At 47.3% G+C, this 64,334-nt stretch overlaps 6 protein-coding genes across 8 annotated transcripts; 4 read left to right on the forward strand and 2 right to left on the reverse strand.

Moving 5' to 3' along the window:
- Positions 1-2,625: 2,625 nt before the first annotated feature.
- Positions 2,626-9,730, forward strand: hao2 (hydroxyacid oxidase 2 (long chain)). Of its 2 annotated transcripts, none has more exons than XM_084459920.1 (8): positions 2,626-2,712; positions 4,593-4,745; positions 5,025-5,176; positions 6,199-6,488; positions 6,722-6,940; positions 7,767-7,925; positions 8,077-8,146; positions 8,423-9,730. In XM_084459920.1, exons 2-8 carry the CDS (start codon positions 4,615-4,617, stop codon positions 8,476-8,478), a joined length of 1,077 nt encoding a protein of 358 aa, XP_084316046.1. In that variant the 5' UTR covers positions 2,626-2,712; positions 4,593-4,614; the 3' UTR covers positions 8,479-9,730. The 2 variants fall into 2 exon arrangements, with proteins under 2 accessions (XP_084316046.1, XP_084316047.1); XM_084459921.1 differs by having other exon boundaries at positions 6,199-6,482.
- A 984-nt stretch (positions 9,731-10,714) lies between these two features.
- On the forward strand, positions 10,715-15,631 carry LOC311326867 (kelch-like protein 9). Its single transcript, XM_084459845.1, has 8 exons — positions 10,715-10,736; positions 11,322-11,378; positions 11,626-11,953; positions 12,250-12,382; positions 12,750-12,946; positions 13,133-13,952; positions 14,095-14,208; positions 15,003-15,631. Exons 2-8 carry the CDS (start codon positions 11,374-11,376, stop codon positions 15,500-15,502), a joined length of 2,097 nt encoding a protein of 698 aa, XP_084315971.1. The 5' UTR covers positions 10,715-10,736; positions 11,322-11,373; the 3' UTR covers positions 15,503-15,631.
- Positions 15,632-17,364: 1,733 nt separating this feature from the next.
- hsd3b1 (hydroxy-delta-5-steroid dehydrogenase, 3 beta- and steroid delta-isomerase 1) lies at positions 17,365-18,975 on the forward strand (the record flags this gene model as incomplete). The annotated part of the gene is made up of 3 exons (XM_084459909.1): positions 17,365-17,515; positions 17,715-17,879; positions 18,167-18,975. 3 exons carry the CDS (start codon positions 17,365-17,367, stop codon positions 18,973-18,975), a joined length of 1,125 nt encoding a protein of 374 aa, XP_084316035.1.
- A 3,631-nt stretch (positions 18,976-22,606) lies between these two features.
- pla1a (phospholipase A1 member A) lies at positions 22,607-28,806 on the forward strand. 2 transcript variants are annotated; one of them, XM_084459867.1, is made up of 11 exons: positions 22,607-23,042; positions 23,466-23,682; positions 23,808-23,985; positions 24,114-24,222; positions 24,823-24,924; positions 26,602-26,694; positions 26,858-27,043; positions 27,414-27,500; positions 27,718-27,826; positions 27,964-28,119; positions 28,245-28,806. In XM_084459867.1, the coding sequence occupies exons 1-11, from the start codon at positions 22,973-22,975 to the stop codon at positions 28,333-28,335; spliced, it is 1,398 nt and encodes a 465-aa protein (XP_084315993.1). In that variant the 5' UTR covers positions 22,607-22,972; the 3' UTR covers positions 28,336-28,806. The 2 variants fall into 2 exon arrangements, with proteins under 2 accessions (XP_084315993.1, XP_084315994.1); XM_084459868.1 differs by having other exon boundaries at positions 26,876-27,043.
- Positions 28,807-29,368: 562 nt separating this feature from the next.
- popdc2 (popeye domain cAMP effector 2) lies at positions 29,369-34,013 on the reverse strand (the record flags this gene model as incomplete). Its single annotated transcript, XM_084459886.1, has 4 exons — positions 29,369-29,628; positions 31,534-32,116; positions 32,383-32,491; positions 33,517-34,013. The coding sequence occupies 3 exons, from the start codon at positions 34,011-34,013 to the stop codon at positions 31,580-31,582; spliced, it is 1,143 nt and encodes a 380-aa protein (XP_084316012.1). The 3' UTR covers positions 29,369-29,628; positions 31,534-31,579.
- Positions 34,014-35,844: 1,831 nt separating this feature from the next.
- cox17 (cytochrome c oxidase copper chaperone COX17) lies at positions 35,845-37,707 on the reverse strand. The gene is made up of 4 exons (XM_084459962.1): positions 37,624-37,707; positions 36,934-37,059; positions 36,712-36,822; positions 35,845-36,061 (listed from the first exon to the last, which is right to left on the reverse strand). Exons 2-3 carry the CDS (start codon positions 37,050-37,052, stop codon positions 36,738-36,740), a joined length of 204 nt encoding a protein of 67 aa, XP_084316088.1. The 5' UTR covers positions 37,053-37,059; positions 37,624-37,707; the 3' UTR covers positions 35,845-36,061; positions 36,712-36,737.
- Positions 37,708-64,334: the final 26,627 nt, after the last annotated feature.

Genomic DNA, 64,334 nt, shown 5'->3' on the forward strand with positions numbered 1-64,334 from the left:
CGTTTTGTTACGTTCGCCGTGAGTTCAGACACTGTGTCTTATTTGCTCTTATTCTCTCTTGCACGCTCTCATACTCCTGTTTGTTCTCATTCCCTCAGACTTCTCTCTCTCTCTCTCTGTCTCTCTCTATTCCTCTTCCCACAATTTGTATATATTCATTTATTTATTTACAAGTAGGAGAAGGCCATCTTTAAGTCATCATACAGAGTATCACTTGTCAAGTCAGAGCTCCAAGTATAGTAATGAATAAAGCAGAAACCGGTGCACTACTATTGTGTTACTAGTGATTCCTGCTCACGGTACTGCACCATGTGGAAACTGACCAGGCTGTGAAGAAGCCTGATCTCAGGAGAATTAAAGGTCAGGATAGTATTCACTAACGATGGTATTCACTAACACCAATTCAGGGAAGAAAGTGCTGATAAGAGGTTGAGTATCCGGGTGGGAGTCACACAAACACACCTGCTGTCAGGACCGGCACTCTGGACCGTCACTCATTCAGCACACAATTGAACAGAGATGTTGTTATCTGGCCCCTTTTAGCCGTCCTGGTACAAAGAGAGGAGCAGGCGCATAGTGCTGACAGAGGAAGTTAGCGCTGGGCTTGTGTGGGTGTGTCAAAGGGCTGGCCACAGAGGCTCTCCAATGAGAGACAGTGGTGTTGGAGCAGCCAGGGCACGTGGCTCACACGAGAGGTGACAAGCTAGGCCACCAAACAGGACAGCCTAAGGTAAGACACCTCCGATTTCATTCTCCTGCTTAAATACAAGGAAGGGTATTAGCCTTCCTACACACACATAGAAGAAACTGTACAAACAACTAGTTGGACATTGCTTAGTATCAGAGCAGTATCTCTGGCCAGTATCAGAGCAGTATCTCTGACCAGTATCAGTATCTCTGACCAGTATCAATATCTCTGGCCAGTATCAGACCAGTATCTCTGACCAGTATCAGTATCTCTGACCAGTATCAATATCTCTGGCCAGTATCAGAGCAGTATCTCTGGCCAGTATCAGTATCTCTGGCCAGTATCAGAGCAGTATCTCTGGCCAGTATCAGTATCTCTGGCCAGTATCAGTATCTCTGGCCAGTATCAGAGAGGTATCTACTGTAACTTTAGAGACTCAAAGTGTTGGATACCCTCGTGGGATGAGTCACTATATGATTAATAGCACGATCTTTTCCAAAGATTAGTTTATACTGTACACTAGTAAGTTACACACAAATCAGGTCATCTGGAAATGTACCATAGCAATATGCTTTGTGTCTTTTGAGAACAACCACATCACCAACATTCAGTGGCCTAGCTCCACCATTCGCAATCTATAGTATGGGACAATCAGTACCATTCATTTCACATCTGATTTGGCTCAGACATGTCACAACAAATATGTTCATTTAAATACATACATTTACAAACATATGAGCAATATTACCACAGTCCATTGATGTAACTGCAATGCTTAACTGTCAAAGCTGCAAGCAAATGTGTAGGGTATTGAGTTATACTTGTAGGCCTATATGTCAGAGGTGACTTCTATTCGAGTAGAAGTTTGTTGTTGTTGTTGTACTCCAAGGCCCTGCATAATTTAATTTCATGTTTGTGTTTGTACTGAACCTGCTTTGGATACTCACAGTTGCAGGTGAGGTAGCTCCAGTTAATAGTTGTTTTATTCAGTATCACACTGCCCTCAAGTGTTCATAGTTCAATGTTCATTTTATACATCAGAATGATTAACAACCCAGAGGTAAACATGTGGCTTAGACACATGGATGCTGTCCAGTCTTGAGATGTCTAGCCTTGATGGAGTTTAAAAAAAAAAAAAAAAAGTGTCTCCAAACACACCCGAGTTAATTTATGAACATTTCACTTTGATTCTTCCACGAGGTTATGCCTCTTCCAGGAGTGTCCAAGTCCACAGAGAGAGAATGAGCATCACCAGCTGTAACCGGTGAGGGATCCTGCTCCACAGTTCACCAGCGCAGTCAGGCAGCTCCTCCCCAGCTGGGTCACTGTAGATCTGGTGCTTCACCTGGGACATGGGGCCTGTAGTTACAGTGGTGCTGTGAGCCCCTGTGTGATCTCTGCCAGTCTGTTCCGTTGTCTGTACCCAGCCTTACTGTACTGTAGTATGTAGCTGTCTATGTGCTGGTATGTAACGGTAGAGCCCTCAGTCCACACCACAGCTTGCATGGCCATCAGCACATTTACAGCCTTTGTAAACACAAAGAGGCAAGAGGTCAAAGTGGGGTCACACTCACTGTTTGACCTAATCTCTATGATAGTTTTATTTAACTGGCACAAAAGAACACCATCACACAACAGAAGTGAACTCTGAACTAATGCTCTAGGCTGGATGGTGTGGTTATGACCAGGGACGTGCACAGATAGACACGAGGTGGTGCTAGAGCACCTGCCCTTTGCCCTCTGGACAAGGCAAGTGCCCTTTTGAAAGTTACTTCTTTTTTTTCTTTAAGTGTAGGCCTACTGTATGTGGCCCATGGTGACATCGATCAATTCTCGACTAAAAGCGTGTAATAATAATGCCCCAAAATGCGTTGTAATTTTGCCAGCCCCCCCCCCCACACACACACCGTGCCCCTCCCCTCCCTCTCTTCCGTTGTCAACGGTAAACGCGAAAAGCGGACACAACGGAGGCGCGCTACTCCTCCACTGCCCTTTCCCCATCCAGAGTGCTGACAGCTAACCAGGTAACTAACACATAAACGAAACGAGTGTATTGTTTGCCCCCTAAGCCTCAGTTGCAAAACTATAACTTTCATTTATTTGTCTCTGTTGTGAAGTAAGTCTCATATAGCGCCAAACAGCTGAGAATAAATTAGCCGACTGCCCACCTGCTTAACAAGCTAGACGCTAGGATTTAAATGGATTTAACGTAATGATGATCACCACACGACCAATGTCGGTCGAATTAGTTGTTGGTACAGCATGTGAAGCTATCAGTATACTTAAAATGATACAAAATACAAATTATCTGTCAGCACCCCCCTCCCCCCCGTCAACATCTCGCCAAGCAAGGTGCCCTAATTTTTCACTGAGCACCTGCCCCCCAAAATGTCTGTGCACGCCACTGGTTATGACCGATGATGTCAGGCTCATACAACGAGACGGCTTTCTTTTTATTTCACTCAGTTATTGATTAAGAAGACTTAGATGACGTCAGTATGGATGACCTGGGTTAATCTGTAATGGAGTCCATAGTCCAACAGTACTGGCAAGAGAAGTGAGCTCTTCAACTACTTGCTATTTTGCAGATATTGTTTGTTTTTTAGGGATCACTGATTTCATTTGTATTATTTACTTTTAAATTCTGAACAAACCACCATGTTTGTTATGAGGAGACACTGTACATGCAGTAGTTTTACCCCTATCTGCTGTCTGTGCTTGTTTGTCATCATACACTCCATAAGAAGGTTTTTTCGCCTCTGTTAAGATTGTTTTATACAGGAAAACAGAAGCTCAACTGAATCACATCAACTAGGTACATTAAATGTTATTCTACCAGTTGAAATATAGACTAATTGATACTGTAATTAACTACTACAATTTTAAAGAGAGAAAACACATACAATAATATTATGATTAACTAGGTTCTGAGCCCTATGTATTAAGGCAAGCTACTGTATGCTCACATGTGCGCCATCACCAAGAGGCATGGCAATTTAGATATATTCTCAGCAAACATGATCAATATTCATGTATAATGACATATACATATTGCATGAAAGTGCAAATGAAGTGTTTCTTGTGTAGTTTTTTGTGCAGATGTGAAGTGTTGCTGTTGGGTTGTTGTTTTGACAGTGTATTAAAATGCGGTGGTCAGTGTGGAATGTTCTCCTGGCTTCCCTGACCTGTAAGATGGACATGAGCTCGCTGCAACAGAGCTAATGAACAACAAGAGCGCTGTTTTAAATCTCTAGTCTTTGATCAATACAGCAGCGTATATGAACATATTCTTATGATGATAACTCCACTATTTCCTCCCAGAGAGGGAGGACACAGAGCTGAGATGCAGTAAACAATATACAAAGTAAACATTTGTTTAGGGCCCCGCGATTTAGAACTAGGAAGGATGATTTTAAATTGTGGACTCAACACACTGGCCCAACACACTTTAATGTTTGATTACCACTGACTGGCCGGCCTGGTTAATGTTTACTGTGACTGCCTGTCTGCCAGATGTAGCTAGTTGCTACTGGGTCAGATAGGGGCAGGGGAATTGGGGTCTGACATCCAAACAAGATTTGTGGGCCCCACAAATATTTTTGCGCCCCCCGCATAACCCCCTGAGATGGTTTCTGACCAGAACAGAGGTCCCCAATATATACAGATTATAGACTTTTTGTTTAAGGCCCCCAAAACCCTTGGCCCGGCCCTGCTGAGATATCTATGGTATTCCTCACAGACTTGAAGTACACCAAATAGCCTCTCTTTACGGCTACCGTTTAAATCTCGCTGGGATAGACCTAATGAAAATCAAGCAGATTGTTGTTTTTTGTATGTAGTGTCTTTGCTGAATCCTGTACGGTTTATGAACACACTGATGATGAACCCCCATGTTTCCTCCCAGAGAGGGCGGGCGCTGTGCTGAGATGGCGATGGTCTGCCTCACGGACTTTGAGGAGTACGCTAAAGAGCACCTCTCTAAAGCCACCTGGGACTACTACGCAGCTGGAGCGGATGAGTGCTGCACCAGGGATGACAATCTTCTGGCCTACAAACGGTACTTACCTGGCCTTTAACTACAGCTCCCACAATGCACAGTCACATTAATTCATTCCCTGCATTATTGTACATGGTACCCGTACCTTTAACCTTTAAGGTGGTCCTCTGGACATGCATACTATACTGTCTGTCTGTCACTAAAAACTTTTCCAGCAATGAAAATCTTTTACTTGCAACTTTTAAATGAAATGTCAAAATCTTACATCATGGCTGAAAAGTGAAACACAAACGAAGGCTTTGTTAATCTAGAGAATAAAACGTCTCCATCCTTCCTCAGGATCCGCCTGCGTCCTCGGATTCTCCGGGACGTCTCTGTGAGTGACAGCAGGACGACGGTCCAGGGCACGGAGATCAGCTTCCCCGTGGGCATCGCCCCCACCGCCTTCCACTGCCTGGCCTGGCATGAGGGGGAGCTGGCCACAGCCAGAGGTCAGGGGTCACCTCGTTATAAGGTCATAACTATCTCACCTACTGTATATGTAGGATCGTATAAGGTTGCAGTGGTAATGGTTTACATGGCTCATTGTGAATAAGTGACATGTTGATTCCCGACACCAGCTAGAGAAGGTATGCCTGACCTAATCTTGAAAGGAAAAACAATCTGAGCTACATCAATCAATCAATCAATCAAAACTTTATTTGTATAGCGCATTTCATACCCAGAGGCAACACAATGCACTTTACAGAGAACAAGGGAGGTGGGCAGACATCCCACCCCTACATATTCCAGAGGGAAGCAAAAAAACAGTAATCACCCGGGGGCCAGATAAGTGAGCTGTAAAAATTCTTCCCTGACCCCTTTTAACGAGGCGATCGAGCAAGCTCCTGGAGTATGTTTGTCTACCGGCTAAGAACATTCATAGAGCAATAAATAACATTAAATTACATTTTCAGAGTAAGAGAGGCTAATAACATCATAGGAGAGACATGCCAAACACTGGTGTATGTCTGTGTGTGCGTGAATGTGCCTGGGCCCAGATAGAGGCAGGGGTCAAGGGTAGGATCGGGGTAGGAAAAGGATACGGACCCGGGTTAGGGTGAGGGGAAGGGGATCTGAGCCCAGGACTGGTGTATGTCTGTGTGTGTGTGAGTGTGCCTGGGTCCAGGTAGAGGCAGGGGTCAGGGGTAGGGTGGGGGTAGGAAGAGGATACGGACCCGGGTTAGGGTGAGGGGAAGGGGGTACTGGGCCCAGGCCTAAAGCCGGAAGTGGACTGTTGTATGTCTACATGTTATTCAGCCTGTCAGTCTTCCTCCTCTGCATTCTTAAATTCAACCACTAGATGGCAGTGTAACACTACTATGGCTCAAGACTCGGAGCGAAGACTGTTAATTAACAGCTGTCTGTTTCAAGTTGTTGCTAATAATAGCTGTCTGTATCAAGATGTTACTCATAACAGCTGTCTGTTTCAATGTGTTACTAATAACAGCTGTCTGGTTCCCTCTCTCCCCAGCTACTGAGGCGGTGAACACCTGTTACATCACCAGCACCTACTCAACCTGCTCTGTGGAGGAAATCGTGGCAGCAGCGCCTAACGGGTACCGCTGGTTCCAGCTATATGTGTACCGCGACCGGAAGCTGTCGGAGCAGATCGTTCACCGCGTGGAGGCCCTGGGGTACAAGGCCCTGGTTCTCACAGTAGACGTCCCCTACACCGGTAAACGCCGCAATGACATCCGCAACCAGTTCAAACTGCCGCCACACCTGAAGGTCAAGAACTTTGATGGGGCGTTCCAGGTAATGGTAAATAAACACATTCTCTCATGTTCTACAAGCACTTCCACACAATAGCTAATGTAGAGCTGAAGCAAAACAAAGCCGAGATACATTCACTCATAGGTCCCATGCCAAATGAGTGCTCTTTCCGTGAGATACAGCTGTGTGCATGTGTGTGTGCGTGTGCGCGTGCGCGCGCGTATGTGTGTCTGTTTCTCTCTACGCGTGTGGTGTCTGGATGTGTCCGACCGGCCCTGCAGGAGGCGGCGGTGCCCGAGGAGTACGGGATCCCCGCCAACACCTTGGATCCGTCCATCAGCTGGAAGGACGTGTACTGGCTGCAGTCCCTCACCCGCCTGCCCATCATCATCAAGGGCATCCTGACCAAGGAGGACGCGGAGCTGGCCGTGGAGCACGGCGTCCAAGGCATCATCGTGTCCAATCACGGGGGCCGGCAGCTGGACGGAGGCCCCGCCACGGTAAAGCTACGCTACCGCGAGCTACGCAGGCTACACAAGGCTACGCAAGGCTACGTTTGGCTACGCAAGGATACGCAGGCTACGCAAGGCTATGCAGGGCCATGCAAGGCTACGCTAGGCTACGCAAGGCTACACAAGGCTACACTAGGCTACGCAAGGATACGCAGGCTACGCAAGGCCACGCAAGGCCACGCTAGGCTAAGCAAGGCCACGCAAGGCTACTCAGGATACGCTAGGATACGCAAGGCTACGCTAGGCAACGCAAGAATACGCAGGCTACGCTAGGCTACGCAAGGATACGCTAGGCTACGCAAGGATACGCAAGGCTACGCAAGGATACACAAGGATACGCTAGGCTATGCAAGGATACGCAAAGCTATGCAAAGCTATGCAGGCTACACAAGGCTACGCAAGGTGACATTGACACATCCTTGCGTAGAAAGGTGTCATGAAAAATGTTTACTGTACGCAAGCATAAGTGCTATTTCACATGAACTAATAGGGGCGCTGACGCAAGACAGCGACCCCAGTGCGCTCAGAGAACCAAAATACTTCGTAGAGCTCCGTTCACAGCCGCAGCAGCGTAGCTTGTGTGGAGTATGAATCAGGCCTAAGGGTTTGCGGTGTGAAATGCGCAGACTTTGTGTTCACATTTTTTACAGATACAGGCGCTTAGAATAATCTGTCATGAGAACCGTACACTGCATACTGACATGACAGTCACTGTGTGAAAACGCAATGTTTTCCTTGGTTTGTCCTTGACAAAGCGTGAGACTTTCCTCTCCATCCACCTAGCTGTGTTTCTGCGTCCCTCTCCCCCTCACAGATAGATGCCCTGTCCGAGATAGTGGACACGGTGCAGGGCAGGATCGAGGTGTATCTGGACGGGGGAATTCGCACAGGCAGTGATGTGCTGAAGGCCGTGGCCCTGGGTGCCAAGTGTGTGTTCATCGGCAGACCGGCCGTGTGGGGCCTTGCCTACAAGGTGACAACAATCAATATATGTCATGGGATTGTGGGGGGGTTTCCAAGTTGCCAGGTTTGAGCCTTATGCAAGTTCACCCAATTAATAATATTAGTATGTTTGTAGATTTTTCGTGTGTTTATTACGTGATGACTCAGACTGACGGTTTCAGGGTGAAGAGGGGGTGCAGGAAGTACTGCAGATTTTAAACGATGAGTTCCGTCTGTCCATGGCTCTATCTGGTGAGTGTCCCTGTTCTGTCTGTCCATGGCTCTATCTGGTGAGTGTCCCTGTTCTGTCTGTCCATGGCTCTATCTGGTGAGTGTCCCTGTTCTGTCTGTCCATGGCTCTATCTGGTGAGTGTCCCTGTTCTGTCTGTCCATGGTTCTATCTGGTGAGTGTCCCTGTTCTGTCTGTCCATGGCTCTATCTGGTGAGTGTCCCTGTGAACTCTATGGACCATATCAAAATCATAACACCACATTCATATCTTGTTTATCTGCATCTGTTTCCTTCTAGGGTGCAGGAACGTGGCTGAGATCAACAGAAATCTCATTCAGTGCTCCAAACTCTGACCTGAGAGCACGGGGGCCACAACCAGCAAAACAACCATGACAACAGAACAACTGAACTATCTAAATATACATTTCTGAAAATGAGTTTCAAATCACAAAAGATCTCTAAAGAAGAGAGCTAATATTTCCTAGTATTTCATTCAGTCTGAATATAAGAATGATGCCTGAAAATACCTTTCATTTCCTAAATATAATCAGCATTCATATTTGTAATCATTTGAGATGTGAAATTGAACTAACTTTGAGGTCATAAGATGGCTGCCATCTGATTCTAACTTTAAAGCTACAGTATGTAACTTTTGTGCTACGAGCTATGAGCAAGTAGAAAGGGAGAATTCCATCTCCCGGGGTAAATTCAGTCAGCTTCACATTCACGGCTTGGGTGCACCCACACTCAAATTAAGCCATAGAGGAATGCCGTGTGTTGCTGATTGAATCTCAACACGCGCACACGTTTTGAACCAGATGTGGCCATGCTTTTTTATGCTCTGGTGTCGACTCAACATCAAGTTATAAGAATTATTATAACTAGCACAATCGACCCGTGTTCGGAACGGGCCAATTGCTTGCCGTCGCACGGTATTACTCATCCAAACAACTTCACACATCGACACCGCGCTTCCTTGTGTCCTGAGCAATACGGTTGCCGGATTTTAACTTCACACAGTGTCCGGTTCCCGAGAAAATGGAAAATAAAGACAGATACAGAGACTCCTTCCATTATAGTTGCTGTAGTCCAGAGCCAAACAGTGGTCTACAAAGACAGTTTTCCATGAGGAGCTCATTCACTCGATTCACCAGAGCAATATTTAATTGTTTAAAATCTTACATACTGTAGCTTTAAATAGACAGTGTGTCTCCAGTAGCAGGTATGGCAGTGATAATGGTGACTGAGTAACTGAGTGACTAAGTAAGTGAATTATGAGATGGTTTTGCGTTTAGATCAGGAGAATAGGGTCTGGGGTGTCAGATGTATTAATCGCCAAACATTGGTGGGATTGAGTTGAGGTAATAAGTGCAGTGAGGGAGTGTGGGTTACAGGACATTACACTCAAACAACAAACGCTGTCAGATGCTTTCAAATTTACAAGGTAGCTTACTATTTTGAAGTGTACTGTACCTTTAATACCTAAAAGAGTGGTGTTGTGGCATTCCAGTCCCTCATCCTGTGATGATCAGTGGTTTGATCCTGCATCCTGCAGACACAAGGAGATGAGAACTGAATGACAGAGTAAAATTGAAGTTGAAGACATTCTGCCTCTGGTTTTTCATTCAGTTTTGTTCAATGCTTTTGTTGTTTTTGTATGTGGCTGTAAGCCAGCGCACCACAGATAACATTTGTCAGGTTGTCCCTCCCTCCCTCCATTGAATGTTGACTTGCATTTCTCTGTTGGGACCACAAGAGGCAGTAGTTCCAGCACTCCAAAAGAAGAAAGAAGGAGGACACCAACTGATCTCCACTGCACAAGTAGAGTAGCAGTGAAAGCATCGGACTCCGACGCAGGAGATCGGGGTTCAAGGCCCGGTAGGGATGATTCTATGGGACTATACCCCAAACCTCCACATGTTCATGCTTTCACTCCAACCTTTTCCCAGATAACATACAGATCGATCTCTATCGGAATCAAAGCGACAATCTGCTGGAGTGTTTCTACTGGGGGGTGTCTAGAGGGGAACCGTTGTTAAACAGACAGAATTTCTGCTGGCGAGTCGGTAGCGTTCTCATTTAAATTCACAGTTATTTCAGTGGCATGACTAGCTTCCGTCCTACCAGTCGTAAACTGAAACAAGCCAGCCACGCACATAAGCCAGGCTGGACCTGGCCTGGTTCACTTTCAGTTACCATTTGGTATTACCAGTTAAACCATGGGTTCATGTTAATAGAACAACATATAACAAAACCATGATAGCTGAATTGTTTAGTAGTTTGCAGATTCACAACAGTGCAGTCACAGAGGACATGTATAGACATATCAAAACTGTATTTGACTGCATTAGGCTTTACAACACCTACGGTGTCGAAACTAGGGTGGGGAAAGCCAAGACACGGAAAGAGAGAAAGAGAACTAACACAGGAAGTCACTGAGGTCTTGGTTGAGGTAGAAAAACGGTGCTGCTCACCCCAACGTTGCGAGTGTGTATCCAGCTGGTGCAATCCTCTTCTGTTCTCGGAGCATCTGAGAGATTACTGTGTTATGCTAGGCATGCATGCTGGAGGGGGGCCAGAGACCGAGTCTGTTGAAGAGAATAGTCTCAAGGTAGGTTCTACCACTCTAATCATGAGGTTCTACCACTCTAATCATGCTGTAGATGGGTTCTGCTTAGACAAACAATCAGGAATAAGAAGTTAACCGTGCTAAGTGTACTGTAGACTTGAGTAGAGATGAGTAAGTTATGTGGAACGCTGATGTCCTCTGCAATTATACATCATGTACATACAGTATATATACTTTTGGCAAGTATGACAGCAACAATATAGGACAATGTAGCAATAAGCAGTACTGGTAACCAAGTCATGGGAGAAAAAAAGTGAATTGAGTGAAGTCTGTAAATAAATGCCAATCAATTGCAATTCCTACACATAGTGGGTTAACTAAGCATCCAGGAAAACACGTTGAGACGGCCTATGTGTCCATGTTCTGATTCAGTGGTCTTGTCATATTACTGACCTGACTTCAAGCTGCAAAAAACAGCATGGTACTCGTCAGTTTCATTTCCTACTTTAAACATCCTATTTATAGTGAAACTATTCTAATCCCTTGTTAGGCCACCAAACGCCACTTGCACACTGTCGTGTTTCTGTGTTGGTTCTCTACGACCAAAACACTATTTTCTCTGTTAAGGAAATCTTCACAAAGTGAACAGCGTCAAAGCCAGCGAACTAACCCAGATCACATGGGGTAAGGTGGTTGTGAATCAGTTTGATCATAATTCCTAGACTCACAATTATTTTTCAATTGCTGTACAACACATGCATTCCTGTAGTCATCAAAATACTGTTTAATGTCAAGTCAGACTCCATCTGAGAATGTGAGTATTATTTCAGTACAACCCATGACATGGGGACAAACATTCACAGGCATTCATGTAGCAAAAGAAGTGAACTGAGGATGTTGTCTCTCATGTCCTGGTCTCTCCCTGTGGTAGTGGGGATGACAGCGGGCCGGGGCGGCTCCACCGCAGGCTGTCTCGTCTGGGGAGCAGGGGCCATGCCAGAGACCCCCCCAGACCTCCGGCCCAACCAGACAGACCCCCTACCCAGCCTCCGGCCCAACCAGACAGACCCCCTACCCACCCTGACAGACCTCCAGTGCCACCGGTTCAAAAGCCTGCTACGCCAGCGCCATCAGAAGTGGCTTCTAGACCCGTGGAGACCGACCCCAAACGCCCAGACGTTGCCCTGAAACCGAAGCACCCCCCTCGGCCGCTGAACAGAGGATTCAGCAGCATAGAGCACGGAGTCGCCATCCTGCAGGTGCACCACCGCCCCTCCCACGCCACGCTGGCCCCTCACGCCACGCTGGCAGAGAAAACACACCACCGCCCCTCACACGCCACGCTGGCAGAGAAAACACACCACCGCCCCTCACACGCCACGCTGGCAGAGAAAACACCTCAGCTTTACATTTCTTCCCTTTTCTATTAAAGCACACTGTAAAGCTAAGACTATCTATATTAGTGACTTAGACTTGAGTGCAATGGCTTAGCCTTTGAAGCTGCATCTCAACATGCATGCATTGAGCATTATTCCACATTGTGCTTATTCTAAAGGGCTTTGAGCAGTTCCGCGGAGATGAGACGCTGTGTGACGTCACCCTGGTGGCCGGTGACAGCAGCGACAGGTTCCCAGTGCATAGAGTCATCATGGCCGCCGCCAGCGACTACTTCAAGGCCATGTTCACCGGTCTGTATCAGGCGATCAATCGTCCATCAAACCTTCTCTTGAGGTTGATTAAGCAGATTAAGGAGCAGACACCTCTAACTCTCTCTTTAAGGTTCTGTAGATACTTAAATGTTTCTTAATATTTATATGTTTTTCAGGCCTTTGCCATAACTCAATAAATGTTTGTCTAAACTGTTCACTCAAATCTATGGCTACCACTAAAAGAGGAAACAGTTCCAGGCTAACTTGGCCAACTGACTGTTTAAACCACACTTCCCTTTTCTGTCTTTCAATTTTTCTTTGCAACCATGATGCATTTGCCCCAAATCTCAACTAACATTATCAACATGTTTAAATTCAAAGAGATGTTTTCCTGTGTGTTTTCCAGGGGGCATGAGGGAGCAGGAGATGAGGGAGATCAAGCTGCATGGGGTGAGCAAGACAGGCCTCAAGAACATCCTAGACTTCGTCTACACGTCCCGCGTCAACCTGTGTCTGGCCAACGTGCAGGACACCCTGGAGGCAGCGCACTTCCTGCAGGTCCTGCCCGTCCTGGGCTTCTGCAACCAGCTACTGAGCAACGAGGTGAGCGGAGTAGAGCTGACAGAACAGGAACCGAGTACCGGGAGGGAATAGGGCAGGAATCGAGTACCGGGAGGGAACAGGGCAGGAACCGAGTACCAGGAGGGAACAGCGCAGACAGAACATCTGAGGGGTGTTCTTTGATACTTACTGACATCTCTTCCATTTCTGTTTTCCTGTCTGTGGTAGATCACCATTGATAATTGTGTGGAGGTGGAGCGCATTGCCACGGATATGGCCCTGGAGGAGGTCCAGGTGAACATTGGGGGGTTTGTGACTCAGAACCTCTCTGCCCTGGTGCAGAGCGGCCGCTACCTGCAGCTGTCTGAGAGCAGCATGGCCCACGCCCTGGCCAGCGACTCCCTCAAGGGTTTCTCTGAGATGCAGCTGTACCGCATCGCCCGGGCCTGGCTGGACCACGACCCGCCCAGCCGCCTCTCCTCCGCCTACGCCCTGATGCGCCATGTCCGCTTCCCCCTCATGAGCCCCGACGAGCTCATGCAGATATCCCAGGAGGACGAGGGGGGGGCCGAGGGGGGCGCCGTGATGCGCTCCCAAACCGCCTGCGTCAACCTCCTCTTGGAGGCTAGCAACTACCAGATGATGCCCTTCCTGCAGCCGGCCCTGCAGACGGAGCGCACGCGGATCCGCTCCGACACCACCTGCCTCCTGGCTCTGGGCGGCGTGATGCGCCAGCAGCTGGTGGTGAGTCGAGAGCTGCGTCTTTACGACGAGGAGAGCCGCCACTGGAGGGCGCTGGAGCCGATGGAGGTGCCCCGCTACCAGCACGGCGTGGCCCTCCTCGGGGGCTTCCTCTATATCGTCGGGGGCCAGAGCACCTACGACACCAAGGGCAAGACGGCCGTGGACAGCGTGTATCGCTACGACCCACGTTTCGACAGGTGGCTGCAGGTGGCCTCGCTCAACGAGAAGAGGACGTTTTTCCACCTGAGCGCCCTGAACGGGAGCCTCTATGCCGTCGGGGGCAGGAACACCTCAGGAGAGATAGGTGAGGCACTACGGCGTCAGAGGCTCGCAAAAGCTATTCTTCCATGGACAAACATTTTTTTTAATTATTAGTATGCTTTTCACTGGTGCACCTATGTTTGCTATGAAGGAGAAGGCCTATGTCTTTTTTAAATCTCTTTCAGACACAGTGGAGTGCTACAATCTCAGAAAGGACGAGTGGGCGTTGGTGGCACCCATGTTGGAGCCCCACTATGGGCACGCTGGGACAGTCCATGGGGACCTGATGTATGTCTCAGGTTAGATCCTCCATTCAAACCTTCCATTCACCTTCAATTTAGCAAATAGCTCTTTGTGTGGCTGAATTAATTCATTGTGTGCCCCCACAGCTCAACAACTCTGATAGACTAGTTCTAGGTTGTTCTACATCTGAACTTGGTTGGTCTCTTTACCGTTCTTCCAGGATATACTAGTGTCTCATGCTGAGAAGAGAAACAGAAGTTGCCAATAGTGTATGAGTCTCAGGGCCAGTTCACACAAAGGTGGCGGTTTCTGAGTAGCATTTTTGTTTACCCAAAGCTCACGAGAGCGTCCATTTCATGTGCTGACGCTTTAGTTTGGTCTAGTGAAGATGCAGCTGTGGCCAAAGAACAGGAGAAACACTCTGGTGTTGTGGGAGGTTGAGGGGGTCTGATGGTCACAGCTCTCTACATTCACAGCAGTACACCACATCCTTCCTGTTCAGAACACGTCTCTTTATGCACCACTCTTTCCGTCTCATCCATCCACTACACTGACAATAGTTTCTCTTGTCCTTATACTTCTGGCACTGAAAAAGTGAGGTGGTACTCTCCGGGTAACTTTTTCAACAAAAAAAAAGAATTTCTATCTATTTCTGGAATTTTAGTCCAACTATTAGCTAGTAGTGCTACTGTATAATGACCAGTCAAAGTTGCAATTAACTTAAGTAATGTACGCTACCTACAGATATAACAGATGTATCATAACACACTGCAGCCAGCTTGGATGAATCATTCCCATGGGTATGGCCGTATATTACAATAAACCCTGTTTCACTGACCTGATCCAACAGGCGGCATCACAAGAGACACGTTTCAGAAGGAGCTGATGTGTTACGACCCCCGAACGGATCGGTGGAGCCGGTTGACCGACATGACGGAGCTGCGCGGCCTGCACTGCATGTGCACCGTGGGGGACCGCCTCTACGTCATGGGAGGAAACCACTTCCGGGGCAGCAGCGACTACGACGACGTGCTGAGCTGCGAGTACTACAGCCCGGAGGAGGACCAGTGGACGGTGGTGGCGGCCATGCCGCGGGGCCAGAGCGATGTGGGCATGACCGTGTTCAAGGGCCAGGTCTACGTGGTGGGCGGCTACTCCTGGAACAGCCGCTGCATGGTGGAGATTGTGCAGCGCTACGACCCCCAGCGGGACGCGTGGGACCGGGTGTTCGACGTGCTGGAGCCCCTGGGGGGCATCCGGGCCTGCACCATGACCGTGCACCTCCCAGAGCTCTCTGTGGACGACGCGCACATACAGGACTGCCCGCTGCCCACCGCCATTAAGATCTGAGCACCCAGCAGCAACCTTTCTATGGAGGTTTATACACTTGCTTGACTGTCTAAAAGCTAACGTTTCAGCTCTAAAGGGAGCTTCAATGCTGTAATTTGTCACCTTTTGTCAAGCTGAGCTCAGAAAACAGATTTAGCATGAACTGCATTCATAAAAAATGTATTACAAATATGCCTTCTAATTCCCAATTCCCATCTTTAAAAAAAATTAAAATTATAATAATACCTTTTGCATTTTCACACTTGAGTTTCTGATAATTTTATTTTGTACATTACACTTTATCAGTATACAGTTTACTTGATTGAAAGTAATATATACAGTATGTGTATAAGTAGCTCTTGAACCTGCAATTCAAAGGTTTAACTAGAAACACACACAAGTCAGCCTCCACTATGTAAGAAGAGCGCTAGTGAGATTATTAAAGCAATGCTGAAAGCTACATCCTTGGCCTCAGCCGGCAGATAAGCCCTCGCTGGCCCTGAAGAGGCCTTGCCAGGCCAAGGATTACAAACAGCACCAGGAGCTGAGCAGCTGGGGCAGGACAAGCGCAATACCGCAATATTCACATCATAGTTTTTACACAGCATCTTTCAGCATTCTGTATATAGTATGAACCGCACTCACATATCACCCTGCACACACAGCACACACACACATACAGCACACACACACACACATACAGCACACACACACACAGCACACACACACAGCACACACACACACACACAGCACACACACACAGCACACACAAACATTACATTACACACAGTTTTCCATCAGCTGGCCCAGAAAGAAGCCCCCCCCCCCACACACACACTCCAAAGTATCAGAGGGCGGGGTATCCCTCTCACAAGGGAGAGACCATCTGGGACACACTTCCTCTGACCAGACCCATCTCCCCAAACATGCTCCTCATGGGCTGGGGCAACATCTCCTATGCCACAGATTCCATGGGGCTGCTGAGAGGTGCCATGGCCCAGTTCTGGACTAGCACCTGAAGAACCCCCCCCCACCCCAGGGGGACCAGCACCTGAAGAACCCCCCCTATGGGGACATGAGGATGCTGTGGCCACAGGGCTGATCACCCAATCAGTCAGCTACTAGACATCCTCAGCTTGCAACAGGCCAGCTGTCAGTTTAGGTTTGGTATGCAGCCTGAACGGCCTCACTGAACATTCTCAGTATTTCCTTTGGGTGTTAATGACCTACAGTAGTGATTGTTGTATTGCGATGATTATGTCTAATGTAGCCTTAAAGCTGCTGGGATGTAATGTATACCTGGTTGGATTTTGGTTAGATATTATGAGTTAATGATTTGGAGTCTAGTTTGTCTGTTGGAGCATTATAATTTGGTGTGGAATGTTCAGTTGGTCTTTTCCTTTATGTTCAACCTATACAGAGATCATCCTCTGAAATACTGTGTCTGTGCCCATACTGTCACCATTCCAAATATACTAAGTAAGTTGTGCAACACCACTGCTAGCATAGCACGGTGTAAAGAGGCACATTTCTATCTGGTAGGCGTCACCTTGACTCCTCCTAGACTAGTTTCCTTGGCGTTATCTGTAAACGGCCTTGCTGTGCGTGGGTATAAAACCTGCCTGCCCAGTCTCACACTCTACCCAGCATGTATAACTTCCCACTGTGGTGTTGAAGATTTACTCCAGTCTTCCAGCACTCTCCTCTGTGGACAACCCTGGTCTTCCAGCAGGCTGCTCAGTGGACGCCCTCGTCTTCCAGCACGCTGCTCAGTGGACCGCCCTCGTCTTCCAGCACGCTGCTCAGTGGACCGCCCTCGTCTTCCAGCAGGCTCTCCAGGGTGGAGCAGAGTGTTCCTGAGAGGAGCAGGTTCAGGGTGGAGCATGTCTCTGGGAGGGGAGGTGTGTGTGGTGACGGGAGCCGGTGGCTTCCTGGGGGAGAGGCTGGTGCGCCTGCTGCTGGAGGAGGAGAAGCTGGCAGAGATACGCCTGCTGGATAAACATGTTCCGCCACAACTCATACAGGCTTTGGAAGGTTAGTAGATATTTTTCAGAGCATGCTCACCCTGTCTATTCCGTGCTGACAAAATATCAATTTATGTGATAGGGTCTGAAAATGGGGCCACATGAGGTTGGTGGTGGCTGACGACAGAAAACCAGCCATTAAAAGATCGAACATTGTGAATCAAAGAATGTGAACATGTTGCTGGCCGGTGGTGTGATGTCTCTGTTAGACTGCCGAGGTGAGACCAAGGTGGGTGTGTTTGAGGGGGACATCAGGGACAGCGGTGTCCTGAGAAGAGCCTGTCGGGGGGCTTCCACAGTGTTCCACACTGCCGCCATCATCGATGTCCTTGGGGCTGTGGATTACAGCGAGCTCCATGGGGTCAACGTCAAAGGTATGGCAGTCATGTGAGCATATAGTGAATGTCCTTGTGCTTATAACTTATGGCCAGGCAGGTTGACACCAATCCAAGGCAGCTCTATTCAAGGACAACTAAAAAGCTTTTATTAAGGTGGTTTAACACTGACTGATCTTTGGCATGTCTTCATCAAGGAAGAAGACTTTATAGTAACTTAGTAAGTGTTCGAAACCTGTTATATTTTTCTTCTAGAAAAAATATTTTAGATTGTTAGTAATGGATTTTTCAGAAGTATACAGTACCTGAATCATGCATTTTCCCAGGGACAAAGCTCCTTCTGGAAACATGCATCCAAGAGAATGTGGTGTCCTTCATCTACACCAGCAGCATCGAGGTGGCGGGGCCCAATCCCAGAGGGGATCCCATCATCAATGGTAACGAGGACACACCCTACACACCCTCCCTGAAGTTCCCCTACAGCAGGACCAAGAAGGAGGCTGAGCAGGCAACCCTGCACGCCCAGGGCGAGGTGCTCCAGAACGGCGGCCGACTGGCGACCTGCGCCCTCAGGCCCATGTACATCTACGGGGAGGGCTGCCAGTTCCTCCTGGGTCACATGACCAACGGGATCAGGAACGGGGGGGTGTTGTATCGAGCCTCCCGTCCAGAGGCCAGAGTGAATCCTGTGTACGTGGGGAACGCTGCTCTCTGCCACCTCCATGCTGCCCGTGGCCTCAGAGACCCCCGCAGGAGAGCCGCCATTGGTGGGAACGTGTACTTCGTCTCAGATGACACGCCCCCGGTCAGCTACTCTGACTTCAACCACACCGTGATGTCATCGCTGGGGTTCGGTATTCAGGAGAAGCCCACCCTGCCGCTGTCGCTCCTCTACCTGCTCTGCTTCCTCATGGAGATGCTGCAGCTGCTGCTCCGCCCCTTCAAGCACTTTGTCCCACCCCTCAACCGCCAGCTGCTCACCATGCTCAACACCCCCTTCAGCTTCTCCTACTGCAAGGCACAGAGGGACCTGGGCTATACCCCCAGATTCGGCTGGGAGGAGGCACGCAAGCGCACCACTGATTGGCTGGCCTCCCAGTTGCCCAAGGAGAAGGCAAAAATCAAGGCCAAATAATTCCCAGTAAGACTTTCCTTGTTCATCACCAGTCAACTTTGTTAGAATCTAACTCCTGTTACTGTGTAATGTACAGCATGACCGAGGGACCAGGCTGTATATTAAAGGAATGTGAAGTAGCTTTACACAGTACCACAGATGTGTGAAACACGTTTCTCATCGACTCTAATGTTTCCATGTGACATCTGTGTTTTATTGAAATAAACATCTAAATCATGAGCAAAGCATTGCAATAGACACTGTCTTGCTGATCAGACCCAACAATGCTCTGGACCTACTGTTGGCCTTTGGCGTTTTTCCTCTCTGCGTTGAGGATTGTAGATTGGTGGAGTGACCATACAGATGTGTCGCCTGTCACCCTAACATGATATCTTAATCACCATTGGTTGTCAGTCTAGGTTGTGTCTGTTTATAGTGTCCCATAGAGATGTCATTAATACCCCAGAGGAGAGGCCCCCCCTGTGGCCTAAGTGTGACCTCTTGACACCCACTACCCTGAACGGCCGCAGCAGCATCAGCTGTCTCCTTCTATCCCTTCCACTGCACATTCCAGACTGTTTACATGAGCACAAAAACACACAAACAAGCATTACATTGACTTTAAGACTCTGTGGACTTTTACCTATATTCTTCACTACATGTATATCTCTAGAGGTAAAAAAAAACAAAAAACAAGAAAACTCATTACAAGTTGCATGACAGACACTGGTTTTAGGACTAGAGATAATAACTCCTAATCCCTTAGCCTGGACAAACTCCCAACACCATCAGCTCTATAGCTGTGGGTCAGGTGAAGGCCAGACATGTTCTATAAGCATCAACAGCAAGTCTATCAATCCCCTGCTCACCAGTAGCCTATACCAGACAGTGGGGATGCAACGAGACGTCATTATCTGTATCTGCTCAATCAACACAATTATCTGTATTCAGATAGAAACCGGTGGGCGTGGTTTATACCGGAGGTTGCATTAAATCGGATTTTCTAATAATGTAATATTAATTGGCAATGCACTTTTTGAGCATTCAACGCATTCAATTGATTTAATATTGCCATATAATTAGTTCTGAAATATATTTCCACGTTCAACATCCCTTTTGACATGCGCAGTTGTGTTTTCTCGCGTCACAGGCATGCGCAGTTGTGCTTTTCTCATGTTTTAACCATGTGATTTGTTGACCCGGCCGCGTCCACGAAGTTTACACGTTCATGTGGATTTTTAATGCGTGTTCACCGCTCTCCCCGCTGTATTGAATGTCCCTACAATAGCATTGTTAAGTAATAAAAAAATGATGCAAATAATAATTGCATGGTGCAAACTGTTCATGAACGCGGCGGGGTCTGAGAAAAGCACAACTGCGCATGTCAAAAGCGGTCGATTTCGGCAAGATGGCACTTATCAAAATGTTTCAGGAAGTCCCTTGCAATAGACCTTTCCTATTCAAGCGGCAAGTTCCTAGTTACTGTTGCTATGCCCCACAAGCTTTGGAGCAAGTAAAGCAAATAAAATGTCCTCTGAACAGCTCATACCTGATGATTTTCTCACAGATTCCTGACAATATTGCTGTATTCCATTTTCCAAATGCCACTACTTTGTCTAAGAAAGTTTTACAGAAAGGCCTGAACTATTTTACACAAGGATATATCCATGAGATTTGGATTTCAGATGGAGCAGGTGACAACATACGAGTTGATGCTTATGGCGCGTTCCAGGCAACCCATAACTCGTGTTTTTCCTACCTCCTACACGTGAAAATGCTCTGGAATGGCAGTCAAACCCGTAACTTCCCACCCGTGAACTCGTACAGATCGATGTACTCCCAGTTGCGCTCTCTGACGTCACACAGCCCTCTAAGCAAGATGGCAGCTCCCATGGGTATGGCGACAAAGATAACTTTAGGGCAACGTAAAGTAAATTTGTACGTTGTAATCAAAATAATAATACGATTATGCACTACAACCTGCTATGTGTATGTAATGATGCCCAGATATGTTGACAAGAGATAGCTAGTGCTAGCTAGCTAACATTAAGGTAAACCTGAACGTGACCATGCAAACGGCGAAAAGTCGATGATGTCAATAAATAAAATGTAACGTACAATTTCTTAGCATAGCGAAATTAGGCATACAATGTTTAGCTTGCCAGCTCTGACAATGTGCCAAATCTCAAGCTTTTACTATATCGGCTTGTTTACATTTATCCAGAATGCCACGCACTCAGAGTTTGCCTGGAACGCTATGAAGTCGTGAGTCGTGACTTGAAGTCGTAACTTACGAGCTCAAAATCCTATCTGGAACGCGGCATAAGTGTTGGCAATCTATGCAGAAGACACAGACACCTCACAAACTCCAGATTGAAATTCATCAGGACAAAATTGTGGAGTCTTACTGCACATGTAAAGTAGGGTGAGTAAGTTAGTGGCATCCATTTTTAGAAAATAAGCCTGTGAGAATGATCTGTTAAAGCTACATTAGATAACTCGGCACTTTGGCAGCCCCTCTGGTCGTGATAAAATTGGCACTTAAAAACTTTAAGAACCACATTTCCCACAATCCCCACTCACTCATTGTAGTGATGGGGGGGTTGATAACAAACGTGCGTGGAGCAGAGTGGATTGGAAGATTAGCTGAATCCCAAATCGCGCACTTAGGCGAAAGTGCAGAGCACTTGCGGCCTTGTGGCCTTACATGCGTGTTCCCGCTAAGTCCACAAGGGCTCAGGGTAGTCCCAAAACGGAATTACTAGGTCCACAAGTGCGCCACTGCCGCCATTTTGCGAACTTCAACCGCACTTACCGAAAGTCCACAATTTTGCAGACGTAGGAGCAGAAAATACCCACAGCCCACCGCGTCTCATGTGACACAGTGCTTGAGTGCATCCGAGTCATGATCCGAGTGCATCACACATAAATGATGACATTTGCAGATATCACATTCATCTTGAAATCCACATGCTGCAAACATATCCCACCCAACACAATTTTTTAATTATTATTAAATCAAAACAGACGTCAATCGGTCCATTTGCAGAGCCGAGCGGAGAGCTGAGGAGCGCGTCAGAGCAGCCTCTGCGTCGGAGGGACGCGGCAGCCAATGAAAACGAAGTGGGAAGGGCATTGAGCTAAACTGGCTTGGGAATCGTTGGCACGCCGCTGGAAGTGCTGTCCCATTTAATTCACGGCCCTGCACCCTCTGGCCCTTCCAGCTGACGTCAATTAAGTGCTCAGGCCTCAGGCCGCAAGGGTGGTTTGCGCACTCAGATTGGGATTCAGCTATTGTAGCTACTTCAGTGGACTTGCTGGTAAATATCGGTCTTCTTTCTTTTATGTACATGTAGTTTCGTTTAAAAATATCTGTTTCCAAGGCCTGATCTGTGCCTTTCTGAATAACGTATCTGTATTCGGACCCACCCCTACCAGACAGATACCAGACAGGGCCTGTGTGCATCCCCTCACCCGCCTAAGGTCAGCAAACAGCAAGGCCAGAGTCCAGCATTTAAACAAACAGCAAGGCCAGTGTCCAGCATTTAAACAAACAGCCATTGAGTAGGCTACCAGTGATGTCATGGGTGCACAGCCAGTAAGAAGCAAAGACTCATTTGACCCACAAACACACCAACGGGTGACTGAAGCCACAACATTGTGTGGGTGTGCTGAAATAAGACATGGTTTAGTTTCACATTTACAAGACAGCAGGGAAGGAAAATACTCCTACAGTAGCCCCCACCACTAATAAGATGTTGTAACAATTTCAGTGCCAGACATTGTGAAATAACCTCTTTAAACGTAATTATATTAAGTGGATTGCTACCCCGCTTATGCTACCATTTCACAATGCAGGACTGGATAGCGCGGTAGCATAGTGCACTACGGAACTGGGATCAGAATCTCACTGTTGACCCTTCAACTGCACCAAAGCCACAGCGAGAGAAGAAGCGTCTGGGAGCAAGAAAGCTGCGGATCACCAAGTCACTGTTCATCACTTGGTTGTTTGGAGAGAATGCCCTGGATCATGAAAACAGCAACTCTTCTCAGCTTTACAGCACTCTGCTTCACATCTGTGGTAGTAGGCAAGTTATTAGGAACATGTCTGTATGTTCTGAAATCTTTCACAGATTGACATTCATTCTCTAATGTATTTGACATTCATTCTCTAATGTATTTGCACTTCCATCTATGAATATGAATGCAGTATGTTAAGAGGCACAGTGTTTTTTGAGGGTCTGCAATTTCCTTTTAGAGCATATGATTTCATTAAATAGCTACAGGGGTTAGTGTGAAGACGTTTTGAACTGAGCTGAATTCCGATTAGTGACAGTAAATGTTAGTAGAGAAATATACCAGCTAGGACTGTCATGTAAAACATAACTACTTTAGTTATGTGACAACAGAATCCTTGTGCATCACAGGAATTTCTCTAATAGTCATTACTGCTGACAAAGGCTGTGACTGGTAGGATATCAGAGATGAACGGTATCTTTTTTGAATGGCAGGGGAAGACGAGGACAGCAAGGCAGACTGCGCTGACCTAAATAACACCACCTGGCGCGAGTACCGACAAGGCACCAAGCTGCAGGTGCAGTACCTGCTCCTCACGCGCAAGAACCTCGACTGTGCCGCCATCTTCAGCTACGAGTCCCTGAATAACACACTGCAGCAGTCTCTCTTCGACTCCTCTCTCCCCACTAAGATCATCATTCATGGATACAGGTGTGGGGGGAGTGAGGGGCAGGGAGGGACACAGTGATCCATTCACACCCGACCATGTGTTGAGAATATTGAGCAATGTCTTCCCTTCTGTCTTCTTTACTGTATGTGCTTGACTGGCCCTGCAGGGCTCTGGGTAAGAAGCCGTCCTGGGTGAAGGTTCTGGCCCAGGCCCTGCTGCGGGCGGAGGAGGCCAACGTGGTGCTGGTGGACTGGGTCTACGGCGCCTCCTTCGCCTACAACTTGGTGGTGCAGAACTACAAGGAGGTGGCTGTTCAAATCTCGGTCCTCATCAACCAGCTGCAGGTGGGGGCCCGACTGACCCCTCATAAAGCTCAGATTCACACATCAGCTCCAGACAGGCTCCTCGCTCTCAGCCATCGCTGAGGATGCATGGAAGGTGCAGTAAAGTGTTTCTGATGTCTGTTTCACAGAATCATGGATGCAAACTGGAGGACTTTCACTTCATTGGGGTTAGTCTCGGGGCACACGTGGCCGGATTTGTAGGGACCCTGTTTGAGGGCAAACTGGGGAGAATAACAGGTGAGTTCAATGTTGTGGTGCATTGCATGGTGGACATGACCAGGCACAATTCAAAGTATGCATGGTAATAACAAACAAATCTCATAATCTGCTGGCATAACTGTTGAGTCCAACTATTTCGCAGAGCTGGTACGCTTTTAGCCCTGATTAGGTTTCACAGGGATGTGTGTGTCTGTACAACTGGGGTTAGGGTTAGGGCTGGGGCTAGGGTTAGGGGATGGACTGCACTGGACCATGAAGGTCTCCAGTTCACAAGTCATTTACATCCTCTCATTTCTGCCAATCTGTGTGAATGACCCTTTCAAAGCGAGCCAGAGAGAGCGCCAAAAAATGACAACAGCACATTGAGGGACACTCTGAAACTGTGAAAAGAGGGACGTGCTCCCCACACCACACACAATGCACACAGTGTATTCTGTTTTAGCACAAAGATCTATTTTGTTGACATTTACAGTTCAAAAGCGGTTCATAGTATGATCCTCGCTGTGCCACTCTGCATTGTGAATTTGAGAGTTTGCATATAAAATGTGCACAGGTACGATACAGCACTGTAGACGTCATGTCTCACTATTCTGCCCTCCCCTGTGTGTCTCTTCCTAGGCCTGGATCCTGCCGGACCCATGTTCAAGGGCGCGGACAGCTCTGACCGCCTGGACCCCTCCGATGCTCAGTTTGTGGAAGCCATCCATACAGACTCAGACAGTGAGACTAAACACTCCCATCACTCAAATAACTTACTTTATATTTAGGAGTAGTAAAGGGAAAAATCATGTTTAGCCCTGTTTTAAGTTTACTTATGATCATATACAATGGTTCACATCAAAATGTTGACAAAACTAGCACTTTTGAGAAAGTCTGATAATTGCTCTACCACCGTTTTGGTCATACAATGGATGTGGGTGGGAACCTTGAAAAATCATTCAAAAAACATGTTAAACTCTCAATTTCAAAGACAAGAAATTCACTGAGGTGTTAAGGCTCCCACAGAGTCGGGCGGAACGTACGCGGTGAATGAGAGGCCTTCATTGTAAAGAGCTTTGGATAAAAGCGCTATATAAGTGCAGTCAATTTTGCATTTACCACTCCTCAAAACAGAAGCAGTGGCGGACTCGGCCTGTTTGAAGGGCAGGGGTGAAAAGAAAAAAAGGGCACCTAATGCACAACATAAGATTAACATTATGTTAGGCGAAAATTAAATAAAAAGTATAACCAGGTCAACAAACATAAAAAAGTTAGCTATATATTACCCATCAGACCCTTGCAAAAACAGGTAAGGCTTTATAATACAGCCCTAGAATAATAGTGTATGCCCTGTTTTACAGTATAAATCCCCATCGTTAACATATAATTTCATGGAAATTACTTGCAGCCTAAATATTCATACTTTCTGGTTCTTACTGGTACCTACTAAAGGGATAAATCACATGTTCGTTACCATGTAATTTCCCGGACTATAGTATGTTGAAAAACGGCATGGCAATAAACAAATTCTGATTCTGATTATAAAGAGGCACAAGGCGGAGTGTATACTTGCTTCTTAGCACTAGATTACTCTGATCACGCATTTGCAAGCAAGCTGTGGAGGCATACAACGCCAAATTGCCTCCTCAAATGAGTGATGAACCGAACGCTGCTAGAATAGGGGAGATAATAGGCTGCTGGAATAAGATAGCCAGCTAGCTAATCGCAACAGCCACTATGTTAGGTTAGCTGAACAGCCAACAGGTGGCTAGGCTAACTGAATGTTAGCTAGGCTAGCTAGCTACGAGAGGGTATTAGCCATAGCCACCACCTCTTCTCCCACCCGACACAGCATGAATCAGCCGATTTATTCGAGAAAAGTCAACATAAATTAGCCGATTAGAATCGCACAAGAGGGCGCCTGTTGACCTGCTAGCAGGTCAGAAGGTGGACATATCTCGATTCATGCAGAGGCGTGCGTGCAGCGAGCATTGAGCAATTCCCCTGCTCGCTTGCGAGCCTCCACTCAGCGCCATCCGAGTTGCTAACTCCTGGGTCCAGTTTCGGAAATCAGCCTGATTTTTCTCGAATAAACAGGCTGATTCATGCTATATCGGGTGCGAATGCAGGAAATTACGTGTCTGACACTCATAGGCTCATCATGGGGCAGAACCTCCAGACCTCCGCTTGATTTGTGTCCCCTGGGCATGGGGCCGCTGGCAATACAAGGTGTCCCTTATTTTTCCACATTGAAGGTAGCTTACCTTGGTTGATCTATCAAATTTAGCTAGGTGGCGAAGCCTTCCTTGTTTGAATCATGAACCAACATGTGAACACAAATATAGGCTACTGACGACTTATACCTACGTTTTTCAACTCCTCACTATGTCATTCATGTTTGCTGATGTTTTCCTTAAGACTTCGGTATCTCCATCCCTGTTGGACATGTTGACTTCTTCTTGAACGGCGGGAAGGACCAAGCAGGGTGCGCGCGCTCCAGGTTTCCATCAAGTAAGAAAGTTACGCGCATTCTGCAGGCCGCGTCTCGAACCTCACCCTGTAGGGTTTGTTGTTGATGCACACATGCTGTTGTAATAAATAGATGAGTTAAATGTTAGTTACTTTACTTATTTAGCAAGATACTGGCTACCTGAGAATATTCGTTTGTTGTCAGTTCTTGTCTACTTCCCAGTGTACGGCTATGTGATATGTGACCACATGAGGGCGATCCATGTCTACATAAGCGTCCTGAACAGTTCCTGTCCTCTGACCGGCATCCCCTGCTCCAGCTACGAGGACTTCCTGTCCGGGCACTGTTTGGACTGCCAGGGTGTCCTTAATGGCACCTGTCCACGAATTGGTACACTTCATGATTTCTCAACAAACATGACATCCCACATTTGACAATGTTCTCTAATGTAGGTACAAAATGTAAGGAGGACCATATTCCTATTCAGCCAGTTGTCAGTTGTGTGTGTATATGAAGACATGCTACTCAACAGCACATTCCCTGGAGTCTGGCGGTCAGCTGCCTGCAGTAGCATCACAGCTGAGATTAAACCAGGGAGTCCGTTGTGCTTGTGTCACGTCTGGTCCGGCGACTCTCTATCACAACCGCACTGCGATAGCAGCTGAGTGATGGAGTTAATGTGCTGCCAGTCGTTTGATCTGCCGTGGGCTTCGGGACGTGCTGCATGAGTGAGGTTTTGTGCTCTGACATGTGTTTCCAGGGTTATCAGAGAACAGCGGCATTACGGTCTCTCCTCCTCGAGAACAAAAGCTTTTCCTCCTCACAACCTCTGCACCACCTTTCTGTGGTGAGTGCGTCTGGTCCCTACCACCCTGTGGGGGACCTTACTAGCCATACTCTGTGTATAATGGTGACGACTGTTGTTCTTTATTCCCCCCCCCCCACCTCAAACAGTCTGCGTTATCTACAGTGACTATCACCTCCACTATGTTGACTCATCAGGCCAAGGCCATACTCGGCGTATGGTGACGACCATAACGTTTGCATTCTTTGCTTGCCCCCAGCACACCACATCCTGGTGGAGTTAGAGGTCTCTCCTCTGGATAAGAGTGCCGAGGTGGAGGTGGCGCTGAGGACTCTGGGACTTCCCGGGACAGAGCAGAGACTCAGATTGTAGGTATAAACTGAAACCTAAAACACAGTAGCCTTTTCATATTCATACTGCAACCATAGCCAGGCAGACAATGGATTTATCCTTCTCGTAACAGGCATATTGTGTGTGTGTGTGTGTGTGTGTGTGTGTGTGTTAGTCAGACACAGGAGACCGTGTACAGGAGGGTGATGGCCCATGCAGTCCCCCTGTGTGAGATTCACTCTATACAGCTGAAGAACACAGGGTTCCGTTACCTCAGACAGGGAGACATCCACTTCGTATCCGTCTGCATATCAGAGTTCCCCTACCTCAGGTCTGTCCGTCTGCGTATCAGAGTTCCCCTACCTCAGGTCTGGACCGGCCTTCCATCTACAGTTCACATACATGCTAACAACAACAAAATGAAATGACTGGTATTTTGTTTTGTTTCCATTTCAGGAGGAAGGAGCCACTGTGCGTGAAAGACTTCAACATCGGACGATCGTCCCCATGGTCCCATGACTTTGTGCAAGTGTGTTGGAATGACTGAACCTCTCTCTCTCTCTCTGTGTCCCAGTCCTGCGGTCTCACACCCTTCACATTGATTTGTAACATGCTGGACACTCTCCTCCAGAGACCAGACAGAAGATGGAGGGAAAGCTTTTTTAGGAATATCATGCTTGTCATCATACGTACACACACACACCTTCTCACATACACGTCTACACACACACGTTCTCACACACGTTCTCACACACATTGTCACTCACTCACTCACTCACTCACTAACACACACACACACACACACATCATCGTAAATACATAGACACTTTATTTACCATGCTCTAGCTTAGCTTTACAACCACTGTCATTCAAATAGAGTATAAATGATGGACCACACGTCACGTACTAGACATTGCATTTCTTGTATTTTCTCACTTATAGCATTGGTGCTGCTGTACACTGTCATTTCAGAACTTAGCAATAAATGAGTAATATGACGTGATTTTCTGTCAACATCCTCCTGAATCTCTCCAAGAACAGAGAACAGTCATCCTGGCAGAGGGAACTCATGGAACAAACCACAATGCATTTTCATCAAGAGCTTGATAGAGAAATATTGGCCCCATGAAAATACATTTCTATCACATTGTCCAAATCTCTTGAAATCCTCAAAAACAAAAGCACACTCTAGTCACAGTATATAGTTGCATTGTTTGCTGGCTGGTGTCTAAATTCACAATGTGGTACAAATGTGTCAAGCACAAAGACAAAATTCAGCAGTGAGTGTCTTCTGATAAATTAGGAATCATGTTTTGAGAACATTGATAAAGAGAAAGGCCATGCTGGGCAGTGAATCCCAGTCTCTGGCATACCTGCCAACAATCTTGTTAACACCCAATACTGCATTTTTCATAAAACAATAAGATAATCATGCCCTAACCAATTTCTAACCAACTGTTCAATTAAGTGTGGAATTATCTAACCATATCTAATTCAATCTACCCCTAGTATTCCCAGTAAATTTGATGAGTGAGTGAAATAAAGAACACTAATTTCAGTGACCTGTACTAATAGGACTATTCAGAGTGCCCGGGCTCACCCTCCCACATATCACATGAACCACATCAGAGGGAAAGAGGTCGGGTGAGAAAGGGGGGTGTAGGTGGAAGGTGTGTGTGTGTGTGTGTGTTATGGGTGGGCCAACTGTAATTCCAACCAAGACAGTGGTTCTGTGTGAAATCCAGGAGAGACCATTCTCACAGCTTGGGGGTGTCTGTAGGGGCCAGTGGAGCTCTGCCTCTCTGGTGTCGTAGTGGTAGATTCCCAGGGGGTTCACCTCCTGCTGAAACATCAGAGACATCTTTCAATGGGAACACACAACATTCCTAAAAGTAAAGTGAAGACTTCTAGTGTTATGGTATCTCAACTCCCTGAATTTCAGCCCCACACAAATTGTATTGGACCAAGACCAACCCTTCTTTCTAAGGAACCCAGTCACAAAGCACAGCCTTTGGAACAAGGTTTGTATTGCCTCCTGTCTTTGACACATGTCTACTGCATAGGTTCAAATCCCCAACCTTTCAACCACTTTCACGTTGACTCCTTCCTCTTCTTATCTTCCTTCATTTGCCTTCCCAATAAACCAGAGGGCAGGAATTCCTCCTCTGTAAGAACAACTAGCCATCAGGCTCCCGGCCTCCAGACGTGCACCACTCACCTCTGACCCCTGAGAGAACGCTCTGCCCTGCCTGGCCTCTCCCAGCTCTGCTTTCACTTGACCCACATCTCTGTTCACCACGGCCATTCCTCTGCTAGCTGGAGCCTGGATCTGAAGGTCAGCTGCCACTACAGCAATAGCACAGCCCCCCCCACCCCCCCACCCCATACAAACAGAAATATGATCCTCCACCCCTGATTGGCTGAGGGATGCTTTTGGGGAAGGAAGGTAGGAGGGGACAGGAGGTGGGGAGGGGCATGTGGATGGACGGCACGGTCCAAGTTTCCAACCTCTAATCCTCATCAGACACTCACGCAGCTGCCGTGCCACAAGCCCCTCCCCCGCGCTCTGCTCTCTCTCTCCCCTCTGCTCTCTCTCCCCTCCCCGCTGCTCTCTCTCCCCTCTGCTCTCCCCTCTGCTCTCTCTCTCTCCCCTCTGCTCTCTCTCTCCTCTCTGCTCTCTCTCTCTCCCCTCCGCTCTCTCTCCCCTCCCCTCTGCTCTCTCTCTCCCCTCTGCTCTCTCTCCCCTCTGTTCTCTCTCTCCCTGCTCTCTCTCAGCTCCCACATCCTCATAAATGTAGAGTTCATCTGCTTGACACCTAAATAAACCGCCATGGTCGGTCTGTTTAGTCTCTTTTATCTGTAAAAGCTTCCGATCCCAGTGGGAATAGATTCTAACCAAGCTGAACAACTTCCTCACAGTCCTGCGCTGCTAGAGGAGCAGGAATAGGCTCTAATACCAGGACTAGACCAGCAGGATCCAGGCTCTAATACCAGGACTAGACCAGCAGTACCCAGGCTCTAATACCAGGACTAGACCAGCAGGACCCAGGCTCTAATACCAGGACTAGACTAGCAGGACCCAGGCTCTAATACCAGGACTAGACTAGCAGGACCCAGGCTCTAATACCAGGACTAGACCAGCAGAACCCAGGCTCTAATACCAAGACTAGACCAGGAGGACCCAGGCTCTAATACCAGGACTAGACCAGCAGGACCCAGGCTCTAATACCAGGACTAGACCAGCAGGACCCAGGCTCTAATACCAGGACTAGACCAGCAGGACCCAGGCTCTAATACCAGGACTAGACCAGCAGGACCCAGGCTCTGGAGGCTTCATTCACCCAAAGAGAGAAATCTGAATGAATTATCCTGAGACCTCTCTAGTTGCTGGGTGGCCTAGCAAGGTGGGACAACTCCGGTTGGAGATGCAAACTTCACTTTACAAAATAAAGGCATTTCTAAATGTAATGTTCTGACTTCTAAATTTGCCTTCTTTAATTCTCTAAAGTCAAAGAGCATGCATTGCATAGCATGTGTACGAAATCAATGGGATAGAGTCCAGCACCCCCAAAAAATAACAATAATATACTCTACTGTACTCTTGTAGTTCTGTACTGTCGTTCTTTAAGGCAGGGACATGCCAGGGACATGCCAGGGGTGTGCCTGGGTTAGTGAGACTGTGGACACAGCAAGCCCAACCAAACCACACACCCCACCCCCTCTGGAAGCATGCAGGTGTACTTACCTAGCTTAAGTAGTGGCCCAGTGTGTTAGCTCCAGCACCCTGCATTCTACCTCAAATAATCCCTCTCACTCCCATAATCCATTAAGGATCCCGTCATATCAGCAAAATCCTCCAGGACCAGGCTGGTGGAGTCCTCACCAGAGGGCATCTCTATGTCTGAGGGCCAGGGCTGGCGGGGGGGGGCCCGCTGGCCCGGGGGGGTCTGGGGGGGCTGGAGCTGGGGAGGGGCTGACCTCTGGTAGGCAGGGGCTGGGTCCTCCTCCTCCACTCTCAGGGCCTGGTGCTCCCCCGGACTCCCTAGGGCCCCCTGGTCCCTGACACTGGCTCCTCCAGCCCCGCTGCCTCCCTCGCTGCCCGGGGGGGAGGGGGCCAGGACGTGGTAGAGGCTGGGCAGGCGGATGTCCAGGCGCACGCCACATTTAGCAAAGAGTTTGTCGTTGAGGGAGTAGAGCTTGTCGGCGATGTCGCTGCCCAGCATGACGGAGAAGAGGCGGGCGATGTAGCGCTCCCGGGACAGCAGCATGTACAGCCGGCGCCGGCGCCACGAGATGTAGCGGCACTCCGTCTCCGCCGTCAGAGTCACCTGGGGGTCAGAGAGCAGGTCAAAGGTCAGATGAGACTGTTGAGACCGATGGGTGCAAATTGATGGTCGAAAGCACATAAAATGTATATGATGTAACAGCGTCTTATGGGCGTGTTCTACGGGTCACTTCAGACCCAGAGAAAGGAAACCTGACTTCTACAGGCTGAGGCTGGGGATGCCCAGACAACCACAGGGCTGGTGAACAGAGAAGAAGACACAGAGAAGGTTAAGCGTGTTCAGCAGCGTTAAGCGTGTGTCCACGGTACCTGGAAGTTCCCTTCCTCGTTGGGCCGGAGGGATTCCCACTCAGGAGAGTCCAGGAACTGGTGGGGGAAGATGTAGTGGAGGAACTGACCCTCCAGAGACACACGGATCCTATCAGACCAGGAGAAGAGACGACAGGGCGGGGAGAGAGGGACAGGAGAGAGGGAGAGAGGGACAGGAGAGAGGGACAGAAGAGAGGACAGGAGAGAGGACAGGAGAGAGGAGAGAGGGACAGGAGAGAGGACAGGAGAGAGGGACAGGAGAGAGGAGAGAGGACAGGAGAGAGGGACAGGAGAGAGGGAGAGGAGAGAGGGACAGGAGAGAGGAGAGGAGAGAGGGACAGGAGAGAGGGAGAGGAGAGAGGGACAGGAGAGAGGAGAGGAGAGAGTTGATAAGAGATGGTGACACGTTGGAGAGAGTTAAACGTCACTTTGCAAGGCCAACCTAAAACATGGGAACAAGTTAGCAGGAAATGTCAATAAAATATCACAAATTCATCACAGTTTACACAACTTCATTTGCATTTCAACGACTACATTCCAAAGTCCTAAAACTGAAAATGAACAATGGGTAACTGATAACACTGCCAACACACTGCATAGCAATGTCATGATAGCTTAAACAGTCTAAGCAGGGTGAGCTAGTTAGCTGGTGTTAGGCTTAATTCTGCTTGAACACAGAGAGCTCTCAGCATCATAATCAAATTTAATTTTAGGAGAGACAGAGGAGCAGTTTACTGTGCTGATACACAATCCCAAGGAAGCAATGAATATAATGACATAAACACTGCTTCTCATGAGAGCAGCTGCACAAGTGAGCAACAGCGACACGACATCTACTGTTTCACAACCTCTGGTCTGAGGCAATGGAGGAAAAACAAGCTGTCCAGAAATCCCTGGACATGCAGCTAGAACTCTTCACAGAAACCGTGATAGCCGTACTCTTGGTGGGGGCTTGAAATACAACCCAAAGCCAACAGGGATTCTAAATGAATTGTTATTAGTGATAATCTGAGAGGAGGCGGCAGCACCTTGCTGACCTTTAACCCCACTCTCAGGTACAGCATCACTACGGTTACAGAGTTGCAGAGAGGCCTGTTGAGGAGCTGCTAACTGAGCAGTGGTTCAGTGTCTCACCTCCCCGACAGCAGGAAGGAGAGCCGGTCGATCGGGGTCTTCCCCTCCACGGCGTAGGTCTCCTCCGGCCCCAGCGCCAGCACCTTGTTCTCGCAGGCTCCCGCCATCTCCTTGAACACCTGCACGGGCACGTCCAGGGGCAGGTAGACGGCGGAGTAGAGGGCGGAAAGCTGGTCGCTGGGCAGGCCGTGGCGGTGCAGGCGGTAGCTGAGGTGGCAGATCTGGGCCAGGCAGGCCAGGAGCAGCAGCAGGTTCCAGGTGAACACGTCCAGGCCACACATGCTCAGCCAGCCCCACAGGGTCAGACACAGGTAGGACGGCACCAGGAAGCAGAATATGAACAGGGCGCCATATGGCCCGCTGCCACCCATGTAGCCCAGGAACAGGATGGTGTTGCCCAGGTGGTAGAAGGCGCCCTCTGTGTTGTTGGTCCAGCCTTCGCAGGGCAGGTGACCGTAGAGCACGCTTTCAAACACACTGGAGTTGTCTGCACTCATGTTGGCTAGTCTCAATACAGCAGTGTTTTGAAACTGTTCAGCAAGTTGAAAAAATATAATATACCTTTATATAATCTATAAAGACTAAAGTATTCTGATGGAAGAAGATTACTGTCCCCAAACTAAAAACAATTGTTACAGGACTAAGCTTGTAAAAAAGAAAGCGAAGCCTACTAATAAGATTGACAGTTAAATTTAAAAAAAAGTTTTGTTCCCCGTTGCCGTCTTACAGTGTGTGTAGTTGAAAACTCTGAACGGAGGATCTCACATCTTTCTTCAGTTTTCCCACCAGAAGACAGGTGTCCTCTCACATGGTGTCTCTCCCTCACGTCTCTCCCTCACTCCTCCCTCTCGCCGGTCTTTCCCCCGGTTTCGCTGTGTCTGTGTCTTGCTTTTCTGTCCGTTTCTCTCACCCATGTGTGTTTGCTCTGGAGAGCAAACAGTTGGCCACGCAGAGGGAGAGTTGGAGAGAGGGGGAGAGGACAGACCCCTAGAAGGACAACCATGTTTGGAATTGAAACCCAAGGAGGGGCGTCATGGACAGAAAGCAGACCAGCTACTTAACATAACACTGGTGGAGAGAGAGAGAGGGAGAGAGAGAGAGGGAGAGAGAGAGGGAGAGAGAAGCGTGGGGGTGATAGTAAGTGATACAGAATGGCTCTGACTGAATCACAGTCAGGAATCCTGCCTTCTGCCAAACTATACTAGCCCATGACAGTCTAGTGCCAAGAGAGGTGCTGTGCCCATGTGTATTTAGATGCACTGAAAGAGGTAGAATAACAGCACAGTTCAGGTTTCAGAAATGCCCTCCTCCCCTGTATTTCACATGCCATGGACCACCAAGCAGTAGCACTCAAGAGAGGGCTAGTCCATGCATCACTGGAATAGGGGTCAGGATGTGCAAGTGGCGTTGAGCATGCTGCTTCTGATATTGAGATGCAGGATGAATGTACACATGCATGGTTTTGGGAGCGCTATAGTGTGCGCACACCTCTCAAGTCCTGGGAATGGAACTTCATCCAAAAGTTGGTGAGGTCTCTCGAGTGGAATAAATGTTTTGTCAGAAAAAGACTTTCATTTAAATACAAAACATAAACACAAAATATAATATAACTGTAAGAACGCATAGTAGAGGACACAACATCCACATGAGCAGCCTAAAGTACAGTAGTTCTCTTGAAGACATTTTGAAATGTCTATGTCCAACATAGACCATGTAAACACATCTCTTCTACCCATGCTAACATCGTCCCCTTATATCCTATTTAACTGTAAAAGCATCACAGACCGTCCCAACAGTAGAGGCAGATGAGTGGGAAAGGTCAGGGTGCTTGGCTCTCTGGCATGGTGTCGTGACCATACAAGGCACTGAGCCAGAGAGAGGATCAAGTCACTCTTCTCTCCAGCATACACAACTATGAGCATTTAGGCTAAATCAGCATAAAACAGTGGCAGCCCTTACGTGAGGCACTCAAATTCTATCATTTCAAATTGGGCACTGTTCTGATTGGCATTATTTGCCTAAGGACTTCCTCTGCTGGTCAAATAATTTACAACTTTCCAGGTTTGTGTATGCAAGATAGCTTCATAGCTTTCCAAAGGTAGGCTACATGTCACTTCAAATAAAAGTGTCACGTCGTTGAGGAAGGAATGCAGATACGCAGTGTTGTCTGCAGCAGGAGTTATTTCAAGCCCAAGTGCATACCAGAGAGAGCAGCTGTGACAAGCCAGCCACTAACAGGAAGCAGAACATGAAAGGACCTTCAAACCTGAGGCTGTATGAAACTGTTAAAAACTCATTCTAATTCTGCTTAATAACAGACACGCAAGACATATTGCATAGGATATTTATTTAATTCCAATCACTGGAACAAGATATTCACACAATTTCTCAAATTTATAGAATTAAGACACAATGTCAGCCCAAAGAACACCACATCACAAACTCTTTCACAGTGATTAAATCTTCCTTTCACGTTGAGGTATAAATAAAAACACCGGAGGAATATCCAAGGTCCCTTTCTAGACCGCTGGCCAGCAACGACACACTATGAGAGAGAGAGAAAGAGTCACTAACCTTTCCAACAAACAAATCTAGCCTAATCAAACTTCGTAAAGGTACAGTCACACCATGCACAACAGAATAGTGAACCATGTATTCATATCCAGGTTTCTTTGGAAAAGGGTCACTGGAATTAGCAAGAACTAGTAGTAAGGGCCTAAACATTTTTATTTATTGAGACATGTATTCTGAGGTATTAATCTCAACCCATTTAATCAGTTATCTTTAAAGTTGGGTGAACAATTCAGTTTCATTCTCAAATACCCCCACAGAGGACATTGCTAAACATGTAGAGGGCAGGTCTGCACTGCAGCCATAGCATCATCATGTCAGCTGAACTGCCGCATACAAGCAAAGCACTCAGGCATGAGGGCTGCGGTACGTTTCAGGGCCCAACAGAAGCTCGCGAAGGCTCACATATGTTCTGTTTATTGTGGATGTGCTCAAACAGAGAAAGGCCTATTCTAGCACATGCAAACATATCTGGGGATGTGCATGCTAGTTGGTCTTGGCTTGCATCGTGGACAACCAGAGTAATATTGCTAGAATTATTCCGTTCCGATTAATGTCAAAACTCAATAGTTCATAGCTGGAAACGGATAGGTCGTTTACGAGCAGATGTTATAAGACACTCACCAACCACTCAATCCATTATGTGACAATTAAATGTTAAATCCAAGCGCCCTCATACAATCTTTGTGAGCCTCGATGAGATCTGCACAGTTCTCCTCTCCCTTTTCAATGATGCTGCAAAGTAAAGAAAATACACAAGTCTTGGCATATGCACAGACAGATTGATAAATCTTTGATCGACAGATGTTCGCAAATTCGCTAGCTAGTAAGCAACCAAATGCTTACCATGCATCCCTGACTTTCTTCGTTTCAGGGCAAGCACAACAGGCTTTCAGTGGTTTCTTCTCCTCTGTGGCTTCAATTGCGGGAGCAGGGTCAGCGTTGGTAACAGATAAGGATGACATATTGGGGCTGAAAAACAACAGCTAACACATTAGCCAGCTACGCTAAAAGCTAGCTACTTCATGTCAACATTTTGATGGGAGTACGAGTGAGGCGTGGCTTCGCACGACCACGACTTGCTTTAGTCACAGTGTGATATCTTCTCTCAGCTGTCTATCAGTGAATGAAAACATAGGTAGGTGCCGATTAGACCAGCAGAACAGCAGCGTTAGCTAACGGCAGGTAGCCTACTGTAGCTTGCTAGCTCGCTATGCCGGCAGTGGGAGCTATGTGTAGTCAACGTTACTCAACACCACTTGTAAACGATCAATCAGGTAGATAAGGTATGCGCTAGCAAGATATGAAGTCGATGAATTAGCTAACGATCAAACTATACGTTAGGTGTGTGACATGCAGAGCGCGCAGATAGTCGGATAGTTCGAACTAGCTAGCTATGATAGCTAAAATGAGCACGTATCGTTATCATAGCTAAAACGTTTCATACTAGTCAAACAACATGCATGAGCATGCATGCAAGACATCAACATGGATCACACAAGTTAGGAAGTTGACCTGCACATAGATGCAACTTACAGCTAGCAAGTTGTTGGGTGGGTTACTTGAATGGGGAGCTGACTCGTGTGTCCTTCCTTACACAACATGGATGAGCCATGCATGTATATGGTTGCGCTCAGACCTCTGGGACATGTAGTTTGGCGTGTATGACCTCTGGGACATGTAGTGTGCGTGTGTATATCAGAGGACGCTCCAGTGGTTCTCAAACTCGCGAACCCACTTGGGATCGTCTGATATGAAAATGGGGTCGCAGGAAAATGTCCAAATTCAAATCCATTCTGTCCCATTTTGGTTCACATAATTGGTCATAGTGTTCAAAAATTCTACTTTTGTTGTAATCTTATATCAAAGTAGGCTATATAATTTCTTACTTCCTGGAAAACGATAGGTCACTTGCAATGACGACACCAGGTAGGCTACCTTAGATTTTAGGCGAATAATCTCACGACATCCACCCGTCAATCAATGCTATCCTTCTATCGAATCTGTCTAAAGTTCTTAAAACCCGTCCACTTTTCAATGTTCCAATCAAATTCCTCTAAACGCATGTCCCACCCTCATAGCTTGTTTGCATCAGAAATACGTCAAACTACGGAAGTTAGATGATCTCAAACGTCAGTTTCTGTGCGACTTTAATATAAAAAGTTTTAATTAAGTCAATTTTAGATTAGTACACATATCTTTGAAGAGGTAGGGAAGAAATCATGGCGCCTGCACAGAGTAGTATAGAAGATAAAATTGATTGGGGGAAAAAAAAATCCCCAATCAATTTTATCTTCTATACTAGGCTACTCTATGCAGGCGCCATGATTCCTGCCCAGGTGTTTTGGTCTGTTACACTGTATCTTGTATTTGCACTGTATTTTGTAATTGCATTGTCTTAGAGTTTAGAGTTTATTAATTTAGCACATCTTACAACGGTGCAAGGAGGGAACGAAGCCCAATGGGCTTGTACATGAGTTCCACCCCTATCAATAGGAGTACAAATAATAAGCAAAGTAACGGCTAACAAATAGACTTTGTAAATGAAAAGAAAGATAAGGTACAACAGATAATGAAAGGCTAATGCTTAAACACTGGACCAAAGTAAATAATATTTTAATTGCTTTTTAAAAACTAAATAAGAAGAAATAGATTTTAAAGGTAAACTTAAATCACTCAAGAGCTTAGGGCCTCTATAGGAGATGTTGAATTGGTGACTTGATGTTCGGGTGGGAGGTATGTAGAGATTGTTGTTGCTATGCCTTGTGTGGTGAGAATGGACGTCTGATGTGAAAATAAAGAACGTGCTGGGGAGATCTTGTTTCCTGTTAATAAACCTGTGCAAAAATAAGCATGTTTGATAAACATTCAATTGATCTATTGGTAGAACAGAGTATTTTCTGAAGAGAGGTGCAGATGGTGCATATCTGTTGGAGTGAGAAATCATTCTTAAGAACCTCTTCTGGATAATGAGTAGTTTGTTGAGGTATGTGGGATATGTGGCTGCCCAGACTATATTGCATTAATTAATAAAAGGAAACAAAAAAATATAATATAAAGTTAAATGAGCTGAAGGATGGATCAAGGGACAGATCTTTCTCATTATACCTGCATCTTCATAGATCTTTCTCATTATACCTGGCATTTTCATAGATCTTTCTCATTATACCTGGCATTTTCATAGATCTTTCTCATTATACCTAGCATCTTCATAGATCTTTCTCATTATACCTAGCATCTTCATAGATCTTTCTCATTATACCTAGCATCTTCATAGATCTTTCTCATTATACCTAGCATTTTCATAGATCTTTTGCAAACCAGGTCGATGTGATTTGACCATTTTAATTTTTTATCGACAATGACTCCTAGGAATTTGATGTACTGTACTTGTATGATTTCAGATCCATTAATTACTATTTTAGCTTGCTCTTTGGAGTAAGACTTGTTTATGTTGCAGAAGATTATAAAGTTGCATTTTTTTTTACATTAAGAGTTAACTTATGACGTTGGAACCAGTTTGATAGATAGATAATTCACCATTTACACAATCAATCAGGTAATTGAAGTCAGTATGAGTTGCTTTAAGATTAGTATCATCGGCAAAAAGTACAGGAAGAACATATTTACAAGATTTGGCTAAATCATTGATGTAAATTAAAAATAATGATGGACCCAGAATCGAACCCTGAGGAACCCCGAGTAGGATTCTGGATTTCATTGAAGAATATCCATTCAGAAACACGTATTGTTGTCTGTTCTTTAAATAATTGACAAACCATTTCAGGGCAGTATCCTCTACTCCATATCTGTTCAATTTGGAGATTAAGATCTCATGATTGACAGTGTCGAAAGCTTTGCTTAAATCTAGAAAGACCCCAAGGGCAAACTTTCTGTCGTCCAGGGCAGTTGAGATGTTATTTATGAGCTGGAGCAGTGCATGCTCAGTAGAGTATTGTTTATGGAAGCCATATTGGTGTTCATATAATATGTTGTTGACAGCTAGATGTTTGGATATTCTTGTGTATACAAGTTTCTCCAGGATTTTTGAGATGCAGGGCAGAATAGATATTGGTCGATAGTTACCAAAATCCTTATTATAAAACGGTTAGTTCTTGATTCTGATTGGCTGGAAGCCGTGTTAAAATACTTTGTAACACACACCTGGGACCGCATATCATTCCATTTTCAGTATTACTGCGCCTCCCATTTGATCCAATGCATTGTATTTGTTGTTGTTGCTTGGCAACCCTTTTGTTAGGGGAACTATTTTGCTCGGCGGAATTGAGGGAATGATGCTTCGTTTTGAATAAATGTTAATATTTTACATTGCTGTGTGTTTATTTTACACTAATACCTGTAGTAACCGTTGTATAAAAGCAATAAACCACTCAAGGCCGTGTGTTATAGTGATTTTATAACAGCTAGGGGGGGTTTAACAACGCCCCCTAGCTGTTATAAAATCACTATAACACACGGCCTCTCATGGTTTATTGCTTAAATAACACACGGCCTCTCGTGGTTTATTGCTTAATTATCACCTGCTTTAAAAATTGGGAAATTGCCCGGTCCTGCACCTGTCCTATTTGGTCTCCATCAGTATGCCATTACCCTCATCAAATTACTAGTATGTGTAGAAGCCGTACCACGTGACCAGTGTGGGAAGAACTTCACTCAGTCAGGACACTTAAAGTCGCACAGAAATGAAAAAAGCATTCTGTCCCATTTTGGTTCACATAATTGGTCATAGTGTTCACCTATTCAACAATGTATGCCAAAAAAAAATCAAAATTCTATTTTTGTTGTAATCTTTTATCAAAGTATATAATTTCTTACTTCCTGTAAAACGGCAAGGAATCTAAAAAGACGACATCCACCCTGTCAATCAAAATGTCAACTACTCTGCAGCCTCAAGTGTTGAATATCTCGCCCGCTTTATAACGTTCCAATGAAATTCATTCAAACGTATGTCCCGCCCTTGCAGCCCGTTTCAGGCGGAAATACGTCAAAGTACGAAAGCAAGATATTCACCAACTTCCCTTTCGATGCGACTTTAAAGCAGGCCTTTTTTTCCAAAGATGGCGCGGTTCAATAGGGCTTCACTTTTTCGAGCAGTCAGTGAATGGAGTGACCCCTATCTCAAGCCCCCAGGATTCGAAATCTAAAGTGAAAAGGCCTATTGAACCGCGCCATCTTGGCTAGATTTGTAGTCACTTGGCTATTTCCGGTGACTTTTGACTTGCGCAGTTGAGCTTCTCTGGCCGACGCGCGTCCACGCACGTTCCCGGCTCTCCCCGCTTTGATTTAGCAATGAAAACCGGCTTGCATACCTGTTTTTGTCAAATATATCAATTGGAGAAATTATTTTTTGATCCTGGCATCTTAGTTTTAACAGGTTAAATATAATTGAACATGTTTTGTTTGCTAGTAGATGGTATTCATTCCGTTCGCGATAACGTTATTGCAGCCAGGCTAAATTCCTCCAGGGAGCCAGTGACAGGCGAGTTGAAGAGCTTCACTCCCCGCCAGCAGGAGCTCTGGCCGCGGCTACCGCATCTCGGAAAACCCGCTGAGTTCATGGCTGCTATTTCACACTCGCCCTTGATCAATCCCAATACCGATCCATGGTAATAATGAATCAATCGTTCAGATCAGATCGGCAGTGCTGCATGCATGTTACAACATCATTGTTAGCTTTATTAACATAACCATAGCCTACATTTATCTCTCTAACGTTAGGCTATCCATCTTACACCAGTCGGCCATTCGATAGCTGGAAGCGGTCAACGCCAACGTTGACTGAAAACACCCAAACTCAGTGTATCGTTTCATCTTCATGCTACACATCAACTCCTTTACATTGTATGTGAATAAATTCCTGTTATTCTAAAAATATCCCATTTCTGTCCATTCCTGGAAAAGGCTAATAATTGCTGTCAAATGATCACTCCAGTTTATCACCGTATCCCACTACCATTTCAACTATGCACAGGAGGTTGTCTTGTGGTCATTTTCATTAAAAAATGATAAGCCTGATCAGTTTGTTGTATGTATTAAGCCCTTTTTGAGCGGTATGCTTGTATTAATAGCTTATAGCTTGCCATACTCACCAACCTTGGGACCTCAGAAATAGGGAGCATTTCCAAACCAAATTGCCAAATAACCAAATTTATTCACATACAATGTAAAGGAGTTGATGTGTAGCATGAAGATGAAACGATACACTGAGTTTGGGTGTTTTCAGTCAACGTTGGCGTTCACCGCTTCCATTTATCGAATGGCCGACTGGTGTAAGATGGATAGCCTAACGTTAGAGAGATAAATGTAGGCTATGGTTATGTTAATAAAGCTAACAATGATGTTGTAACATGCATGCAGCACTTCCGATCTGATCTGAACGATTGATTCATTGTTACCATGGATCGGTATTGGGATTGATCAAGGGCGAATGTGAAATAGCAGCCAGGAACTCAGCGGGTTATCCAAGATGCGGTAGCCGCGGCCAGAGCTCCTGCTGGCGGGGAGTGAAGCTCTTCAACTCGCCGGTCACTGGCTCCCTGGAGGAATTTAGCCTGGCTGCAATAACGTTATCGCGAACGGAATGAATACCATCTACTAGCAAACAAAACATGTTCAATTATATTTAACCTGTTAAAACTAAGATGCCAGGATCAAAAAATAATTTCTCCAATTGATATATTTGACAAAAACAGGTTAATATGCAAGCCGGTTTTCATTGCTAAATCAAAGCGGGGAGAGCAGAGAGAGCCGGGAACGCGCGTCTACATTTCAGATAAATGTGAACTTTTTCGTGGACGCGCGTCGGCCAGAGAAGCTCAACTGCGCAAGTCAAAAGTCACCGGAAGGCCAGAAAAGCACAACTGCGCAAGTCAAAAGTCACCGGAAATAGTCAAATGACTACAAATTTTGCCAAGATGGCGCGGTTCAATAGGGCTTCATTGTTGATAGCGGCCAGTGAATGGAGTGGCTGTATCCAGTTTATATAATACATCCATGCCCTATCTATTAATACATCCATGGACCCTATCCAGTACTATTTATACATCCATGCTTTAAAGCAACACCAGCGTGTTCTTGAATCTTGAATGACAGACACGGACTGGGTAGGCTCGACCGAGCCGATAGAGGGCGCTGCGGGCACGGTATTGAAACAGCTGTATCTCAACGTTGGAAAGCCACGAGACCATTTGGAGACCAGAGAGACTCAAAAGTCAAGAGACTGTAGACCATGTCCGAACGTCCATACTACAGACCACATGGTATACTGCATACATAGTGCATACTGTTTAGCATTGGCGTCTTTAGATCTGGGCTTCTACATATATTCATCCGTCAATCCGATCATGCATTAAAGGAGAATGCTCGTTTTTGACAACCTGGACCTTATTTACGACCTATTATAAGACGTTTGACTCACCGAGATCACTTTGGTGTAGTTCGGAGGCATGTAGAAGAAATTTAAAATCCAGCGCGAGCCAGTATATCCATGTAATGGCTATCTGCGCGCTGTGCGCATGCGTGCTGGAGCAAGTGGGGAAAGACGTTTAAAGATCATATTACAGACCACGTATTTGAAAACCACAACAAGGCCTCCCTTTGGGGAATCACAACTGTCGATTCATAAAATCAGATTGATGAAAACAACCGTTTAGCGGCCGAAAATAGATTTTTAGAAACTGCATTCTCGGTGCCCCGTCCACCGCCATTACATGGATATACTGGCTCGCGCTGGATTTAAAATTTATTTCGGGATGTAATCATGATTTAAGGTCTGACTGCACATGAGGGCGCCACGCCATGTAGTGAAGGATAATTGGAATGCCAAGAAATTTCAACGACAGCGGAGGAAGACACAAAAATGAAGCGAGCAAAGCGCAGTCCAGCGCGGGACGTTCTTATCAATTAATCAACTATTGCTTGTTAAGGTTAACAGTTATTGATTAATGAAATTCCTTGAAATTTGCAACCCTAATATATATATATATATATATATATATATACATACATATAGTTTTAAGGCATATTTAGTCTTTGTCGATATTTAAGTTAATGATAGAATAAAGGAAGAGAAACAGGGAGCGAGAGCGCGTTCTAACCTAAAGTGAGGTATAAACAAATCGCACGGCAATCAGAATTGCCTGTTAGCACCCCCCCTCCTCCCCCGTCAACAAAACCAAACTGAAAGGGTTCCATCTCACTGCGTGGGCTTGTGGCCTGACTGGGGCTACATTTCCCGGCCTGAATTATTCCCCCAGTCCGCCCCTGGTAGCAGGTGAGGTATAGCCCACCTCCATAGCTTGGGTAGCAGGTGAGGTATAGCTTGGGTAGCTGCTGCCTCCTTGGGGATTTTTAACAAGTAGATTTGGGTCTTTGCTCGGAAACACAGAGTATTCAAAGCCTGTGAAATGGTATTCGGGCAGCCCTGGAGTCCTGGACTGACGGAGACTACTTTGGAGGTGAGTCCTAGAGTGTGCTGCTGTGATGTGCACCATGTCTCCCATGGTGCAACTCTCCTGAATCAGTGTAGTGCTAGAACACCTGATTTAACCTAACCAATTTATCATCACTCCCTTGCAGAGGGCCATATTTAGCTGCCTGAGAATGTGACTCAACAAAAAATCTGACTGCAGGAATTCTGCGCACCTTCCCCCCCCCGTCCCACAGAGGTCTGCCTCCTGACCAGGAAAGCGTGTTCACCCTGTCAGCTCTTCCCATCTGTCAGCTGTTCTCCTGTCTGCCGGCAGCCTCCAGCAGGTCCTCCCAGGCCTCCCAGATGTGAGGGACACGGGGAGGACAGCCAGCAGCACCGGCGCGATTTAATTAGCCAGCTATCCTCTCCATCTGAGCCCCTTTATCTCTGCTCCACTATCTCCTACAGACATGAAAGCCAAATGTGTGTTTGTGCTTCTTGCTCTTTCAGAAGCCCGTCTGCAGTACAGTCAGCCTCCAAACCTGAGGACACAGCAGAAAATACAACTGACTGAATGAGGCTGTGCTCAAGACGAGCAATTTATCTTCAGCGCTACAAAGAAGCGACCCACTTACCAATTTCTGATTTCTCAGCAGTAAAATAAAAATGTATATTTTGTATACGCTCTGCATTATTTTCCCTTTTTGTCTAGTGTGATACACAAATAGACAATGCACCCACGTTTCCAGATAAAGAACCTTCTTAAGGAACCCTTCTTAAGCAACCCTTTGTATGGGAGTTAAAAAGTACTTTGGAGTTAAGTGCTTCTTAACTTGTTCGGGAAACCCAGCCAATGTCATTTGCTCAGGGTGCAACATTGCCGCATATGGCCTTTTAATTGAATCTCATTTGCAGGGGTTCGTTTCTCCCTTTAATTACAAAGGTGTCCTATGTGACTCGCACGCCTGTGGCCTGACACTCAGAAAGCTTTAACCGCATGGGAGCTTAGAAGAATGATATAACACAGCAGCACAGCCCAACGTCTGGCCAAAACGTCATCAATTGATTTGATTGCACAATTATACAAATAACATGTTTAATTATAGATAGATTCTTTTATTGGTCCTTTTGGGAATGTATCGTGTCCCATACAGCAACTGTCAGACAGACGAACAGACGACTACAGTACTGCACCAACAGTGATACAAACACCTCAACATAACCACAGACAGATGATGTTCTCTAAACGTTCCCCAGAGGTCACCCACTCTAATGCATTCTTAAATGTTGCAGAGCTTGATACTTTGACCCAGTTTAAATACCTTGGGGTCACTCTTGACTCCAAAGGTGTCAAATTCTAGGATGATCTTAGATTCAATGATCTTCTTGTGCATAGAGTACTGTTTAAGCAGCTCGTCGCTTGCTGCACAACAACTCTTAAACCCATAGAATCGCTTTAGAAGAAAGCCCTGAAGGTATTTGATTAAAAACATTGATAACAAAATTTTGATAACAAAAACGCTATCTTTTCATCACTGTAATATTCTGTCCAAATACAAAGCCTGGTCTAGCACCTCCTCCTCAAAGCACATTTATTAAACAGAGCCAGCCATGGCTCCCGCTGCACGCCAGGGACACCAGAGCTTCTGTTAGAGGTCACCGGGACATACCCTACAGGCTAGAGGTGACCGGGACACACCCTACAGGCTAGAGGTGACCGGGACACACCCTACAGGCTAGAGGTGACTGGGACACACCCTACAGGCTAGAGGTGACCGGGACACACCCTACAGGCTAGAGGTGACCGGGACACACCCTACAGGCATACCCTAATCCTACCCTACAGGCACGCCACCGTCGGTCAGACTGTTCTATCTGTCAAAGGGGGCAATTGATGGACCAGCCCACCTCTGACCCTTAGAGAATATCCCACATTCCGCACATTTAACACACTTGAAGGGATGAAGGGAGTCAAACCAGGTTTGCACACACTTCAAACTGTGCGAAACATAATGTCCTAGCGGTGCGTGTATTACTGTGTGATGAGTTCTGTGTGTAATGCTCCTTTTATATGATGTGTTCTTTGTTTCTCTTAGTATCTGGTAGTTATGATAGAACGACCGTGCGGCTCTTCAAGTGTTGGCACCTTAAACTGTCGTACAGCACTTTTAAAAACGTCTACAACACATACAGCACTTTACATGTCAACACTTTATGATGTCGTACAGCACCTTATAGTGACTGTTCGATGTGTACGTAGGTAAAAACATACAACACTTTATAATGTCCATCCCACTGTGTAATGCTCTGTATGATGTTCACCTTCGATACGGGATTGTGATTTGATGTGTACTGTATTATGTGATGTTTACTGCATTTATTGCTTCTGTGTTTTTAGGTAACATCTTATTAGGGACAACCGATTGAAATTAGCCTCTTGCTACACTCTGGCTTGTTTACATTCCTTTGTTTTAGAAACATTCTTTAACTTGCAGTGTCCCTCCCAAATACATGTGACATGATAAATGAAATGAGACCTGTGCACCATATATCACCAAAGTGCTCTATTATAAGGTGCAGCATCCTCCCCCACAGAGGCCAGTTATTTGGTTTCACAGTTTGTTCAGCAACACAATACAGGGAGGCGTGACTGACCGGGGAGCCTGATTGGTTGGGAGGGAGGGCACCCTATAGGAGGTGATACATCTCTGATAATCCCCTGGCCTTTCCTCCCCACTCTGGACTCACTCATCATCTTCTTGCACTTCTGCTGTTCAGCAATCTCAACTATCTTATGGGGTTTGTTTTTATTATTCACTGACAATGAAAAATACCAGGCAATGGAACATGTTGTGTAAACATTCATTATGTAAAGTGAAACCTGACTGTTTTAAAATATTCAAAACACTTTGGAAACATTTCGATTTCACTTGTAATATAAGGTCCTCTAAATGCATACTTTCCATTCTAGAATAATATCCAAACAGTCCCCGGTGTTGTTTACCCTGCCTTCTTCACTTCCATGATCACATTACCGTTTAATACGTAATGGAATGCTCTATTTAGTAGCCGGTATTGAACTTTTCCCTGACAGATGACGGTAACTGTGATACTCAAAACCCCCTATTGTGTTCTGGATTAATGTGAGCCGGCCCCACCATTTTGGCTGGGCTTGAGTCATGTGTGAGACGGGGATGTTGAATAGTTTATGAGCAGGGGGAGAGAGGGAGAGAGAGAGAAGGGAGGGAGAGAGAGAGAAGGGAGGGGGGAAAAGAGAACGAGGGAGAGAGAGAGAAGGAGAGAGAGAGAGAAGGGAGGGGAGAAAGAGGGAGAGCGCTGAAACTCTGGTCAGCCCCCTCTACAGAGCTCCAGTAAGCCCCAGACAGGGAGCTGTGATGGAGAACTACCCTGTGACCAAGGAGAGAGGTCAGCACACACAGAGAAGTTAGAGTCCCCTCACCCAGCGTCCGGCCGCGGGAGGATGGCCAGCGCGTTGGGCTGAGCAGAGTGACGCGTGCGGGGATGTCCAAGTCCAAGTGTCGTGTGCCGGGGGCGACCTCGGTGGCCCAGACCTGCGGGTGGAAGGCAGCGCTCCTCCCCCAGCTCAACCGCCAGTCCCTGTTTGTCTACGGCAGCGAGGTCGCCGTGGAGAAGGAATGTGTTCGCCAGCTGCAGGCAGAAGTCTGGGTCATCCACCCCTTCAGCCAGATCAGGTATCTCAGTCTGAGGACTCGGTGTCTCTCGTGCCTTTGGATGAAAAGTTTTCACAACATTTTTTAAATCAAGATTGATCCATGGATGACGAGCTGAATTGTTTCTAGACTTCTGGTTTACATCTTCAATTATGTAAACACTTGCTGTTTTTATTCACCCGTAGGAGTTACTACATCATGTGCATGATGGGCATCACGTTCCTCAACCTGATTGGGATCCCCATGGAGATAGCGTTCATGGATGGACACAGTAAGGTGGGCTGGGAAGGATTCAATGTTTTCTCAGACACGTTGTTCCTGCTGGATGTGGCCCTGAACTTCCGGATGGGCATCATCCCTGAGGACAGCCAGGTGAGGGGCTACGCTCTACCAGACCGCCTGGGAGAGGTTACAATCCCTTCATGCCCTATGTGTAACCTCCTATAGGTAGATTAACCAATCCCAAGCATGAACATGATTAGCACCTGTTATTTTCACAAGGGAGTAAATGTGCAATGGGCAAATTAAACCTGAGAAATACCAAACATTTTCAGAACTGAATATATTTGTTTTCCATCTATTCTTCCCCTTTGAAAATGATAGATGACAATGTAGATCAGAGAGCGTTCTAAAATGTGGTGATTTAGGAGTAATGTTGCTGTGTGGCGATGTATAAGGATGCAGAGTAAGCCTACCCCAAGACCAATTATTACTTTCAGGATCTTTGTTGACAATGCTTTTTAGTCTTGGATCAGTCTTAATCTGTGCCTGGTAAATAACCACTGCTATGCAATGTAGCTAGGGTCTTTGGAGTATAAGGTTGTGTCAGATTCTATATCAGTTGTATTCAGTCATAGCTGCTCTGAAATGCATGTACAGTTTGACCATTTGATGACGCAGTCAAGTTAATATTAATATTCTTATCTATGAATAGAATCATGACTCTCGATGGCATCGGTATCTCATCTAATGAGACTTTGGGCACAATCCCAAACATTGTGGTTCATTAAAGTGTTTAATTATTCAAATGGCTGAGGCAACACTGCCAAGTTTTGATCCATCAACTGAACACGTCTCTATCTGTTTCCAATTACCAGTCTGCTATTCTAGATCTCAAACAGATCCGACTGTGTTACCTAAGGACTTGGTTCATACCTGATGTGATAGCAGCATTTCCTATCGGCTACATACTACTTATTGCGGTAAAGAGACATGAACTTTAACCACCTCACAGAAATATGTTAGTATAATTGTTACAGAATAGTAATGGACTGAATTCAATCCATTCTCAAATGTGCATTTTCATTCATTGTAGGATTTACAGTTTCAAAGCGACTCCAACTCTTCTAAGACCAGCAGGATGATGCGCATCCTCATGTTTGTCCGGATCCTGAGTCTGGTCCGGCTCCTCCGTGTCTCCCGGCTGGTCCGCTTCTTCAATGAAGTGGAGAAAGTAAGCACCGAACAGCGTGGGATACATTCCAACCCAAGATAGACCTTAAAGGTCAAAGTTTGAAAGTCATATTCTGGTTCAACTTTATCACAACCGACAAGTGCACCGTAAACATGTTGTCCCCCACCAATGATGTATCACCCCTTTGTGTCAGTGAAGCAGTGCAAGCAAGTGTAAACATTTAGGAGTCATACAGCTGTATTCTAACTGCCCATACAACTTATTACAAATACTTTGCTATGCATTATTACATTTTTCTTAAATGCACTAAATAAAATGAATTTACTCATACAATAAGTTACTTGAAACAACTCCCCTTCCTTAATAGCCTGCACTAATAAGCTACCCTTAGCAAAAAATACCCTTGGTGAAAATACGTTTTTGATGGCATGGCATTTTATGTCGGCTTCACAGCGCAAATGATCTGTCTTCTGGTAAGACCCACAGTTGCAATTATTTGACTAACTAGGTCTATACTGTTCGTAGCTGGCTGAAAGCTATAAAGTTAGTCTAATAGCCCAAGTCTCCAAGCTTGCGTGGCCGGCTGCAGGGTGCTTTTCCTCGGTGTCATGGGGGAGACGCGCCATCGTTATAACTTTAACATACTTTTTCCAAATAATGCAAATTCGAGGATATGGCCTGTTAGGTAGCGTGTATCTTTATAATGTTTGGGGGTTAAAAGGTAGTGTGACATTTTAAGTTTCTTATAAGGACTTTGTAAATGCCTGTACACTTCCTGGTGCCGAGGTAACTATCTATGGTTACAAACAACAAATGATTTCTGATTTCACACCTGTAGGTCCGACTGTGTCTTTCTTTGTTTTATTGTATTAGTATAGGGGCCTTTGAAATCGGCCACTTTTTGTATACTTTCTCGTTTTACTGTGTTGTATGTTATTTATTTTACTATGCACTTTTTGTTACCTGCACCTTATGTGAAGCACTCTGTGCATTCGTGCTGAGAGGGGTGCTATACAAATACACTTTTACTTACTTACTTACTTTGACACGCCCACAAAACGAGGTGAGCTTGGAGAGGGGGAAATTTGGGCATATAAAAGGAGTCTTATAGTTCTTAAAAATGATGGAATAACAACACTTATGGACATATTCACTTTGATTTTACCTAAAGATAACTGGCATGTGTCACGTTCAACCACTGTGTTATTCCTTTAAGAGACAGACATACTGTCTTGTTTAAAAGGCAAATATTGAACACAGTATAATAGCCATGCATTGTTGTAATTTTTTCCTATGCAGATTCCCATATATAAAATGCACTTTTTTATGGCATGGCCCCTTTAGGAGACTTGAGACAGACCGACATGAAAACTCTTCTAATTGCTAGTGCCACTTTTGTGAAAGAATGCGCGGAACTTCAGAGTAGTATTTTATGTTCATATTAGCCAAAACGTAAATTTTCTTAGCTTTACGCAACACATACACAACCTGATGGTAATACTGTACATCAATGTAGCCAACACTTCCACGGGAGCGCACTGTTGTAAAACAAATGCGAAAGCTTGCTGAGAATAGCTTGCTGGGACTGGCTAACGTGACCGCATTGTGGCAGGTAACAAGTGACTATGCAACTTCTTTGCGTAACCATCTGGGAACTCTCCGTTGGGCAGGTGCTTTCAAAAATACTTGGCGGGTAATTGGATGAACCAATTGTCTGTCACTGTCTATCACAAGCTAACTTCAACCGCTCTTTACTGTCGTCACACCTTAACCCAACCAGCGTAGCTGTTTGTATTTCAAATTCCTCAGAACCAACACTGATTGGCGAGATCATTTTCTGATCTGGCACAAACGTATCTCTATTGAGAGTATATAGACTGATTTGCGAGAGAAACAGAATGTGAGGATGGTCTCATGAGGCTAAGAACTCCTTGTGTTGGAAGAAAAAACCACTGATATTAAGCTAGAAAAAACTATGGAGCTAGGTGTGTTTGTGAGCCGTTATGCACAAATGTGTCCTTTTAATAGGGCTTGGGAAAATGTAGTCCCAGACACGACCATCTTGTTTCTACACAGGTGTATCTATTCGTCTGATTGCATAGGATTCTATGCAGTAGAGCCAATCAGACAAATAGATACACCTGTGTAGAAACAAGATGGTCGTGTCTGGGACTACATTTTCCCAAGCCCTATAGCAGGCTACCCATAATGCACCTGCCCTGCAGGTCATTTATATGATTTAATATTTCACTGCCTTTGGCTTTGTTTTCTCCTCCAGATTTCAAATGCAAACCTGGACGTGGTCCGGCTGTTTTTCCGGATCCTGTCTCTGTTCATGATGATCTTCCTGCTGTGCCACTGGAACGGCTGCATCCAGTACTTCATCCCCATGCTGGAGGAGTTTCCATCAGACTGCTGGATCAGGAGAGAGAATTTAATGGTGAGCCTGAAATACCGTGTTGGATTGTCAAAGGCATTTAAAATGATTCAGTACACCTTGAAATCAATATCAGGCATTTTAATTCAGTAGAGAAAACATTGATTTTGTGTATTTTGATCCCCTCGTTCCGGGAAGGTATTGTGCTGCAGAATGTGTCGTTTCTATGTTTTTTCTCAGAATGCCTCTGTAGGTGAGAAGTACTCCTTTGGTGTTTTTCGCGCCTTGTCACAAATGATAGCGTTATCCTACGGTTCCACTGACACACCAACAAGTAAGCATTATGGAATCAGTTAATAATAATATTATTATTATTATAATTTTGATAAATAGTCATATAAGTGAAGCTGACTGTATTTGGCTAAGTACTGTGTGACCTCCCCAGATGAGACTGAGATGTGGATCGTCATGGTCAGCATGGTCTCAGGGGCTCTGATGTACACGGTCCTGGTGGCCAACACTGCTGCCATCATAACAGAAGGGGACCCAACCGCGAAAGCCTACAAGAGCAAGGTATTCTAGGCAGAAAAGAAATCAGTCTTTTATATCACACAGTGCTCTTTTATCAAAGCAGCAGAATGATGTTTGACCTGTGCTGATCCTCAGGTCAGTCACCTGGAACACTACATGGCCTTCATGAAGCTTCCCCTGGACCTGCAGCTCCGCATCAACAAGTACTACCAGACCCGCTACGCAGGGAAGTGGTTCGACGACAGGGACGTCCTCAACCTCGTGTCCACAGCCCTGAAAGAGGTAGGCTGGGGCACAGTGGACCGTAACATGAAACCAGAACACAAACATCTGTCTGCAACATGAAAATATGTCTCTAACATGAAACGTGATACAGACTGTCACTTGTTTTGGGAATCAATTACAATTCTAGCTGCTCAGCAGCACTGGGTCGGGGCCGGGCATTTTGAGGAGGAAGAAGGATGAGACAAATTACAAATATATGAGGGTCTCTGCCTGGACTAATTATTTAAAACTTCTTTAATTAAAAATATCTTTAAAATCATGTGTCTGAAATACAAACAGTACAATGCCTGAGTAGGCATTAGCATGTTTATTCTGTATCACCCGGGGCTTGAACGATGGTTACGTATTGTAACCCTAGTTCTATGAGTGGAGCGGAGCCCCACAGGGCTAGCTCCTATTGGCTAGCGAAACCCAGCTAGCTACATTGACTGAAGAAAAAAACATACACGCACCTGTGTCCAACCAGGTCCGGTGCACCACTGTATAAGCGGGCTACGCCCGCACATCTGCTCCTAACCGAAATTTTCAGCGAGCAGACTGCGGGGCAGCAAGTCTGTTCCCTGTGGGGCTCCGCTCCACTCATAGAACTAGGGTTACAATACGTAACCATCGTTCTATTTCGTGGAGCTCCGCCCCACAGGGCTAGCTCCTATTGGCATAAGCGGAGCTACACGACCGCACCATACACTCTTGCTGGCCCCAGTAAGGGAAACCAGTCAGGACACAAGCCAGGGCTCCAAGGCGAGACCATACTAACAGTTGATCCGACCCAAGCACTGGCCCCACCCCGCCACACTCAGTCTATCACAGCCGAGGGCAAGGAGAGGTACGTGGGGCGAGAGCTGGACCAAAGCGGTTACTCCGTAACAAGCCCGTCCCAGCCTCACACATAAACAGGAACGGAACGTCACTAGACGGGCCCGCTCCTACCTTAGCTGAACCGGTGAGACCTGAGTGAGTCACGTCTGCTTTCCTAGCAGGAAAAGACCCCGCGGCTCAAACCGGTTCTCCAGTAGCGGCGAGACCTGCCATGGTCAATTCTGACTCTTTCACAGAAGACCCGGCGACTCGAGCCGAACACCTACATGAAAAATCCTGTCTAACGCTGGCTCGCACCGGCGGCTGTGTTTAGCACAGATGACGCCACAGAGACAGAGGACATGGATAAAAGGTAATAACGGACAAAAGGAGACGGGGACGACCAAGTCGCCGCCGCACAGATGTCCTCCACTGACACACCATTGAACAGGGCAACTGACGTGGCCACACCCCTTGTGGAGTGTGCCCGAACAGCACCAGGCAGAGGACGACCCGCAGTCACGTAAGACTGGGCGATGCCCTCACAGATCCAATGGGAGAGACGCTGTTTCGACAACGGAGAACCCACCTTCCCTGGGCCGTGGCAAACCAACAACTGGGGGGTGGTGCGGACCGCAGCCGTGCGCTGGACGTAACACATCAACGCACGCACAGGACACAACAAATGCAGGCGGGCCTCTTCCTCGCTCGCATGAGGTGGAGGATAGAAGGCTCCCAGCTCCAAATCCCGTGCCCTATAGGCGCCCCGGACCACCTTCGGAACGAAAGATGGATCCGTGCGCAACACAGCCTTGCTCCCATCACCCGTGATGAGAAAAACTGTCAACGCCCTCAGATCACTGACCCGCTTGCCCGACGTCAGAGCAAGGAGCAGCGCGGTCTTAATCGACAGCCACTTGAGAGATATCCGCTCCATTGGTTCGAACGGCGCTTTACATAGCGCATCCAGAACCAAGAGCAAATCCCAAGGCGGCGCCGCAGCCTTACGCACAGGGCGAAGACGGCGCGTGCCGGCCAGGAAGCGTTTAACCAGGGGATGCCCGAAAACCGTAGTTTTGGCGAACCCCTCATGGCATGCGGAAATAGCACACGCATACACCTTGATAGTGGATGCTGCCAAACCGCCACCATGACCCATCAGGTGCTGAAGGAATTCCAAAATCGCCTCGACCGAGCATGACTCGGGAGCGAAGTCCCTTTCCTCACACCAACGCGCAAAAGCAGCCCATTTGCCAGAGTAAACCAAGGCAGTGGAAGCCGCGCGCGCGCTCTGAATGGTACAGATCACGGCCGGAGAGAGTCCCCTATCAGACAATCTCCGCCGTTCAAGAGCCAGGCCACCAGCGGCCGTCCCAAGACTGGAGGTGCGCAAATTGAGCCCTCCGCCTGGGACAGAGCGTTCGGCCAATGAGGGATGTGCCACGGTTCTACAGTAGTCATGGCCATCACTTCTGCATACCATCTCGCCCAGTGGCGGTCCGGCGCTATCAGTATCACTGATGCACCCTCCGACCGCACCCTGGCCAACAATGGTAAAATCAGCCCCATCGGCGGGAAAGCATACAGCAGCGCCCCCGGCCAGGGGGCATGCGCGAACGCATCCACGCCCAGCGGAGGCTGGTCCTGCTGTCTCAGAGAGAACCAGAGGGGACACTTCGCGTTCTCTCTCGAAGCAAAGAGATCCACCCCTGCTCTGCCGAACCGGGTCCAGAGCTGAGCCACTACCTGAGGATGTAGGCTCCACTCGTCCGGGTGAGGCCCGCCCCGAGACATCAGGTCCGCCCCGACGTTCAGACGGCCGGCAATGTGCCGCGCTGTCAGTGACCGGAGATTGACATGAGCCCATCGCCACAGCGTTACCGCCAGACGGTGAAGCGCTGGCGAGCGGACTCCCCCTTGTCGGTTGACGTAAGCTACTGTGGTCTGGTTGTCTGACCGCACCAGCACATCGCGCCCCTGTACCAGGTGTACAAAGTGGCGCAATGTCAGTAGCACCGTCTCCAACTCCAGGAGGTTGATGTGGCGCCGTTCTCCGACGGCCCACAAACCACCTACGGCCTGGGACAGACATGTACCACCCCAGCCGCTTAGAGACGCGTCTGTGAAGACAGCGACGTGAGCCGACACCCTGCCTATTGGAACACCGTGCGCTATTACGCGCCGGTCCCTCCAATAGTCGAGGTCTGCTGACAACGACCCCGGCATCCGCACAAGGCGCCGTCTGTGCCTCACAGGGTCCAGACGAAGCCGCGCGAACCATCTCTGCACGCACCTCATGTGAAGAAGGCCCAGTGACACTACCACATGGGCGGCTGCCATGAGACCCAGAAGGCGCATGATCGACAGAACCGCGATCTTTCGAGAAGGACGGCAAACACTGAGACTCTTCTCCAGTGTTTCCCTCCTTGAATCGGATAGCCGTGCTCTCATGGCGCTCGTGTCCAGATTGATACCTAGGTAAACAATCTGACGGGCCGGCCACAGAGCACTCTTCTCCCAGTTGATTGCAAACCCCAGGTCGGTGAGATGCCGCACCACCGTGGCGGTATGCATCAGAGCCAACAAAGGCGACGGAGCCAGTACCAGCAGGTCGTCCAGGTACGCCAGGATCCTGATGCCCTGCCGGCGCAGTGGCCTCAACGCCGCCTCCACACAATTGGAGAAGGTTCTGGGGGCGAGCGCATATCCAAACGGGAGTCTGGTATATTCGTACGCCACACCCAGGTAGGCGAAACGCAAAAACTTCCGATGCCGATGAGCTATCGGTATGTGGAAGTAAGCGTCCTTGAGGTCTATGCTGGTGCAAAAATCGCCGGGAAGGAATGCCTCCAGCATTTGTCGCACCGTAAGCATATGGAACTTCAGATTCGCCACCGTTTTGTTGAAAAGGCGGAGGTCCAAAATTGGCCTCACGCCCCCCGTCTTCTTTGGCACGAGGAAGTAGCGGGAATAAAATCCCTCGTCCCTCTGGCCTGACGGGACCACAGTTACCGCTCCCTTCGCCATCAGTTCTGCAATCTCTGCTGACAGAGCGGCAGCCTGAGCGGGACGCGGTATCACTGTCTCCACTACGCCCATGAAGGGCGGTGGGGGGCAACAAAACTGAATGAGATACCCTTCCCGTAGAACACGCTGCAACCAGCTGTCCAGGAGACATCTCTCCTGCCAGACTGTGAAGCGGTTGGAAAGAGGTTGTGCCGGAGATCGCGGGAACAGATCGAGGAACCTGCCATAGTTCAATTTGGCCCTGACCGCCACCGGACAGCTGAGAAACTCTGCTGTCCTGGCCCAAGGCGGGCCACCCTCGAAAGGGAGATGAAAAATCCCCATTGGGAGTTCCATGTCCCTGAACAGCGCGAGAATGAATGGCATTCCTGTCAAGAAGCACTTCATTCACAAAAAGAGGAAGTGAGCCGACACCGTCCGCATTGCTAACAAGCCGCCGTCGCTCATCCCATTGAGAGAAAACGGCGGAGTGTTGCAATGCGGGAAGCCCCGCCTTCTCATTTGCATGATCTGGCAAGGTGCCGTCTTTCGCAGACCGACTAGACGGGACATGAGAGGCGGGCAGTGTTAAATAGCCAGCCGAGGCAGTAAACACGGAAGTATTCTCACTGACCGGTGAGCGTGAAAACTCTCTACCTGTCGAACACACAGGGAGAGGCTCGAACGCTCGGCCCGAATGAACGAACGCCGTCTGGGGGTCTAGCGCATCTTTTTCGCCGCTAAACCCCGCCAGCGGTCGGTCCCGAGAAAACTTCGAACAGGGCAGTACAGCCATAGCACTTGGCCTGGGCGCACACATCCCCTCTGTTAAAAACCCAACCGGTCTGTTTAGAACAGGGGCGGCGAGACCTGCCGTGGTCAAATCTGACTTTCTCACAGAGGACCCGGCGGCTCTAGCCGAATATATTACATTCGCTGAACCGGCGAGAGCTGCGCGCGTCACGTCTGCTCTCTTTGCAGGAAAAGACTCCGCGGCTCGAGTCGGTTTACCAGCTGCGGCGAGACCTGCCATGGTCAATTCCGACTTTTTCACGGAAGACCCGGTGGCTCTAGCCGAATACATCACATCAGCTGAGCCGGCGAGCCCCGCGTGAGTCACGTCTGCTTTTGCAGGAAAAGACTCCGCGGCTCGAGCCGGTCTCCCAGCTGCGGCGAGACCTGCCGTGGTCAATTCTGACTCTTTCACAGAAGACCCAGCGGCTCTAGCCGAGAACATTTACAGTAGTTGAAAAGGGAGGAGATGCGGACTGCACATTACAACCAGCTTGATAACGTTGCATCGTGTTTGTTTTATTGAACAGGGAAACTTGCTCACCGCCGCTCTTAACAGAGCGTGGTGTGGGCACAACACAGTCACGCATCTTCACGCACCGTCAATAGGTGCGCCTCTTCCTACCCCAAGCCGGAGGCGGAGCGGTGGGCGCGCTTGAAGACGCCGGACCGGTCCCGGCACCCTGGGCGGGGTAGGCAGGGGGAGGTCGCGGGGGAGGAGCCGCGTGCGCAGTCCAGGAGCCCGGGCGAGCCGGTCCATGGGCCGTAGCGGGGCGGGACCCCGTGGCAGGTTGTTTAGTCTTGTGTGTCCGCCGGCGCTTGCTCCCAGTCGCGGCAGCATCAGCCGGAGCACGCGGACGTGCCGGCACACTGCGCTCCCCCGGAGCCGCGAGGTGGCGAGCGAGGAGGAGCCGGTCCTGCTCCTGGCTGCGACACTGCTCCAGGATTTTAGACACAGCTGCCCCAAACAACCCCTCCCTACTGACCGGCGAGTTGAGGAGGACACTCTTGCTTTCCTCGCGCAGACGAGTCAGGGAGAGCCATAGGTGGCGCTGCTGCACCACCGACGTGGCCATCACTCCACCCAGACAGGAGGCGGAGATTCTCACAAGCTGAGCCACGGCTCCGGCGGCTTCGGCCATCTCCGCTCTCCTGTCTTCATCCATAGAGGGGGGGGTTTGCTCCGTAGCTAGCTGGCCGATGTAAATGGCCAGCATAGCAATGGAGGAGGAGGCAGCCACGGCCTGCGCGGCCAGAGAAAAACCTTTGTCGGCCAAGGACAGGGTTGTCTTGTCTTTGACGTCCGGCATGAGAGGCTTCCTGGCCGAGCCCCAGGCGGAGGAACCAGGCACCAGGACCGCTGCAATGTCGGGTTCCAGAGGAGGAGAGCCGACAGCTGCTACGTCAGTCCAGCCGGTTACCCTCGTAGCTCTGCTGAACTGGCGAAGCGGACCTCTGATGGCCAACGGCCGCTCCCATTCAGCCTCGACGAACGCCTCCAGGTCAGGCATAGCCGGCAGGAGACGAGGAGCAGGCTGAGAGGGACGCCCGTAGCAGACGGAGCTCCACAGTGGGAGCCCCGTAGTCGCAGCAACCTCCGGGACGGAGATACCGAGGTGATGCGCGGCTCTCTCCAGCAGCCGGGGCAGGTCGCGATCGAAGGAACCCCGCCCCGGGAAGGAGGCGCCACTAGCCGTAGTGGCTTCCGACGCAGAGAGAACCTCGTCTTCCCCGGAGAGCTCATCCTCATCATCCGTAGGCGCGAGGGAGGTAATCGGGGCCGCCGGTTGTTGCGGGGGCGCGCCGATGTCCTCGCCGACCAGCTGGACCAGACCTTCAGTCTCCAGCGGCGGCGGAGCGAAGAAATGCGCCCGGAGCATCCTCTCCATGGGGTCCAGGAGGGCGCAGATCTCGCAGGCGGGGGACGGAGCCAGACCCGCTCTGGCGTGCTGCGGCCCCAGACAGCGGAAGCAGAGGTGGTGTCCCACGTCGCTGTAGCGGGAGCCGCAGACACAGAAACGATCCGGCGGATCCATCGGCACCGGCAGGGGGTCATCTAGGGACGCCGCCAGGTCCGCTTGGGTCCGCTGAGTAGACATCTTCTGATCTTCTCCAGTAGCAATGCGAGCTGAAAATTTCGAAGGAGCAGATGTGCGGGCGTAGCCCGCTTATACAGTGGTGCACCGGACCTGGTTGGACACAGGTGCGTGTATGTTTTTTTCTTCAGTCAATGTAGCTAGCTGGGTTTCGCTAGCCAATAGGAGCTAGCCCTGTGGGGCGGAGCTCCACGAAATAGAACTTACAACCACAAACACCAAAGGAAGATGTTCTTGTTGAGCCAAGTGAGAAGCTGGCAGTTTGGCCTTCGCTTGATCTTCTAATAAAACGTAAGTTCTACAAAATAACGTTCTCAAAGAAAATGAATCAACATTGTAGCAGGCCTACATACTGTGATGGGAATGAATTGTGGGACTCTGAACTGAGCATGGATTCACTGATGGACTGAATTGATTGGATTGAACACAGGTGAGACAGTCCAGGCAAAATACTGGTCAGATGAAAATATGCAAACAAGATGAAGAAACAGTAACTGCTACAAATTAAGAACAGGTTGGCCTGATCTAGCTTGAAGCTCCACTAAGTATATTTTACAACTATTAGAGGGTGACAAACTAACACATTTTCACCAGGCCAGGTCCAGCCTGGCTTATGTGCGTGACTGGCTTGTTTCTGTTCAGAACTGGTAGGACGGAAGCTAGTCATGCCACTGAAATAGCTGTGAATTGAAATGACATGAAATAATGTCTGATAAATTAAGATAGGTCTGGTCACCTGGACATATCAGTTCCAATACTTCCAATGCTAATCCAGCACAATAAGAGCGGGATAGCCAGTTAGCTCATGAGCTCACAACAACTAGCAGCAGCTTCCATAACATTAATGGTAGTGGTCAGTGGCTAAAGCAGTTACACTGATGATTCCTGTAATGTTAGCTATTTTGCTGCAATTGGTTCAACTTCTGTTTCTGGACATAGGTAAGGGATAAACCCAGATAACACAAGGCTAGCGGACCTACAGCGGGTCCCCAGTGGACAAGCTGGCGGACCTCCGGCCAAATCGGCACAGGTCCATTAGGGATGGGCATTTTCAGTTATTGTAATACTCGAGTACTCTATATTCATAATGAACGAGTACTCGAGTACTCGCTGTTCTGTAGCCTACTGTAAAAATAAATCCGGGAGGTCCATGGCCATATGATGTAGGCCTACATTAGACTATGTGCCCGATTAAGTAAACGTGCCCGACTGTTTAGAAATTCTCCCGACGTATTTCGTCATAGCGAATTTGCATATGAATAAACAACCAACAATTTAAGCCATTCAATCCAATTGCATTTTATTAAAGAACAAAAGTCACAGCGGACATACTGTGTTCTTTAACTTATCTTTTCCGTTCGTTTGGCGTCGCATCATCGTGAGCTAGCCGGGCTAGCAAATGATGTGATTCAGGGTTGTTGTCCAGTCGTCTAATTCATTGTTTCGTTGTGCTTTAACCGCACGTGGTTGAGCATTGAGCTGGTTTGCTTATGATAAGCAAGTTTCACATTGCAGATTTTGCACTGCACACTGTTTTCCCCTTCTTTCTCAAAGTATTTCCAGACTGTACTTTTACAAGCAGCAGACATGTTGCGACTGATGTAAGTAGCCTCACGCAGGTAGCCAAAAACACAGTGCGCAGGTGCATGAATAACAAAGCTTTTTCCATAGTGAAACAATTACTCGCCATGGTTACTCGAGTACTAATGTCAACAACGAGTACTAAATACTTGCGATTTGTGACTTGTAGCGGCAGATTCAAGCAGTTGTAGTTAATGACTTGTGTTTGCGCAGTATTTGTATTTGTGAGAAAATATTCTACAGGTGTGCAACTTTTCCTCTGTGAATACGAATTTACTGTTACACGTGTGGCTATTTTCTACAAGTACAAATTTACTGTTACACATGTGTGGCTATTTTCTACAAGTACAAATTCACTGTTACATGTGCTCAGCTATTTTGCACCAAATATACCTTCATAGTGGCGTCTTACTTCTCCATTCTAGTTTGCACTGAAACTAGCCACTGACCTAAGTTCCAGTGAACCCCGTATCGAGACTCGCTTCATTTTCCAAAAAGCGATTGATTTGGTTTGAGACTCGATTTGTCTAAGTGAAACCCTGCCTGTCCAACGCTAACTGATGAGGCGAACATCCCAAGATCGGAGGTTCTACTTGGCTACTGGCACCACAAACCTATGTACCCTCAACCTCTAGCTGGCACTATAGTTTTTGGGCGTGCCAGCCTAGCTGTCCCATGGGAGAGTAGGCTATTCTCCAAGGCAGGGTAAACTCTAAAAAGAGAAACCAAAAGCCCTAACACCTGAGACAATTGTTTCGGAACAAAATCAATAAAATCAATGTCATTGTTCAATTTTATATTTTAGTCAGAAATAATTACAACAAACCTAGTCTAATTATGGTTATCTATGCGTACATCATATCCTTCAGTGAAATCATGACCATCCTCATTGTTTAGTGCCGGCTGCTGGCTATTCCTTTGCTAAATTATCCCTAAGGCCTACAGGGTCCCTCCTAACCTACTCCAGGCCATAGACGCCATGTACAGGGGCACAAGAGCCAGAGTGGTAACCCCGGATGGCAACAGTGAGGAGTTCGACATCCTAGCAGGGGTGCTACAGGGGCCACTCTTGCCCCCTTCATCTTCATTGTAGCCCTGGACTACATGCTTAGGAAAACCATCAGTGGGCAGGAGCAGGAGCTTGGCTTCATAACACCTAGGAAGTCTAGAAGAAACCCTGCTGTAGTCCTGGCAGATCTGGACTATGCAGATGACATCTATCTGATGTCCAACCGTGTGGAGCAGGCACAGGAGCTCTTGAACCAGTGTAGAGGCAGAATGTGCCAGGGTTGGCCTCAGGTTGAATGCAAAGAAGACTGAGGCAATCAATTACAACACCCCCCTGGACCACCCACCTCTCAAGACAGCAGGGGGCAATGCTCTAGCAGAAGTCAGCGACTTCAAATACCTGGGTTCCTGGGTCAACTCATCAGAACGGGACCTTAAGGTGAGAAAAGCGCTGGCATGGAGGGCCCTTAATGGCATGAATAGCGTGTGGAACTCCAATCTCCTTCGACACATCAAACTGAGCTTCTTCCATGCGACCGTGGAGTCTGTCCTCCTATACGGCTGTGAAACTTAGACCCTGAAGCCCACCCTGCAGAAGTCTCTGGATGGGTGCTACACCAGAATGCTGCGTGTGGTGCTAAATGTCAACCAGAACGAGCATGTTACCAACAAGCATCTGTATGGGGGGCTACCAAAGCTGAGTGAGAAAGTGGCATCCAGGAGGATGAAACTTGCTGGCCACTGCCACAGACTATCTTGAACTCCCAGCCAGCAAGCTGGTGCTCTGGGAGCCAACACACGGACACCGATTAAGAGGACGTCCCACACCAACATACGTGGATTTACTGAGGAGGGACGCGGGAGTGGAGAGTTCTGCGGAACTGGCTGGATGTATGGACGACCGAGAGAATTGGAGACTTCGCTGTCAAGCTCGTCTGAGGACGACCTAATGATGAAATTATAGCCACTGCCCAAGCAATAAAAGAGTTGTTTTAACACATCTTCGTCGTGGGTCCAGGCAGATGAAGATGAGACAGTTTGTTCAACTATCCTACAGCTAGGACTCTATTGTTCCTCAGAAAAACAGAGTGATGGACTTCATTATTCCTGCCAGCTCAAAGCATATGGACGTTTCTACTAACTTGGGCCGATGTTTGATGGTGGTTGCAAAGTGATAGCACGTACGACAGATTTATTATGATTTTTTGACGTTTTAAACTTGGTGTAAGAATGGTACAATAGTCATCTATGTAAGTATGTGTATTTATTTTTTTATTTTTTTGTTTGTTTTTACCATGTGTATTTATTTATTTATTGCCAGTGTCTCACTAGTCCTTTCTTTTTTGCCACTGTGGTGCTAGTTGGTGATTAGTAATGACCCTACTGGCTCCTAACAGCTTTATCTGTGTCAGTGTGTTTGTTTTGTGTCTCCAGGAGATCCTGACGTTCATGTGTGTTTGTTTTGTGTCTCCAGGAGATCCTGACGTTCATGTGCTCCCGTCTGGTGTACAAGGTGCCCATGTTCCAGAGCTTCAACGTCAACTTCATCAACTCCATCCTCCTCAAGCTGCAGTTTGAGGTGTTCAATGAGGGGGATGTGATCATCAGGGAGAGCGCGCATGGAGACCGCATGTTCTTCATCGAGCACGGCCAGGTGCTGGTGGAGACAGAGTCTTTCCAGAAGGAGTTGTCTGATGGAGACTACTTTGGAGGTGGGCTCATCTCCCTGCTGCATCATAGAAATCATCATTTCACTATCTAGTCGTGTATCAAGTCTTGTGTCTTTGCCAGTTTTAACTTTGTGGCCTTAGTTTAGGTGTGGGATACAACTACAGTTGAAACTAGAGCTTAGTTGTCTACATATTACCAGGTAACAACATCCTGTATTAGTCCAACTAAGTGTTCATGTTTGGAAGTGAAACAGTACAGGGTTAGATACAATACACTATATGGACAAAGGTACTGGGCCACCTACACATCACACCTACAGGAGCTTTTATGACATCCCATTCTACATTCAGAGGCATTAATATGGAGTTGGTCCCCCCTTTTCAGCTATAACAGTTTCCACTCTTCTGGGAAGGCTTTCTACAAGAATTTGGACTATGTCTTTGGGAATTTTGGCCCATTCATCCAGAAGAGCATTTGTGAGGTCAGACACTGATTTTGTATGAGAGGGCCTAGCTTGCAATCTCCATTCTAGTTCTTCCCAAAGGTGTTTGATAGGGTTGAGGTC

Source organism: Borostomias antarcticus (assembly GCF_949987555.1).
Source record: "Borostomias antarcticus genome assembly, chromosome: 2".
Lineage (NCBI taxonomy): Eukaryota > Metazoa > Chordata > Actinopteri > Stomiiformes > Stomiidae > Borostomias > Borostomias antarcticus.

What these genes read in the sequence shown, in the direction of transcription:
- cox17 (XM_084459962.1), bottom strand. Translation starts at nt 37,052, where the DNA reads ATGTCATCCTTATCTGTTACCAACGCTGACCCTGCTCCCGCAATTGAA. An exon ending in AAGAAAGTCAGGGATGCATG is followed by an intron (nt 36,823 to 36,933) that starts GTAAGCATTTGG and finishes TTTACTTTGCAG; the next exon opens with CATCATTGAAAAGGGAGAGG.
- LOC311326867 (XM_084459845.1), top strand. An exon ending in ACGGAGTCGCCATCCTGCAG is followed by an intron (nt 11,954 to 12,249) that starts GTGCACCACCGC and finishes CTTATTCTAAAG; the next exon opens with GGCTTTGAGCAGTTCCGCGG. An exon ending in CTTCAAGGCCATGTTCACCG is followed by an intron (nt 12,383 to 12,749) that starts GTCTGTATCAGG and finishes TGTGTTTTCCAG; the next exon opens with GGGGCATGAGGGAGCAGGAG.
- hao2 (XM_084459920.1), top strand. Translation starts at nt 4,615, where the DNA reads ATGGCGATGGTCTGCCTCACGGACTTTGAGGAGTACGCTAAAGAGCAC. An exon ending in GGAGCTGGCCACAGCCAGAG is followed by an intron (nt 5,177 to 6,198) that starts GTCAGGGGTCAC and finishes CTCTCTCCCCAG; the next exon opens with CTACTGAGGCGGTGAACACC. An exon ending in TGGACGGAGGCCCCGCCACG is followed by an intron (nt 6,941 to 7,766) that starts GTAAAGCTACGC and finishes TCCCCCTCACAG; the next exon opens with ATAGATGCCCTGTCCGAGAT.
- pla1a (XM_084459867.1), top strand. Translation starts at nt 22,973, where the DNA reads ATGCCCTGGATCATGAAAACAGCAACTCTTCTCAGCTTTACAGCACTC. An exon ending in CAAACTGGGGAGAATAACAG is followed by an intron (nt 24,223 to 24,822) that starts GTGAGTTCAATG and finishes GTCTCTTCCTAG; the next exon opens with GCCTGGATCCTGCCGGACCC. An exon ending in ACAGAGCAGAGACTCAGATT is followed by an intron (nt 27,827 to 27,963) that starts GTAGGTATAAAC and finishes TGTGTGTGTTAG; the next exon opens with TCAGACACAGGAGACCGTGT.